Source organism: Psittacula echo (assembly GCF_963264785.1).
Source record: "Psittacula echo genome assembly, chromosome: 4".
Taxonomy (NCBI): Eukaryota; Metazoa; Chordata; class Aves; order Psittaciformes; family Psittacidae; genus Psittacula; species Psittacula echo.
In genome coordinates, this window is record NC_137738.1 from 71357710 (window position 1) to 71429798 (window position 72089).

Consider the following 72089-nt stretch of genomic DNA (forward strand, 5'->3'; position numbering starts at 1 on the left):
ACTGCCAGGGATGGGGCAGCCACTGTTTCTCTGGGCAGCCTGTTCTAGTGCCTCACCACCCTCACAGTAAAAAACTTCCTTTTATCTAAATCTACCCTTTTTCGGTTTAAGCCATTACCCCTTGTCCTATCCCTACGTACCCTTGTAAAAAGTCCTTCTCCAGCTTTCTTGTAGGTCCCTTTTAGGTACTGGAAGGCTGCTATAAGGTCTCCATGGCTGAACAACCCCAACTCCCTCAGGCTGTTTTCATAAGAGAGGTGCTCCAGCCCTTCATCTTCTTTGACATCATGAAATTTTGAACTGTTTTCAAATTTGATTTTTCTTTTTTTCAGATTCCAGTGTTGAAACATATGGAAGAAATTTCAGTACCTTCTTTCTACAGGTGTCAGCATAATGTTGTCTTTGTGTGGAATTAACAGTCATTAGGGGTCGAAGTCAAGAAGGAGAGTTACAGCCAGAAAAGTGAGAGAAGTTATGCTCTGGATAGCCTGCATAGTCCAGCTGAAATCAACTTACTGTCTTATTGATTCATTGAAGAAGTGAGTCTTATGGTGGACTTAGAAAGTGATAAAGCTTTATTAATCTGAATCATGAAGACATCTTTACTTTCGAGCATTTTAGGTTACAATCGTCATAATCTATCAGTGAAGAGAGCACCTCGAAGGGAGATTTGTTGCAAGAACTTGGTATGGGAGCACCTCACTCGAGTTTGGCTGTTCCATTTACTGTAGGAGGAGCTTGCTTAGACTAGACAATTAATTTTTACATCGATAAGCTTATGCTTACTGTTAAGATGGGCAACAGGTTTGCCAAGTAAAGGGCCCTGCTTCATAAAATGATGCCATTTGCTACAAGGTGTTTACGGAGTATGTCACTGAAGGCACTAGGCAATGTTGGGTTAAACAAAAACCTTTAAAACATAATGAAAGGCAAAGAACTGTTTCTGAGTGAGAGATTCAGATCTCCTTGGCATTGGGTCAGTCACCTTTCAATGTAATATTTTAGGTGAAGAATCATGCTATACATTTGTTAAGAGAAGTGCCAAATTTGATACGTTTTGAAGGCTAGATAGTATGGCAAATCTCTTCTTCGTTAACAATTTCAGGTCTTGCCAGAAAAAACTGCTGTGCAAATGGAGAATACTCTTCAGCATCCTAAAATTAGCTAGAATGGGGTGTTCCCTAATCAAATTTTGTTCTGAATTGCCAAATGATGTATAGTTGTTTGTGTTGTAGATAACATTCCAGTGGGGACTATACTAAAATCCCTGAAAACTCATATTATGCAAGACCTCTGGCTGAACTTTAACTCTGTGCTTAGAAGTGAGAGACTGGTGCTATAAGCCACTCAGATCTACATCAAATACTGTAATTTTAATTGTACACTTAGCTAACGAAGATTGGCTTAGATTAAATGAGCAATAAATTCCCACCTCTACAAAATGAACAAAACATTTCAGACGGGTGTAATCTGCATTTGAGGCCACCCTCAGAATGCCTCAGAATGATGGCAGGAAAAGGACAAAGTGGTCATCTAAACATTGGTAAGATCATAGCTTTTTTGCCTTTGCATGCAACAGATGTTTCTGTGAGTTGGTCAGTTGTCATGTAAGCTATAAAATAAAGACAGAAGGCTTAACAAATAATTGGCACAGACCCAACACTTAAATCAGCTTCAAGTAGTATGAAAAATGATGCTGCTTTGAGGGCAACTGTAACAAATATCTATTCTGATGGTGTGTACCTATTCAGTTTTGGCTGATTGCTGTTTGAATTCCCCCTGCTTACAAGTACATTAGGGAGTATATATTTCAAAAAAACATTGCACAGCATTGTTAAGCACTCTGCATGTTTTTATCCAGTTGAAATGTTTGAAGTTACAAGCCACATATGAGTTTCTAATTTCTTCCCATTTTTAATATGCCCCATTGGAAAATACCAGTGCATCCACGCATTGCACTTGTAGTGCCAGTCCAAACCTTTGCAACATTTGCACTAAGTAACAGAGAGGCAGAGGCAGGAACAAAGAGCTCTAGAGCTGAATGCTTGTATGGAACACTCTTTTATCTTCTCTGTTCTTTTCTGAGTTCTACAATGCCTCTTTCACCATACTGCTGCTCAGTGCTATGCCTCAGTCCTATGCCTGTGAGCCTCAGTCAGGCTCATTTCTATTTTAGATTGGCCAAAGGGGACTTCCCAGACATGGAGTTTCAGAGAATTCCTGTACGGGAGACCTATATGAAGGGTTTCACAATTGGATCTAAGCTGACTTGTACCGATTTCCTCCACCTGTTTGGTCATCTGGAGAGGGAAAAATACCAAATGTCTCCCCATACATTTAAAAATGTATTTTTTTCTTCTGCTGAGGAGAGTCCCTAGTACCCAGTAGTGCTTCCATTCTTGGGATTGTTTCAGTGGAAGCCTCTACCTTAAAGCCCCTGATCCCACTCAGCCTGAGTTGCCTTCTCTCTTTAACGGAGGGCAGAGCACCTGTAGTGCTGCCTGATGGAGTTAAGAGCTCTGCTGATCTCATCACTTTAAATTATAAAGGTGAGATCTGGGACTTAATGCCATGCACATTTTTGGTGTCCTCTGACACCCTGCACTCCATCTGCTGCCATTTTCACAGCATGTTTGCATACAGCAGGTACCCCCTCAGACCACTCTCCATGCTCCCACTGGAGAAGAATCTTTAGCTAGACAGAAAAAGCATGAATATTAGAATACAACATCAAAACACCCCTATTAGATCTCATGTATGTCCATATCATGATTTTTTTCTTTGAATGAGAGCCACAAACCTGCAAATCTGGATTTCAACACAACAGCAATGGAGAGCTTCCAGGTACTGAAGGCTACAGCAGCTCTTTCCTGTAATAATATAAGCTATCATAAGGACTTCCTACCTTATCCTTTCATTCACTATTGCTTTTGCCGTTAGCTATTTGCTATATTATTTGCTATTAGTTTTTATTTTTGCTGTTTTGCTTTCATTTTAAATTGTCCAAGAACCATTAAGACAGCTGTACTATTCCAGGTCAATGCAGCTACCAAACCCAAAACAGTGGAAGAAACAGCCTTTGTGGTCAAGAGATCCTGTTGTGGAAGTAGTTTACTGCAGGAGGCTAAAATTAAATGGAGACCAGCCGCCTCAAGACCATGTTGCAAGACTTCTTCTCTTTCAAAATTTGGACTTAATGAAAATTGAAGTGCATGGAGCATGAGGACAGAGGTGGGTATATGAAGAAAGCTCTAGAGCAGATAAATGGGGTAGCGTCTTAGTTTTAATTGGCTTGAATGAGTGAGTTGGTTATTTCCTTTCTCAGGAGAAAAAATTAAAAAATCCTTCACTTTTTCTTGATACACAGATGTGTTTCCTTATTAAACCCCAAATGAAGTAATGTAAGCCTTCTCTGGTGGATGCCTATAGCCTCACAAAACACCCCAGATGATAAAAGATCTCTTTCTGAACCAGTTTGATAATCTTTTCTTCACCCACAGAAGACATCAAAGTCATCCTGTTTCAGCAGCAAACCATCTGCATAAGTGGGATTGCCACTTGCTCCTGACTGGGTGATATGCATCTGGCAATTCCTTCCAGCACATCGTCCATGCATGCACCGTGAGGTTCATGTGTGCATGACACATTGCGCAATTGTACAGAACACGTGTAATAATGCTGGTTCTTATAGAAACGTGGGGTTTATTACTTATCTACCATCTAACTGGTCAGCACTTACACTTTAGAAGTGTCTGGTAATTCCTGGTATTCAACAGCTTGATCTGTGCAACTGCTACCACTATGACTTAGCTAGAAGCACTTCCAAACATCCTAAATGTATATGGAAGCTGGTCTCTTTGCACTTGGATGCCACCCTGGAGGGAAAAGAAAATCAACCCAAAAACAAAAACCCAACCAAAACCAAAGTGAAAAAAAATGGATTTCTCTACAGGCTCAGTTTGATCTAAAAGCCTGCTTCTGCAAGAGACAGTGGCAGAGCTCCCAATGCCTTTGCTAAAGTCAGGATTTAACCTCTGGCATTTGCTTGCTAGTTCTCATTCCTTAGCCTTAGAATATGCTTAAAGCACTTAGAGCTGGAGCAAGCAAAATTGAAAGGGACAAGGCTGGTGGAAGCAAGAATGAGAATGGCCTGGCCTGTCATCCACGCACACAAGGACAAAGCAGCCTTGATTGGAAGCTCATGTGCCACTGCTGCATGCTTCATAATCTCATAGAAATGTCACAAATGTAGGGTGATAGCACCTCCAGACAATTCTGTTGCTGTAATTCAAAAGAGCCATGGACGATAAGGCCAGAAAAAGCTGGTTTATCCACAAGTCCCAAGTTATTCTTTATCAGACACAGAGCTTCAAATTCTTTCCTGGCATACATGACTGAGGTAACTGGGTGGGTTAGCGCTGCGGCTTTTATGAATTCATTGATGATTTCTTGTACCACAGCAAAAGATTGTAAGATTAAACCAGGGGTGTGGTAGCAGTGTGGCTAAGAAACCTTACTGTCTGTCCAAAAGGCAATTAGCAAGCTTGGCAACCAAGGCCACCACCAGTCGTCCATGCTCTAAATCAATTCCTGCTCATCTGGATTGGAAAATCAAAGATAGTGGCATGGGATGCTAGCCATGCTAGTGCTCTGCTGGCCACAGAAAACAAGGGTCCTTATCCAGCCTGGCCTGTCAAGACAACTGGTCTCAGATGGGTCCTGAATACTGCATATGTGAAACTGATTTCCAGCATTTCCAAAGTGCCTTAAATAGGAGGTACATGGTACGCAGCATAACTAGAAGAACATCAGTGAAAAACAGTCTTACTGCTGTGTCATCAAAGAGTTTTGGCTGTTCTCAAACACAAAGTATTTGTATTTATGTCCTGAAATAAACAAGAAAATTCTTTTAAAAGAAAGGCTATGTGTGTTTTATTACTTAAATATAAGCTTTATCATCTCCTTATGATTCTTGCACTGATTCATTCTCCCTTTGCTCCACGAGTATATAATATTGAGTATATTACTTCCCTTCAAATGCCTGGAAAAGGACGAGTTAATGCATCATGGAAAATAACTTTGTGTAGAAGACATTCATTTTTATGAATCTGGCTCTAAGACTCTCTCTCTAGTTTTAAAATTGCTATCACGGCCAGATTGTGCATCAAAAAGATCCCATTTAGCAGAATATATGATCTCAAAAATGAATATCTGTTAGATTGTTCATACAGAGTGCTTTGAGAAATAACTTCTCGCAGATGGAAAGCTATAAAAATGGTGTTCTGCTATCTTGTAGTTTGAACCACAATCTCAGAACATATGAAATATTGATATTGAATCAAGCTGTACCTGGTTCCCCTTGAATGAATTCTTCCAAGTTCTTGACCTTTGTTCTAGTGCTGTTTCATTTTAGGCTGAAGTCCAATGGAAAAAAAAAAAAAACCACAACAACAAAAAAAATCAACCTTTTGTCCATGAGCAGAGGCAAATCAGGAATGACATACTGTTTTCTAACCAGCCTATTTAATGTTATATGCTACCTTTGAAGAGAATAGTTATAATAAAGTATAATGACATGAACAGTCACATACATGAACATTTACTTGGTGTTAAGTGTTTTCACTGCCCCCCTATAGAACAGATATGTCTTGACAAAGAGGGATGGCATAGAAACCGCTGCTGACATTTTTAGGTGATGGAATAATGAAAATAAATGTTCGTTACTGCTGGCTTTTTATGGAGAAGATTCTCTACTGACTGTACCATTTTCAGTGAAAAATGCTGACATGATCAGTAGAGAAGTCTATCCATGAATAGGGAATTTTGCTCTTGGAGTCTCTCTCTTTATGCACCAGTTCAGTCCTGGCACAGTTTTTGGAGTGGTCTACATGATTCTTTCAAGAGTATAGCCTTCAAATCACTACTGAGGCCACACTGAAAGTACCAGTATAACCATTTCCTGGAAGATTTTCAGTGCTTCCTCCAGGGTTCCTAACTTAATAACGGTAATTCACAGCATCAAGGTCCCATTAGTTATGAGATCGATATTTAACGACTCACAGAAAACATCCAGCATCGACCTCAGTGATCTGTGTTTCCTGATCAGAGTCTGCTGCCTCTGCCTCGTGCCGTTTGATCTTGGACTGCAGTATGATTGTGACTTGTTGTGAACAAGAGCACAAACACCGACACCTAACACCTCAAAGTCCACTCTTAAGCTAACAAAGATCCTGGAGAAACAGCTGGAGAAGCAAAGCATCAGTGGTCAGAAACTGCTGCTCTCTACCACAGAACTTACATAGGATCATAATACACTGCTCCTTTTGGTTTTCTTTCCTTTCTTTTTTAACAAATAACTTGTATGGAGCAACTTGTCCCAGGCAAGCTCTTATTTAGTCAGTATAGCAGACCTTTTACAGGTATACTACTTTTATTTTCTATACCTTTCTTTTCTATATATTTATTATACTTCACCTAATAAATCTTTTATCAAGTTATACATAAAGCCTGGATTGATTTAGAAAAGGGTCTGTGGCAGGTTTTACAGCTGGACATCTCAAAAGTGCTATTTTATCACTATCGGATTTTCCACATAACTGCTAATACCTGTTGGTCTCTTTCTGCAGCCCCGCAGCTATATGAAGCATACTCTTTGAGGGCACCCCAAGTGCTTATCCCAGTACAGACACTTCTTGCCCAGTTCGGGAAGCATTTGACAGGTGATGCTCCTGCAGCTCCCCACAACAGCAGCAGCAGAGATGGGAGCTGCACATCCATGTGGCTCAGGCTGGGCTTAGGGCCATTAGGAACAAAAGCTGACCAACTTTACTTGCAGGAGGTGGTCATGAGAACTGGTAGGATGTGCCAGACCCCCTCCCTATGAAGCAGCTTACCCCTCTGCTGTGAGCAATCTCGAGGTACTCCTCTTAGGTGAAGTCTGGTGTTAAAAAATCAGACACCTTAGTATATTCAAGGCAAAGAGCTGAGGTGGCATTCGAATGTGTGATGGGTCTCAGCCCTGCTGGAATTTGTACACTGCTCTGAAAGGGCCTGGATATTGTAACAAAGACAGGCAACCTCCTGCTGCCAGAAGACTTATCTTTGTGGTGAAGGGTACATTCCCTGGAAAATTAGAAACAGGGCTAAAAAGGATTGACTACTGCTAGATGAGAGGTACACCTGAGCCATCAGGCAAGGTGTTAAGTCAGGCTTCCCCAATGCTCAGAGGGGCTCAGCCCTCAAACACTGTTGTATAAGCTGCATTTGGACAGCCTTCCACTGTAAATGAAAGGTAACAATCTTTAAAAGCTCATTGAAAAATAATTAGGATCTCACAGGAGGTCAGCAGGATTGGGCTGCTTTAGAAATACATTGACATCTTTCCAATGTGTCCAGCCAGACATCACTGGTGCAACACAACTTTCCGGTTTAGGGGAAGCTGAATGCCCTCTGCTTCGGCTTGGGACTGCAAGAAACCCCCAGATCCAGTCTCTGCGCTCTGATACACAGAGGTGGTGTCAGGCTGGAGAACCATGCACAGTGTGAGGGTGTTCAGGCTGGCCAGGAGTCCCCTTGCTGCCTTTTATGACCATGCAAAAAGGGGAAAGCAGAGGCAAAACAAAAAAAGAGGTCAAGTGCGATGATTACCTGTTTATTTTTTCTTCCTCCTGTGGAAGTATGAGGGGAAAAGTAGGAACAACAGGCAGGGAACCTTCAGTCTTGGATTCTTATTCACTTTATGCATTTTTGTTTTCAATTGTTGTTTGTTTTAACAAAATACCTCTGACTGTGCTAGTGCATCTTCACATCACAGGTTGCTTTTATCTGAGCAAGCCAGCAAGCAGCCTTCAGGACTGATGGTCAGGTTTGCACCTGAGCCAGGCACGTACTTTCCCCTAGGCAGTGGAGAGTGAAAGATCTCCCCAGAAGTGATTCAGATCTCAGCTGGCCTGACTTACCCGCTGGAGACACCCCATTCACTTCCCAGAGGCTGCTCAGAGAACAGCCAGAATAATGTGCTTCAACCAGGTGCCCAAATTTGGGATTTGTTCGCCAGTGGTTTCAATTGGATCCTACCCTAAAATGAACCTGTCTTTCAAAATGCTAAATAAAACGTGTGATGCATCTTTTCTCAACAGGGGAGGCATTGAACTGGAAACAGGGAGAAAACTCCCACCTGGAAGGTGGTGCCGGCTACCTACCAAAATCACGTTGGTGCCACTGAGCAGGCAGAAAGAAGGAGGAGGAGGAAGGGAAGGAGAGGGAGGCTCTTCGGTGGCTGATCAACGGTCAGAGGTCTGGAGTGCCTGGAAAATTAGGAAATGCATCTCCTCACTCTCCCCAGATACCTGCAGCTGCCAAGGATGTTACCTGCTCTGACGCTGCCAAGGGAGCAGCGTACATGTCTCAGGAGCCCAGAACGGCGTTCAGCTCCCCAGGGCTGTGAGCTCACATCCACTCTGCCAGAAAACGATGTGAAATACAGCCTTACCAAGCTGTCTGGAAACAGAGCTCTCTGGAAAAGCATTAAGGAAAGACCTTAAAACCTGTCCACTGCAGGAGGTTTAGATTAAAACAGGTATGTTTCAGGCAAACCCAAACCCATTCAAATGCCTGGCTCCTGCTCAGCTTGCTCAGGTTATGTGCCTCGCGCTGACCAACTTCATGCTAAAAACCAACCCTGGTGCTTCTGGACTCCTGTCTCCACTCTAGATCCCACCAGGGCTCCTTTTAGCAGGTGGTAGCCATCTGCTCTGCAGAGCAGGATCTGTGTGGAGCCTGCTAATTTATGATCGATGCAGAGCCTTAGATTGTCCTTTTTTTTCCTGATTGCACACAGCAGCAGGGCAGCAGGAGCATCGGTGTGCCCAGCTGACCTCATGGTAGCTCTGGCAGAGACCCTTTTGCCACCCGTATCAGATACTGCCCCATGTAGACACTTCCCACACGCTCTTGTGAACACTTTGCTTTTGTTCTTTCTTGTTTTGCTTCCCTTAATCTAAAAGAAGTTACTCAAACTGAGAACATATTGTTGCTCTCTGTGTGGAAAAACACAACATAGCAACTTGTCTTAGCTTTCTAATAGTTTCACGATGTGCTTTTAAACAATGTCAAACTTGTTCAAGACTCGCGACATTTGAAGTTGGCAAGTAGATCCATGTTTGGGGTATTTTTTCAAAAGCAAAACTTTTAAGAAATAAAATGGTTACATTTATTTCAAAAGAAAATATTCAGCCCTGTTTTTTTCTGGTTTAGGGGGTTTTTTTAGACATAAAGTGCTGTGTATGCAGGATTATTTTTATTTTGTATGTATGTTGCAGTGCTCAACATTTTAATTGCCACTTCCTCAATAAAACTATTGGAAATCTTCCATCTTGCCATTAGCACTTACAAAATAACTGTTAACAATATGTTATCCAGACACAGAAACTTTATAATTAACATTGGACTAGTCTTCAAAGTCTAGTGACTAAAATATATCCTATAAAGTTACTGGACTTCATTCAATGCTATTCTGCTGGTTTAATGTTCAATAAATGTGTTGAGGGGAGATATTTGGCAACACGCGTTAGTCTCTCTGGCGGAGAGAGTGACTACAATGGGGTTTGCTCTCTGCTGTATGGCAAGAGCACCAAGGCTCTACTGGACTGCCGCGCAAACACTGAAAGGTTGCTGCTGGTGTGAAATAACATCGCTCCCAGACATACTGCTGTGCAATCCTTCAATGCGACACTCCTCCCTTGTCAACTGACAAAGAGTTGGACAGTTTTCACATAAGCAATAAAACACAACAGGCAGTGTATTTCTGGGCCACAACCGGGGTAGTGTCAGAAGTGAGAAGGCTGAAGGCCAAGCGCCTCAGCTACGGGAGAAATACAAGATTGGCTCTGAAGCATCTTAATGCTATCCCAAAATGGAATTTCTACAGTACATTAAATAAGGAGGAACACTTAGACCTATGCCTTTAACACAGACATGAACATGACATCATTGGCAGCTAATTAAGACTTATTCGAGCCAGAACTGTGCTGCAGCCATAGCAGGCCATTACACTGGTAAAGAGTTTGGAGGTCAGCATGAAAAGGATTGGAATGCAGTTTCTTTTGGATTAAACTGTGAGAAAGGTATCATAATGGACTAAATAAATAAATAAATAAATAAATAAAAAGATTCGCAGGATCAAGGTCATTTAAAGCAGTATCTCCAAATAATCTGCCCCATGGGAAACATCTGATAAAAACTTCTGCCTAGTTTTTGAGACAAACAAGACTAACAGACCAACAGACGCGGATACAGTTCTGGAAGTTATTTTTACTGGGGTATAGCTCTGAATTGAGGCAGCAGTATCGTCATGTTTAACACTCTAGATGTTCATAGCGAGAAGTGATCACTGTCCCGGTATACTTTCAGTCCCTCGTGAGTCTGAAATACTCCACAGGCAAGCTGATGTCTATGCCACGAGCTGCCATAGGCAAGAGTCAGTCTGCCCAGAGTTCCCACCTAGTAAGAAAAGTTAAGGAGACAGAAGTGAAATCCTTGGCCCTAGAGCCATGGGACAACGTGGAGAACTGAGGAAAGGGGCACTAAAAGGGTTTGAGGGAGCTGTATACAACTGTCCCAGACCTGCAGCTTTTGGCCTGCGTGGATCTGAATGTATGAAGAGAAAAATGCATAAATATGAATTATAAATATTGATGCAGTGTTCTGCTGTATCCAAAAAGCAAATTTCCCTGATTTTCCAGACCACTTTACCAACTTTTTACAGACTTTTAGGAGGCAATGTGAAAGATATAACTGCAGCATCTGCGGCAGACTTTCCTTCAGAAAAGAAGCCATAGTAGAATCTATTTTCTACTGCTCTCCTTGTTCTCTGCTCATAGGTCATCTGTTGAGGCCAGAGGTCAGAGTTAGGGTTTCAGTGGAAGAAGAGTGCCAGGGAAGTGCTTTCATCTTTCTGCTCACTGCACACATGAACATTTCCTTTCTGTCAACAATTCGAACACCCGGTCAGACCAGTTATTTTCAAATTGTTTGTCATTGTCTGAGCAGGTTTGGTCTCTGCAAAATGTGATTTTTCACATCTGTCACAAGCAGGAACAGACATTAGAGCAAGGGGTTGGGTTGCGGAGGGGAATAGTTAGGGCTCAGAAACGTCTACTAGGATACAGTGGAAGCTCCTGAAATCTGGATCTCTGCATCGAGTCAGTGGGCTCGTTCTGTTCAGCCATCTGCTACTGTTATAGTCTAATAATGCACTTGTGAAATTAAATTACAGGTCATTCTGAGGGTGGCTGAGCTCTGCTAGTATATCATCGCTATATCGTAACAGTCACGTCCCAGATGAAAAATGATGACAATTTTTTAGGAAAAAATCCTTTGTTGATTCACTGTCATCCACTCAGACTGAAAGCCGAGAAATTTTGGAAGACATCTTTTCTATGCATTTTTTTGCAATCCTCATTGAGTTATCAATCATGAGGTCATACAAAAGATCTCTATAAGGGACACTAAACAGTTACCAAGCTGATTTATCCCTGCCCATGGTAGTGCATATAACTATATGTACACCACTGCTACCATTTCTTTTTCTAACCAGTTCTTGAGTACCTTTGACGATTTGGCTTCACAGTTTCCATAGACAATCTATTTCAATGCTTGTTTATTTATTACAATAGAGACAATGTTCTTACTGTTCTAGTATCTATGAGAATTACTCCTTGTTTAAATTGCCTCCTTTTGTACACACAAAGGGCAGAAAAATTCATTTTTTTCCATTTTTCTTGCCACTGCCCCCATGTATCTGAAGGCTATTATCGCAATTCTTTTTTATTCTTCTGCAGACTAAACAACCTAAATTCCTTCAGCCATTACTTGTAAACTGTAATTTTAGACCTTTGACCTAAAGGTGGCCTCCTCTGCTCTACATCCACTATGTCTTTTTGGTGTGCAACACCCAGAGTTTACCCACACAGAACAGAAGGATAACGTCTTAAGTCTTACAAGTGATATCCCTGTACAATTGCTTCCTTCTGAGCTACGAGATTGGGAGGCAGAGAGATGAAATGGGAATCTTTCACACTGTGACCAGGGTAGGTATTTTAAGATGAAACATTTCTGTGATCATTATCCAATAAACCATTTTCATCTCAAGGTTAATTTATTTTTGTGAACATCTGTTTGAATTCTCACAGAAGGGTGAATGCAACTGAGGACACAAAGGCAGCTGTAACAAATTCAGACAAATATTCCTAAAATCATTGTAAATGTAGTCTCATTCTGAGTTAATTGAGACACCCTTCCTTAGGACAACTTAAGAGGATAAAATATTCTCCAATTTTGATAAGAATACTGGTAGATACTCATTAAACTGGTAATAGATGTACAATATGATGCAGTTTCAATGCTTTAAGGAAAATAAGGCAACACTTCTGAAGAAAAGACAGTGCATTTTATGCTCTAACTTCAGGGGGAAAACATGCAAAAAAACCCAACAACAAACAAACTGTCATCCACACAAGCTGTCCTCAGTACACACTTCTACCTTGGGCCTGAAAAAGGATTTTTGACCCAAATGCTTGTCTCTTTTTTCCAACTACGTTAGTCAGCCTAATAAAACAGACCGCCTCTCTCCACAGATCCTGTTTTTCTGGTGGTTGTCACTATTACATTTGCTGCCATAAGCCCCTGGAAATTCACAGATCACTCCTTCTGTCTCTCTTTCAAAAAGACAAAAACAAAAAGATCAGATGAAACCCTGCTCCGCTGCAGGACCATATCCCTGTGCAAAACAGCACTGTCAGGGATTGCCACATTAGCCTCAGGCAAGGTGGCCGGTTGGTACAGCAGAATGCAGCACCATGAGCAAATGCAACCCTGCATCCCAAAGCCATGTGTGCACCAGTCAGTGCTGCAGTGGTGTGATTACATCAGCACCGGTTTTGGAGGGCTCTCGCAGCACTAACCCCTTCTCTGTTGCAAGCTACAGGCATGTCCCAGGCTGTTGCTGTCACTTCACTTCCTTGGGTGCACGGTGGCTTTGGGAAAACACAATCTCTATTCACAAGCAGGAGAAAATCACCAAGTGATTTTTTACAAATTATTCGCCATGCTTTAAGAATAACCAACTTATTTCATCTAAAAAGAGGGCAGAGAGGTTCTCTGCAAGCACGTGAGCACTTTTTCCCCAAGGAAAATTTCATAATGGTTAATATAAGCGGTACTACAGTAGTGCATATGGTTAACAGCTGCTTTAAGATGATATGGCATAACGACTGTCTGGAAACCATTAGCCTAAGTTTTCTTTAGCATTTGGATAATTAACCAACAGACAGAGCTATTTCAGCTTATCAGATAATACATAGATATATTTTTTTCTGTGTTATTTACAGTACACATAGTCCTGTTTCTCAAAATAATACATAAAATGATTGCTGAGTGGATGAAAAAAAAAAATTAAATCTCAAAAGATGTTGGACAGATATTTAGATCTTCCCAAAACACTGAAACATTCATGGGTTCCAAGGAAGATTTTCCTTTAAGGAAATTAAAACATAAAACTCTTATTACTGTTAAGGTTGCATAGAGACTAACAAAAGCCTGGAATATAAATATTTATATATATATAAATTTTGTTAAATATATTAAGCCATAAAGCAGAGTTCTCAGGGACTTTGATAATGTAGATCACCTTTTGGTACAAAGATTTTTTAGCAGGCCTTTATTGTTCTTCATAACGGCCACTTCCCCCTCTTTTATCTGTCCATAAGAACTTTCTTGGAAGTACAGCTATTCTTTAGCTTAAACAGTGATATCAGGAAAAGTTTTAGCTCTTGTGATATTAATATGGTGGGCAAAATAATCTTCCTGGCTTTACATTGATCTGAAGAAACCATTGCAATCTTGCACGAAAATGTATAAAAACATCTATGGGGTAAGTCAATTATAGGAAGGCAACTTGAAAACCAGAATAATTTAACCAGCCTACAAATCTATAATTTGCTAACATTCCTGGTCTGGGAGTTTTGTTCCATATTCAAACTTTATTCATTATGCAAAAGAAAAAAATTTAAGAACGTGTCACTTCCAAAAGCTTCTTTAGGGTTTAAATACAATCAAAGAGGCAACCCAAACTTTAAACTGTGCATGTGTATCAGAAATAAATACTTAAAATTGTAAAAGCTGAATTCTTGTCAACTTCGCATGAGCCCACATAGTGTGGAGGTAAGGAATAATGATGTAAAGTTTTCCTTTCTGCTTCCCTGGGTATTTGTGCACCTGTCCTTCCTTAAAGGATAGCTCAGAATTCATGTGTAATACCCATAGAAAGCCAAACCTGTCCCCTCATGCAAGTGCATCCATGTTGTTTTGAGTGGGGGAAGTGAAACACTCATAATAGTTTGGGTAGAATGAAGCTTTGGGAGCAGGAAGGGAGAAGGGACATGACAAAAATGCAAGTGGTTACTCAGCTGTCTGAAAACAAGTAAGAGAGTAGATAGACCCGATTGACTTTTCTTCTGAACACCACTAAATGCAGTCTTCACTCTAGGTGTTCCATAGAACATAGCTTATTTCCCCCTGTTGGACCTCATATGTACCAAAGCATATATTCCTTTATAGCACACATCTGAAAACACAGTGGTAAACGCTAATCCTGCAATGGACTTTAAAGCACAGGTGTGTTCTTGTTTGATAAAGATAGATTCCATTTCAACAGTAGCCATGTAGTAAGAAATATGTGTCGATACACTGCTTCCTGAACCTGATGCATCACGCTTCTGCTGATACACGACATCATAGGAGCAAGAGACAAAAGGCTTATTAAACATCAGTAGCTTTTCCACAAACACACCACCACTATTCATTAACTGCCTGTTAATGAGTGCAGCATGCCTTCTAAAGTCTAAATCTGGTGATTTGGGTGGAGTTCAACTATATTCCCACCATACTGAAAGGTTTTGACAAATTATCAAATGCCTATTTGTGGTCTTCATGGGCCAGTATAGTCAGTAAAGATATCTGGTGACATTCCCATTTCTGTATGATTCATGATCCTACATGAACAATACCTGTAAGGTCATGTAGTAGAGGTATTTGGTCACACTTTCTCAGTGGAAGTTGTTGCAACACTGATCAAGAGCTCATTTAACTCAGACAGCTAAATTTTGGGAATAGATACAACATTGAATCTGCTCCTAGTTTTGGTTCCATGGGAGACAAAGAACTGAAAAATTCACATTACCCCAGAAATGTCATGTTTCTCCTAAATCTCCATATAGCAGAGAATGATTGTGGGCTGACAGTCTTGCACAATATTTAATGTCTGGCACTTAAATATCAGGAAAACAACTAATTGCATCTTGTCTTCTTCAAGTTTGACCCGGAATTCTGTTAAACACTGAAGAAAGTCACCCCACGGCTGAGAGGGACCTTTTGAAGTGCAGGAGTGGAAGTCCCACCATCTTCCAGCTGAGCATTTCCCTGCTTGCAGAGAGCACTGGGATACTTTTGGCATACCTACCACAGATGATTGTCATATGCAAGCACATTTTGATGACAGCATCTGAACCAGATTCCCAGCCTCCCCAAGGAGTTTACGGGAGCTCAATGTGCACTTTCAGATGTGCTGCTATTACTACCATCTTTGCGTAAATATAGGCATACAGCCATTCACATCCAACAGGTCACGGGTAAACAAGGATGTAGGTGCCTTGTGAGCATGGTTGAAAAGTAATTCTTATTAAGAGAAAATGTTTTTTACCTCACTTGCCCCTGTTTGCTCTTATAGAACAATAGCTACAGTAAATCTGCACAACAATAGAGTCAGATTTCTAATCACAAACTAATGGCTCCGTTCTCAGCACATCAGATAGGGGAAAAAATGTTGGCCTCTAACCAAGTTCCATGTGGGTCTAATACTGCAATATTCATTCAAATAAGAAAAACTTTATCAAAGTGAGGATCAGGACTTTTGTCTATAAAATCAGCTGGTTTCTGTTAGAAGATTCATTCAGTCATGATGACATTTGTGGTATCTCCACCAAAATCAGCAAAAGTCATTCCTTTTGCTTCGCAAGATTCATTTCATTGTATCTTATCAAAGCCTTTGTTACTCGGAACAGTGACTGTAAAGAATTATCAGAAAAAAAATTCTGGAACTGCTTAAGACTACTGATTTCATGAGGGGGAGGGGATGACTGCATAAAAATCCCATTCCAAATTAATAGCATTTGAATCCTGAAACAAATGCAACACAATAAAATTGTCTTCAATATTACAATAAATTTAATGAGCCTTAGAGCAATTCAGTCATAATAATAAAACACAGACTCATGCAAATAACACTAATAGTAACAGAGAAATTCTAAGAACAAGTATCCAGACGCCAATAATAACGGTAAGAAAATGAGAAATTATGTCAAATCAGAAAACAGACTTTCAAAGGAAAGCTCACTATCCAGGCATTTTATAATTTAGAACATATCTAAGATAAAAGTAGCAAAGAAAATATTAAGTATCCTACTGTACTATTCATGTTTTGATTTTTTCTTTTTTGATTTACATATCTTCCATCTTTTTTTTTGATATTTAGGCAAAGCTTACAGGGAATGCTTTTCATGGCCAGTTTCCTATTTATCATTTCTCTTCTGTTATTTGGTCATGAGGTAAGAAATTACAGTAAAAAAAAAAAAAAGAAAAAAAAAGATTCAGTTAAAGAGAAAGAGAGAAAGCTTTAGTCCTGTTTCTATGATAACATAGGTATTCTTCATTTGTGAAAAATGGGAAATAACATGTTACAGTTCCTAGACGCTGTTAAATCGTGAATCTATCAGTTCATATGCAGAGTGCCAGCAGCATTTTTTAAAGGACTTCTGCCAAAGAACAAATGATATCTACACTTCAAGAAACAGAATTTGTGTCCTAGAACTTTCTCCAAAAAAAGGAAGAACATTATTCTCTATCTGCATGGGTGTCTGAAGACACATTTAATCAATAAGCTAATTGATTTATTTTGGCAGGAGAGCTTTCCTTTTCTCTTTCCCTTTTTCTTTTTTTCTCCTATGAAACAAGTGGGTTATCAGGACAGCTTTTTAAAATGTGAAGATCTACTTAGCAAACTCCTATGAGGATAGTTAGGATGCAGATGTTTCTTATAATTATTAGTTATAGCTTAAGATAAAACAGTGATGGCAAATTAGAAGTCTAAGTTTTAGACTCTTTATACTCTGTACCTACTAAATCTCTATTAGTGACCTTATCCAGCAGTATGCAACAAGCGTATTACTGTGAAGCATGCATTAAATATACCACACATATATATTCAGATAGTTGGATGACGTACGAATAATGCAAACATTTGCACTCTTCTTCCATGGGGGAAGCATTTACTTCTGTAACATAAAGCATTCAACCATTTAAAATCCCAAAGTTCATTTGATACGAGAGATGATGTTTCTTTTTTTTTTCATGGCAAATGCGTAAAACTTTCCCTGCAGATGTTTTCCTATAATGCGTATTTCACTCAGCCCCTCACTACAGAAACAGAACAACGCTTGCTGTTGACCAGCACAACTGGCCATGTTTGACCTTGACCTTTGGAGACGGGTCTTCAGTATTAGCCATCTTGCTGGTGCTTGGGGATCTCTATTAGCAACCAGGACCTTCACAAACACATAAGAACAAAACATTTGCTTCCCTGAAGAGTTCACATGCTCAAGAAAGTTCTCTTCTCAGTCAGCCAGTGGTGGCTGGTGCAAGCTCCTCACTGAAAGCAGGAGGACATCTTCCATTTGTGAGCAAGCACATTCAGCCTTTGGTTCCCCTCCAGGCTGTGCTCTGAACTGCTGCCCACAAACAAGCCTTGTTTTCTCCATTTTGGCCATGTCAAAGCTCTGTATCTGTTTATCCCTGTTTTTTCTTTTTCCCTTTTTTTTGTGTGTTTTTGTTTTTCCTCATTCTCTTTCAAACCCATCACTTTGTCCTCACAGAACTCTTTTAAGCCTTCAGGGGTTTAAATTTAGCTCTGGCAGAAGTCAGAGGGTGGGTTTCCAGCCTGCCTCCTGTGGTATAAGGCTAACCTCGGGGTCCACGCTTCCAGCTGAGCCCAGTGTTTGGTGCAGGAAAGCTGATCTTCCCATGCCCTCAGACTTTGCCTGCAGAGTCCCCTGAAAAACCTCTCTGGGCTGCCTGGTGGCAACCGCTGCAGTAAACAAAAGCAAATTCATCATAGACAGTGCTTGTTTAATCCTTATGTACCAGGAGCCCAGCCTCCAGCCGATGTAAGCCAGGGCAACCTGGTCAACTACAGCATGGCTGTGCCAGGTTATGTCACCTGAGGACCTGGCTCCTGGTCTCAGAAACCTCCTTTGAAGTTCATTAGGAGATTTTCAGCCAAAAAACTGTGTTCCCTTTCCAATAGTGGCTGCTTTTTCCAGCGCTGAGAGCCGAGTTCTCATAAAATGTGTAGTTTTGTTATTATTATGGGACAGTAACGCTAATGTTATAGAAGTACCCAGAGGCATGGAATAAGATCCCATCATGCTGTACACTGAGTAAATATAGCCATGGGTCTTGGCCGAGGCATCAGCCCTGCCATGGCAGTAATCATTGCCATGTTTCTGCAGAGGAGCTGGATGTACCAAGAAGGAGGAGACTCTACAGCTGCCAGGTAGGTGCACACCAACCACATCTGTCTCCAAATACCCACTCTTTTGTGCCCTGAGGGAAGGTTTTCATCCTCCTCTTCACAGCCTCAAGAAATCTGAAGACAGAAAGAAAACTTTCAGGATGCAACATACGACAGAGGGTAAGATAAGGAGGTCATCATGACCCTCACAGAAGTAAAAAGAGAATATGTGATCTGTGCACTGCCACAAGCTTAATCAATTTGGTTTTCAAGGAAATATTCTAGTCATAAGACGGGTCTTTCAGAAAGACATTTGATGGATTAGTTTTAAGATATTTAGTTAAGTACTTAACCGTGTTAGCATGAGAAAACTCTAGTTATTGTGCCAGTTGGTCTAATGGAGAAGCAATTATCGATTGATATATGCTATTTATTGGTAAACACTAAGTGTTAACTGATGTAACACCCTTCAAGCACAATTTCAGTCATAGTGATGCCATTTGCTGGCTGTTCAGTGGTACCTGGAGGCTGTCCCCATCTTTGACATTCTGCAAGGTACTCTACAGGAAAATAATGTTTCTCAGACCTTATTTCAAAGACTTTTAAAATGACGTTCATGGTTTCTGGACTGGATTCTCTGTTAGTTTATATTGGCAACGCTGTATTGACTTCAGTGGAAGTCTGGTAATTTACACCAACTGCAAATTTGGATCTTTATTTCTTCTTCATTTTATTTCTGAGGACAGATTGGTTTATTTTAAAACCTGGCTGCTGACTAGAGATGTGTGAAATAACTTTTTTTGCTGCATAAATATTTTTAAACAGCATTTTCAAGGATTTTGCAATGAGTTACATGAAGCTGGCAAAGCTGTGGTACCCCCTTCATCTTATGCAAACACAATTATGTAAAGAACAGGCCTTTGGGACATTAGCATGTTCAAGCAAAAAGAGCATTAAAAAAAAAACTCTTTTCTTTTTTGTTTTTTTTCCCCAGAGGACCTTAACTTTTCTTCATCCTGGCCCCTGGCATGACTTTCCATAATCCAGAGATTTTACCTGATTTATCCTGACCACCGCGACTGGATTTTCTTTATACCCCAGGTAAGACCAACTGGCCAGTTCACTGCTCGTGTTTGCCATCACTGCAATGAAACATTAATCTCATGCTGTGAGTCCCTCAGTCTATAAAGCCTACTCCAAATTCAATTAAATTTCTAAGTGTAGGCACAAGACCATCTAAAAGTTGTTTTTTCCTTTGAATTTAATGGGGTTTGGCCTAGAAATATGGTCCTCTGGACTGGTAGGTTTTCCCACATAAGGGAGGCCTTTTTCTTTCTTCATTATTCAGAATTACTTCAAGATCTTAGCAGTAAGCACCCACTTAGCTATACACCTCCCTAGAATGTTTTAGTATGATGAAGCCACTGAGCGCTTCTAAATGTGGACACAAATCATAGAATCATAGAATAGTTAGGGTTGGAAAGGACCTTAAGATCATCTAGTTCCAACCCCCCTGCCACGGGCAGGGACACCTCACACTAAACCATGTCACCCAAGGCCTCATCCAACCTGGCCTTGAACACCGCCAAGGATGGAGCATTCACAACCTCCATGGGCAACCCATTCCAGTGCCTCACCACCCTCTCAGTAAAGAATTTCTTCCTTATATCCAATCTCAACTTCCCCTGTTTAAGTTTTAACCCGTTACCCCTTGTCCTGTCACTACAGTCCCTGATGAAGAGTCCCTCCCCAGCACCCTTGTAGGGCCCCTTCAGATACTGGAAGGCTGCTATCAGGTCTCCACAATAATTTATGACCATACTGCAAATGGTTTCTGCATCCCTTTGAGCATTGTCTAAGACCAGAACTCATAGCCAAGGAATCAAGTTTAAAACATTGACATGAAAATCGGGGCTTGGTACCTGGTTCTCAAAGGAGGGCTGCACCCTTGCTGAGGCTGCAGGGATGCCTTTCCTTCTCCAGAGCTGCCTCTCGCCCAGCTCTCTGCACGTGCCTCAGCATTCTCTCTCCCATCCAATGTTTTCTTTCTCTTCTTAGCAGTGTTTTGGAGAAGCCAGACCTCCTCTGTGCAATATCCAGTCTCTCTCCTGCTGACAAAACAATTTGCCTCCTCAGCTCTAGCCACACTTATTCTAGGCTCCCAGTTAGTTGCACACCGATATTGCCAAAGTAAAAAGGTAAATTGGGGCAACAGCAAGACACAGATGCCACCAGACACCTTACATGTAAGCAAGATGTCTTTGATCATTCCTTCAAGCTTGAATGCCTTTTGCTTCCTCATCTCCAAAGGCTGTGGTAGGCATTGTGGTGCAAGGCTGCATGCGGGTGGGTGAGAGATGCAAAGCCTGCTCCAGTCACAGCCCTTACATTGAAAGCTATCACACATCTTCAGACATCAGGGTGTGGATGGCTTCTCCCACCCTTTGCTTAATTTGAAGACCTGCATGCCTTTCACCGGTGCACCCCTCCATGTCACAGCAATGGATGCTGCTGCCTGACTCTTTCCACCCACCCCAGGCCTGCCCCTGCCTGCCCCTGCTGCTCAGCCCTGTCTCGCTTTGCACTCCGAGTCCCAAGGGGCTGCATCCTCAGATGCACACTGGTTTCTCACTCCCATCACACACACACACACAAATACAGCTGTTTCTGAAGGGATTTCCACAGCTCTCTGTCCACCTTCCGGCTCCTAGTTCTTCCATTCCCAGCCTGGCAGCAGGCTCTAGCTGGGAAGAGCTGTGCAGAGAGCCTAGGGATGTGCATCCACCTAAGCTGCTCCCTTCTCCTGGAGGTGAAGGGCAAAGCACAAGGGGCCAGGCAAGAAGGGCTTTCACCCAAAGGCAGAGCTGAAATATATGAGGGCTGGAGTTCTGCGTTTAGATCTTTCCTGGCTCTGCTCCCGAGGAAATCATGTTAGTGAGAAGAGCTGGCAGCACCGCTGGCTCCCCCTTGACTCCTCAGCCCTGGAAGACAGGCTCAGTGCTCGGCCTTCCAGCTTCTGAATCGCGGCTGAGCTGCACGTGGAGCTCTCAGCCTTTGCTCTACCCCTCCGTGAGCCACTTGTATGGATCACAGGTGTTGTGCACTTCCCTCAACGGACTGAAAGGAGTTTTCAAGAGCTCCAGAATCACTCAAAGTTAATGGGAGCTGGGAGCTCCCAGCGGCCCTGAGGAGCTGCTCTGCCCCAGCGCCGCTCAAGTCCTGGTGTGTGCTGGAACTGGGATTCCTAAGTCACAGGATGCTTTTAAAACTACATTCCCTCTCTCACACAAGTAGGAGCCAAGAGCTTGCGAGTTCTGGTCTGGCTTCTGCAATTAAACCATTCTGAGGCAAGTCACAATCCTACTGAGCCTCTTTCACCATCTGTAAAATGGAGATAACAATACTTAATATCCTTCCAAAGTAAATGTTAATAAGACTTCAGCAGCTTATGTCTGCATAAGGTCTTGAAGATACAAGGCACTGGGAGAGTATTATGTGCTGTTGTTACTAATTGTGAATATCCTTCACTTTAGTTTGTTGTCAATTATTATTAAAAGTGAGAATTTGTGATCCAATGTAATATTACTCTGAAAAGATTTAGTATCTTTCACAGCCTGTAAATAACTTGGTTGTATTTGTCTGATGCAGAGATGGTAATAGGAAACAGATTTCAAAAGTGGTGCAAAAAGGAATGTGTGGTTATTTTGACAATATAGTTTTCTTAAATTTAAACCTGATAAATCAGCTTTGGGCTCATATTTCCTCTAAGGAGAATATTTTTAAGCGATGTAACATAAATGTATTCCTTAATTGGAACATAAACATTAGCACTATGTTTCTACACTTCCGTTCATTCTAATGAATAAACAGACATGTCGGGGCTGTAAAAAGCATTTGTCAAGGCAGTATTGGGAATTTGTTCACAAATTGCAGAAGGAATCTGATGGAGGTCTTCTCACAACCAAATTTTTAACCGCAACAAGTGAAAAGTGACCCATGCATTGCAAGGCTAAACGCATTAGAGTCACAGAGGGCATCTTGACATAGCAGTTGTTTATCAAAAACATTTGTTTTCATTACTATGAATACCTATCTGAAGCCACCTAAAAATTGGCAAATTAACGTTAATTGAGCTACACGGAAGATATTAGATCTACTGACACCTCATATGGCAAGTTAGGCACAGGAAATGTCTGCTCAGTTTCCTTCATCTTGTTCCTTTCTTTTCTTCTCAGGAACCACAGGACACTACATACAACCATACAGGCTCTGCATCTCCAGCACGAATGCTGGTTTTCCTCCCCCATCCTGCTCCTTCCTGTGGATTCACACCACCATGGGTTTCCCTGTAGTAGTGGCTAGCCCTAAAAATCAACCTTAATGTAAAAGAATGGAATAGATGCTTGTGCTATGAAGAAGTCAGTTTAGGAAATGTAGACATTTTCTCAGGGATGTGGAATTGCTTGTTTGGGTTTTCCTCTTAGAGATACTCACCCCCAGCTGACTGAGTCTCCATCCCAAAACTCCAAAGAGTTCCCAAGGTTCCCAACCCTCCTGGATCATGGTGCACCATCTGAAGGATTGATGATGTTGCTACTCTCCTTTTCATAGGAGCGAGTAAGCACAGGAATAAGGGTCAGTGATGTGAAGCAGGCAATTTGTCTGTGGAAAACGAAGTCTGGACTCTGTCTTCCATGGCTGAGCTTTCTTTTATGCTCTCAAGCCTTGTAAAGCCACTGTGTAAGTATGTGTAAGGTGTAAGTATGGCTTTGTGTGTTTTTAATGTAGATTCTTAGAACCTTCAGATTAAAATCCATACTATTTTTTGTAATATAAAAGTAGTTTTGGAAGGGTCAGCTCTCACGAGTTTTGGTAGCAGCTGGTAGAGTTGGTAGCAGCTCTCAGTGTATATGGATCTTTAATGGAATCTCGACTTCCATGGAGATGAAGCAGATAGATAGGAATTTCTTGAAAGAACAGAAAGGAGTGAGAATGCTAGTCTTTTCCATATTTCGAAGCAGCCAGTTGTTTTGGAATCTATTGCAGATGTATCCCATTAACTGTCAAGTTACTTAGTAAAGCCACCAAATTACTGCGCACTCACTCAATAAAAGTGCTAGATATATAAAATAGCAAGAAAGTTCTCAAGGTTTTGCTTAAACCTCACCAGGAAAAAAGAATTGTTTGTTCTTACTTTTTTTTTTTTTTTTTTTTTTTTTTAAGCAAGGAGTACAGCCAGGGAAAATGAATGTTAAAAAACAAGCAGCACAAAATGAGGGCTTACATTTCCAAACCTCGACATACCACATGTGCCTATAAAATACAGGAAATGGGTACAAATGTGAAGCTGCACACAGGATTAGAGGCACATGAACACATTTAAAGCAGGTGGAAATAATGTCAGCTGGAGCTGTAATGTTAGGTTTGTACCAGGGGGCAAAGAATAGATGGAGCTACACTGCTATTAAAGTACTTTAAGTACAATTTTCTGTAAAGAAATCATAAACACAAACAATTTCTGGCATCCTTAAACAAACGTACAGATGTTATTTGCATCTCTTCCCATTGCTTTTGAAACAGGAAAGCCTCCAGGCCTTCAGATCAACTGCAAAGCCTTCCAAATCTGGAGAGCTACTTTGTCAACAAAAGGAGCCTTGGGGAACATCACTACAGTGACTTCTTTTGTCAGCTGGCATTACAGTATCATACAAGACCAACGCATGACATTAAGCTATTGGGAAATCTGTGGCGTGATGCAAAGTTATCCTCGAATAAGTGTGTCATGCATTAAAACAATGACGGGATTCAACAGGGCAAGTAATAAGGTGGCCTCTACTGCCCCCACAGACTCATCCCTGCAAGATCAGGATGGGCTGGCATAACTCTCAGCAAAAGCATGTCATTTCCCCTAGAGTTCCCAGTTCGGATGTTTTTGGGTATGTTGTATCAGAAAGAACCTGGCAGGATCAATGTAAGGTCTTGAGGGGAAACAAACCTTTTATCTCTTTTTAGATAATCCTACCAGCAGTGAGGGTAAAAGTAACTTGTCATTAGCTATGCCTCTCTGAGGATTGTGGGGACAGCTGGAGCTGACAGAGCCCAGCAGCCAGGGGAAAGGGCTCCAAGCTGGCACAGAGGCATAGCACAGGATGGTCCCGACTCCATCTGCATCCTTTGGGATATGAGTCGCTCTGTGAGAACAGTTGGTAAAGTTTACTGCATCCTGTGCCTCTCCTGCCAAACTCCTGCTCACAGTGAGGATCCAAATCAAAGGCTCTCCTGCCTCTACAGCCCTGCCTCTCGTAGCAGCTTAGATTACACATTTTCCACAGACTAAAGGAGCACCCATACCCTATGGCTTGAAAGCAAAAACTGCAGAATTGCCTGGGTCCAAAGAAATATGTGTTTCCAAAAAAGACAAAATGTGAATGATTTCAGAGTCTGGAATCCCTTCAGTCAAAGCCTTTCAAAAGCAGCTTTAGCCCTGCATTCAAAATCTACTGAGGGAGAGAAAACAAGCAAAGTTTTCCCACTTCTGAAGATATGGCATACTTGCTTCAGTGCCCATTAAATGAGATAGTAAGTTTTCCTCTTCTTTGCCAGGTTAAACTACAGATATTCCTTCCCATTCTCTTGTACTGTCTTCCAGAAAACAAATAAAGCACCATCTGGCCCTTCATTAACTCTATTTGATTTGCTTTGATCTCATGTAAACGATGAGGAAAAAGATCTAAGACTCCCTTCTCCTTTTTAGACATGTGCATAACTCACATCACCGTCAATGGGAGTTAAATATGCCTATGGAGAGGAAGAAATAGAAACCACTGTGTGTTTCACTGTTGCATCTTTGCATTTGCAAAATGGAAACAAAACGGTCCAAAACCTAATTCCCAGATCACATTCCTCCAAGTCTGAAAGTGGACCTTAGAGAGGATGTAGAAATACCAGGATACTGTGACAGTACACAATAGAGTAGTTGATGTTCTTATTCATAAAGCAAACCATCCCGGCTGTCACGAATTCAAGTGGCTGCAGCTCAAAGAAATAGAAAAAGAATAAAATTGTGAACGTATTTTGAAGTTTTCCACAGTTTACTTTATCTTCTCTTTATATAAAAGGCAAAAATTGCAATAAATTAAAGCCTGAGGTCACAGAGCTTTCCAAAACCCCTCTGTTATTCCCCCCCCCGTCCCCCCCAACACCATCAACATTCTCCAGCTGAAGGGAACAGATTCCGCATTATCTTCCCTCACTGCTGGTCAAGTTTGTACAGGCAAAAGGTGCTCTCTGGTTTGCGTTGCCCAAAGAAGCGGTGGATCTTGAGAGCTGGCAGTTGCCAGTTAACACCCCCCCACACACACTTCCTCAAGCATGTGAGGAAGTTTGTGCCTATATGACATCGCTGGTGGTGAAGACCAAGGGTATGTGCACCCCCAGAAGAACCACAGCCACCCAGGCAGGCATGGTCAGACAGGGGCATAGGGATGCTCTGTACCCCCTCACATCCCCTTGAGAGGAGTGCTGGGGCTGATGCTAACTGAGGCCTTCATGCCGTCCTGCACTGCACCTTGGTATGAAGGTTCCTGCTTTTCCCTGCTGCCAGGGGCCTTTTCAGCCTGCAGCCCAACCCTCAGCATCCCCTGCTGCCCCTTTAGGGAGGTTTCTTACAGATCAAGTGATGGATTTAGGAGTGCATTAGTGTGGTGAGAGCTCAGAAGCCTCCCGAAGAGCTCACTACGTGTCTTCTTCCACCCAGATGAAGTCCTACATATGTGCGTGCGCATAGTTGCATATATACACTGATACATCCATGCAAGGTCTGTTTCTGCAGCCCGTCCCGTCCAGGAACCTGAGCACTGACACACAGCCCAGGCACTGCTGCAGGACGCACCGAGCGCTTTGCTGCCGGACCAGGACTAGGGCGAAGGAACCTGTACAAGAGGGGCTGGGCAGAGCGGAGCCCGCCGCCTTGCGCACGGGCCTGCAGCGGCTGCGCGGGGGACCACGGACTTTAAGCCGCTTCGCGGCGCTGCTCGTCCGGCCATCCGCTGGTGCGCAACGCTGCGCCGGGGAGCGGCGTGGCTCCGCGGAGCAGCGGGAGGGAGTCGGGCCTTCGTGGACGGTCCGTTTCGTTTGCCTGGCTTTTAGTGCGAGCCTCTGATCTAGTGCAATAATCAATAATCATCCTTCACTCTTTGAACACCAGGGGGCTGAGAGGACTTTTCAAGACAAATTCCTCGGGCGATGATGTATACTTCACACTTACTGTGCACTTTCCACTGAGAAAAGAGAGAGAAAGAAAAAGAAAGAAGAAGAAGAAGGGAAAAAAAAAAAAAAAAAAAAAAAGGGAGAAAAAAAAGGGGGAGAAGGAAAAAAAACCCAAACAAACAACAACAACAAAAAAAACTTCAACCAACCAGCCCAAAAACACCAAAGGGTATAATTACATTTATCTACAGAAATCAACGAGCAAAAGAGTCCAGACCGCAAGGCGTGCCTATATTTAATGGGAAGACTTCAATCCGTACACATGCTTGTGCGTCTATATATGTTTATACATACATCTCGATTTATATTATGTAGATGTGTATGCATACACACACACACACGAGTGTTTGCCTATTCTTTAAAAGGGCACCAAGGCGCTTCACACACGCAGACCTTAAAGGAGGGTGACTTTAAAGCCCCGCTTTGCTGCACGGAGCTGCAGTTCCCACCAGCGTCTCTCCCTCGCCCCTCTCCCCGGGTAATTACAAGCAGAGTGCTCGCACAGTTTTTAATAACTGTCTTCCTTTCAGCACATCGAAGCAGCAATATATTTAAAAGATCTATTTTGTACGCAAAACCTGGTAGGGAGCTCGGGGAAAATGCTCTCCTGGATGTTCCTCTGAAAGTATCTTGGTCTGGCTGATTGCAGAAGAATTTAATTTTGACGAGCCAAATCCCTTCTTTCAGGTGATCGGGAGAAGCAGACCGTGCTCGGGGGCTCGGCCGACATCCTCGCTGCTGCGGCCGGCAAAGACGCCTGTCTGATGCGTTCATCAAAAACGGAGCTCAGTTTTCCCTTCCAGAAATGCCTTTCCACCCCTAACGCCTACCCTCCTGCCTCGTTCTCCGACAGCTCCCCGCTTCGGGGAGAGTCCCCCCGAAAGAGCGGGCAGTCGGAGCGGAGGGAGAGAGGCTGCGGCGGTGTTGATGCCCCGGCACGATGAGGGGCTGCCGCGGAAAGCCCTGGCGACATCCCTGGGTGTGCTGTGCCCCAGCACCGGCCCCGGCCCGCGTCTTGCCTGGGCTCCAGGGTGTCTGCGGGGGGATGCGGGGGAAATCAGAAAGAGGGTTCTTGCAGCCCCGGTGAGAGGGTTTGTGCTCTCCCGCGAAAAAGGGACCGGGACGAAGCCCTCGGGCTCCCTGCCCCGCGTTGCGTTGCTGAGGCAAAACCCAGCCAGGGAAGGTGCTTTTCAGTCAACGAGACGTTTCAATTCCCCTCGCATATAAACACAGGAACGGCCTTTCAAGAAATTCAGACAACTTTGTAAAACACCATCTACTCACACGTTCACACCGAGAAGAGCAGTAAAAAGATATGAGTGTAGGGTCTGGATTTTATATTTTCCTGTCCTCTGGGGTCTGGTTTTAGACGGAGGGAATTGGTTTTTATTTTAGGGATTTTTTTTTTTTTTCCTTTTTCTGTGTGGGGAAATATTAACCTTTCGAGCCGAGAAATACAGGTGCTCCCAGGAATTACCCCCCGCCCCCCCACGTCCCCCATCGCACAGAGCTAGACGAGAACCGCAGAGCCGCGTACTGCGGGACAGGGAAAGGGAGATTATAATGTTGAAAGCTAAAACAAAGGGCTCTCGTATTTCCCACTGAGCAGTACCGGGCTAATTATGGCAGGGGAAAAGCCAAGTCCTTAGCAAGTGAGAGATGCAGGAAGAAGGCCAGTTCAAGGCGGAGAGGCAGGGACTTTCGTTCAGAAATTGATCTGCGCTTGGAACAGGAAAAATTGACTCTTCCCTTCACATCTGTCCCATTATTGCGGTTTATTTATAGCTGGTGGGGAAATATCATCTTCTCCTTACTCTTCATGGAAACAGGACAAGCACTAGTAGCTCTCTTCTACGGGATAAGGTTTTCCGCCGCTGAGAACAAGCGGCGACCAGTTGGGGCTGGAGGGGGGGGGAGCACCCACTGCTCCGGGCAGAACAGCCGCCCTTCCCCTCGCTGCCAGCTTCCCAACAAAGCCTTGCAGGTCGCGGTGGTGTTTCGGGAAAGAGGAGGCCCGATCCTGCAGTCGAGCTCGCCTACCATTCAGGGGAAGTCTTAGCTAAGCGGAGACTATAAGGTTAGCTTCTAAAGCAGCTTACTGGGCCGTTTTGTGGCCATGAAGTCCTTAAATAACCCTGCATATAGAAAAAGAAAAAAAAGGGGGGAAAAAAAAAGGAAAAAAAAAAAAAAAAAAGAAGAAGCTTTCTCTGACATGGTTCAGTAATAAAACAATCGAAAAAGCTAAACCTCTCCCACTCGGGCGCTCCACGAAGGGAGTTTGCAATTAGCTGCAAAATCTCCCTGTGAGTTAATGACCTAATTTGTGAGGTATAAATTCACTGTCTTTGCTCTCTTCTTTTCTCTCATTTTTCCTCCCTTTTTTTTTTTTTTTCTTTTTTTTTCTGGAACCTACATTTAAAAGCCTTCATTCATTTGTTTATAATATACCAAAACTACGACGCTTCGCTGCGCAGCGTTCAAAGAACAGAAAAGACTCGCTTGGGTACCCTTGGCTTTGTAAATAACTGCTTTGCCAATAGATGGCATAGTGTCCTTTCCATTCCAAGGAAGCTCTGCTTCCCCGTTTATTTTGCTTGCTTGTTTGTTTTGCTCGCAGCGATTTTTTTTTTTTTTTTTTTTTTTTTTTTTTTTTTTTTTAACGCATAAACGTCTCTTTGCATTTCCTTCCCTGGAGTACAGAAAACATAGGTATCTTTAAAAAGGTATATTGCAAAAATTAAAATTACAGATGTAATACATACTGTGAAACCTATAAAAATGCGTTTACAATGGTTACTTAAAAAAGAAATTTATAACTTTCATATGTACCTTACTCGTGCAATATGCAACTGCCATATGTTTCCTAGTTCCATAATTCAGTTTTTCCTGGACAGCTGGAGCAGGTAGTACTTCTTAAAGTACATTTCATGTAATATGAGAACTAGCTCGGACTAAAGACCGAGGGTTACCATAAAAAGACACAAGCCTTGCTTAAAAAATGCTGTTCAGCTACATATCATTTCTTACAATGGTATGATATAAATGTTCCCGTAGATGCCCGTTATGATAAAACTGGGATACACCGTATCTTTTTTACTGCTGAAATCCCAGACTCACAAACATAAATATTTCCAATTAGTGGCTCTACCCTAAACTATAGTGATTTAAGACTACCTAACTTAATTTAATTCCATACTTGTTGTCATATTTTTTCCTGAGACAATAGTGAAAATGCGAGTTAAATTCATAGGAAAGCAATAAAAGAAAGTAAAGCCAGAGTTTTCTTCAACTCTCATGTAGTGTTTGCAAACGTTTATTTTGTGACCGGAGTAATGAAAAGGCTATTTTAAAAAATCGTTTGCCTGAAATTAACAATAAATGTAAGTGGGAGCATCTCATTAAAGTCTGGAGATTTCCTTAAAAATTATTCATACTCGTGGCCGCGTATTTCCAAATTAAGGCAGTAATTTAAGCGCTATAAAACGCAATCTCCAGAATACTTATAATTTTCACACGGGTGCCTTTAATCTGTGTTTTCAATTCTTTAATGCGATTCGTCAGCATTTTCACCCGTCTGGAAAGCCGGTCGCTTGGCTGCGCATTTATTTCTGTACGTTGATCTTATTTATACTCCGCAGCAGTATGCGGGCAGCGAATATGGTTTTTTCCGCAGTTTTAAAACGAGACCTGAGGCTGCGGAGGCACCGGCAGGCACAGACTGCCAGGCCGAGGGTCTCGGTGCAGCGCGCGGGAAAAGCCGATAGCCGCCGCGCAGGGGATGATGCGCGGTTGCCGGCGGACTGTGTGCCCCGTCGGAGGACGGGTCGGGCAGGCCCCGACCCGTTCGCCTCCTCGGTGCGTGGTCACCCTGTGGAGAGCTGCAGTGGAATCAAAACGTGGCACACCGCACCGACTAATTCGACTCACGGCGGCTGTTTGAGGGCCGCCTTTTCGCCTCCGTGGCCGTGCTCCTGGCAGGTTAGGTTTAGCTTCTGGAAGACCCGCGACAGCTACAGCGATCCGGGTTAACTGAGTCACCGACAAACGGCGCTGTGATGGATGGGGAGCTACCCTCACTTCCCCGTCCCGGTTCCGTTTTCTAGGGTCTTGATCTAGCAGCACCGAGCAGCATACTCTACGCACCCCTATCCTGGAAGCTGGGGCCGGGTCGGCTCTGCCGGCCCCTTACTTTTGGGAGCCGCCAGTCGAGTTCGAGCCTGGGGAAACAGTCTCAGGTGTCGGGGTAACCGGCCCCGCTCCCTCCAGTCCCAGCCCGGCAGCCCAGCTGAGCCCGTCGGGCGGTTTCACGGAACGAGTGCCAGGGGTCGAGACCAGGGTAGCCAGGGCTCCGCGGGCCTGGGCCCGGAGCGAGGTGAGCAGGGGCCGCCTGCGCCCCTCGCTGTGATCTGCGTTCGTTACGCGCCCGCAGAGGGCGAAATACAGGGGCAAGAAAAGGCCCTTTCGTGGGAAAACGCAGGAGATCCCCGCCGCGGCTCTGGAGGGCTGTTCCTGTCTGATGCCACTTCCTCCGCCAGGCTGCAGCCCGCGAGAGAAGCCTGGCTGGAGGGGCCCCGGCAGAGCGGGACAGGCGGGCTGTAATACCCCGCCGTGGCCATGGGGGCTGAGAGGGGCTTCCCTGCCTCTTTTAAATTTAAGCCACACTTAACCTTCTCTCGAGCTTGTTTTGAATGTGATCTGTGTCTCGGGGAGAGTCGCTCCAGGCTTGCTGTGCACCCTGCTATAGGAAAGTTGGAAGTACCAATTCACCGCCAGCACCCTCGGTCCTCCCGCTCAGCCGCAACCGCAGACAGCAAGGAAGAGAGGCAGTGGCAAAGGTGCACTCGGAATGCACAGAAACAGGGTTTACATGCGATTTTCTCACTGGCATCTGTAATTTTGTTCCCGTTGATAATGTTTGGTTGACTAGTCTCCCTCAGCTACCTGCTGCCTTCAGTTGTGCACGCCACGCATCCTTAGGGTGAAGCAATCAGGCTCACTGTGAGGGTTGAGGGGAGTGAAGCGTATAATGATATAAATATGTTTTCCCTAGTGACCACTTCTGTGGTTCCCTGCTGGGAAGTTACAGAAAACCGTGTCTTTGAAGAGAAAAGGACGCTGTGGATTTTACTCTCTGATGGCACCCGGCTTTAATGTTGAAAAAGATTTGCAGAAATCATACTGTGAATGGGTAAAACACGGCCATAACCATGCCCTAAATGTCACTCCAGATTTGCGACGGGAGCGCAGGAAAATGTCTTTCTGATGGAAAACGGTTTAAACATTAATATTTTTTTTACCCCCAGGAAGTCTAAATATGCGCCTCACCCAACTGCCTAAAAACCCGGACTGCATTTTAAAGTTCGGAAATAAAAGTAACTCCAGAAAGGTGTTTTGGATATATATATTATTCCATTAGCAGATCACTATATATAGAGATTCTTCTCTCTTTCATCATCCCATAAAAAATTAATCGGACAGACATATGGATCACAGGTTGTTCGATAAATTTAAATCCACGCAGTTGTTTCAAAAAGTCAAGAAATGAAAACAACATGCCACATACCAACCTACAGAAATCTGGCAAGGGGGGGGAATAATTCAACAACAACAACAACAACAACAACAACAAGCACCCACCCTCCCGCAGGAAAAATAATCCGGGCCATTTGTCCATCCGCCGTAGGGCGGACTTGCTGCGCACCCCGCGGAGCGGTGCGGAGCAAGGGGTCAGCGTCTCCTCCGCGGTTGGCTGCAGGAGGAGGGAAAGGGATAAAAACTGGGCAGAATGGGCAGCCCTGTGCCCAGAGGCTTCCCTGGGACCCCCGCCGCTCCGGCCCCGTCACCACTGGCGCGGCAAGCTGCGCTGCCCCGCGGAGGGCCCGGCGGCGGCGGGGGACAGGTCGCCCTCCCCGGCGGGTCCAGGCAGTCGCCCGGGACCGACGCCGCTCCGCCGGCAGCGCACCCACGGCCTAGAGCCCCCGCGCCCCCAGCGGCGTCAGTGGAGCGCCCCCTCCTCCGCCTCCCCCCGCGTTCCTCCGCGCTCCCCCCGGCCGACGTGGCGGGGGTCGGTACCTGCTCCCGCGGGCACCGCCGGAGCCGTCGCACCGGTGGCGGTGGCGCGGGTGGCCCGGCGGCTGAGGGCCGGCGGGAGCGCGGCCGCGGAAGCTGCCGTCGGAGATGGGCGGGCGGCGAGGCTGCCGGAGCGCCCTCGGACAGATACCATCCATTTCCTTCCTTCCTTCCTCTCTCTATCGATCTCATCCCCACCGCGGCGGCGTTTAAACTCCTGCACGATCCTCTAGCTTAGCACGTTTCGATCACTCTCGCACATCTGATTTCCTTCAGGTTCAATCACGGCTGGAACAGGCAGAGCAGACAGACTTTAGACCACGGAACAGTTAATGTGTCCCAGATTTAATGTAAAGATAAACTAACTCCACAGCACTGTTCGCCGGTGACAGGCATCAGGCATTTTCTGCTCTCCTATAGATTCAGAACGACAGCCACTGCAGGGGAAGTTTTTTCATAGTGACGAATTTTTCTCAGACAAATTGCCATCTCTTCCAATGCGGACAGAGTTAGTGCTCCTCCGGCGGGTTCGCTTTTTCTTTTTCTTTTTTTTTTTTTCCTTTCTATTTTCTTTTTATTTTTTGTTATTTGGGGATTTTTTTGTTGTTTCGTTGTTTTGTGTTTTTTTCTTTTTTCTTTTTTTTTTTTTTTTCCTCTCCCTCTTCCATCAGTTATCTCTTTGTCACATACCTATATTTTACGTCTGGAAACCACATCTAAGTTTTAACCCCGATAACCTTATCTGCAGGGATAATTTATCTCTAGGGTGTATTTATTAATCAGCCACTTTCTCAGATTCTCTGACAAAACAGCTATTGAAAGTAGGGATATATTTGCATTTTAAGGATAGGTAAATTGCGCTAGTGGAAACGGTTACGTCTCTTAAATGGCAGTTATTTCCTCTTTAGATTACGATCAGAAATCTCAGCTGTGCCACTCGACAGGGACCTCCGAGGCTGTAACACAGACGGAGCACACCACCAATTTCTCTCATGTCTGTTACCCTAAACAGAGAACAGATCCCATTTCCCGAAACCGTGAAAATTGCCTCATGATTTTTTTTTGCAGAAGGAGGATTTCTATTGTTTCCTTCAACAGAGCATGTCACCCCATTTAGGTCTACGAAAAAAAAAAAGGGGGGGGGTTGAGGGGGAAGTATATAACCCAACAAAAGAAAAAAAAAAAAAAAGAAGAAAACACAACAAAAATCTCAATAGCTTTTTAATTTCTCTGGGCATGCAAAGAAAAGAATATCTGGCTCCAAATCTTTAATAGTTCTACTCACTGGAAAGATACGAAGGGATTTTCCCAGTAACTATTCTGTGCACCTGAATATGATTATTATTAAAGTTGCTGCGGGTGGATGCATCGATGTTCATACAAGGTTCGGTTTAATTCTGTTTTTATTGCCGCTTCAGCGCCTAATTGGCTGGGTTTGGAGGGAGCTATGGAAGCCACGCTGAACCCGCTCCGCAGCCGGTGCTTTCATAACGACAACACGACGAATCTTCGAGAGCAACAGCTAAACACAACTGATAATTACCGGTCCGTAACAGCAAGGAAGGCCATAACGTCATTTTGTTTTAAAGTCAGAACGGTTTCCCCGACCGAAACGCAGCGCGCCGGGAGGGCTACCCGTTCTCTCTGCGTTCTGGAGGGATCTGGGACTCCCGGCCAGCCCGGTCCCCGAGGGATGTGGGGTGTTCCCATTAACATCTGTTGCGGGGCGCATCTGCCGGGGGGCGAGGGACAGCGGAGCGCCCCCCTCTTCCCGATCGCCCGTGAGCCGCGGCGGGGGCCCCCGGGTAGGGCGGCGGGGCCGCGGCCGGAGCGGCGGGGCCGGGGCGCCGCTGATTGGGCTGCGGGCGGCGGGGCCGCGTCAGCCCCCGCCCCGCGGCTCCGCCCGGCCCCCGCGGCCGCAGTGACACTAATGAGCGAGTTCTTCCCACCGGTCTCCTGCTTGGAAGTGCTGACAGATCAAGGCAACAAATTTCAATTACAAGCCCTAATTTGTGTCCGCAGAGCGTTTGTTACCCATGTCAGTCCTGCCTGGCCCATCAGAAGGGGCAGAACGCGGAGGAGGAGGAGGAGGGGGAGAGAAGGAGCGCATCTGCAGAAAGGAGTAGATTTTTTTTTGCTCTAAAAAAACCCAACCCAAATCAACTCCCCCCCCACCAAAAAAAAAAAAAAAAAAAAAAGGCAAAACAAAACAACAACTTGGCTGATAACTCGGATTTAAAAAGAAAGGCGAGGAAAAGCCCCAGCTCCTTGCCGGCGCGGTCGGGAGGACGGGCGGGCGGCCGGGTGCGGGTGCCGGCGACCGCGGCGCGCCTGGATGCGCGGGCTATAGGGGGGCGGGCATGGCCGACAAGCGGCGGTCCTCGCCCGGCACCACCATGAGCCTCAAGGCTCACGCCTTCTCCGTGGAGGCGCTCATCGGGGCCGAGAAGCAGCAGCAGCCGCCTCCACCACCGCCGCGGCAGCCGAAGCGGAGGAAGCTGGGCGGCGAGGACGAGGCGGCGGAGGACGAAGGGGGCAGCGGTTGCTGCGCCAAGATCTCCCCGGCTGCTGCCGGCAGCAGGACCTGCGGCGACATGGAGTTGGGCTGCTCCGCCCGCGCCCCCGCCGGTGAGTGCCACCCCGCGCCCCGCCGCCCCGGCCGCCTCCTGTCCGGCTGCCGGGCGGGAGGCCCTATCCCCAGGCTCAGCGCCGGCTTTCCCGCTATTTTCTCTATCCTGCCACACGGCGTGAGCACCCGCCTCCCCACCACCGGCGCCGCCGGTTGAGCTGCCGGTGCATCCCGGGGCCCCGGGGGGGGGAGCGGGCGAGTGCCGGCGGGTGGTCTGTGCCGCAGCACGGTGAAGCAACAGCTGGGGTTTGTTGCCGAGGAAGGGGGGAAGCGCGTCTACAATGCATATATGTATACGTTGTGCAACTGTGTGTGTGTATATATGTGTATAGCGCATGTATGTATATTTAAGGCCGTAATTTACTGCACACGGGCGCGGGTGCATTTCCAGCGGCGGGGCACAAGGCCGCGGCCGCCGGCGGTCACACTAATCGCGCCCCAACGAAATGTGCTGCCGGCCTCGCACCACCGACCCGCCGTCGCCGCTTCGGGACGGCGGTGTGCCCGGCACGGCCCGGCGGAGCGCTGGGGGCTGCTTGCCGCTATACTCCTGCGTCGGGGAGCCCCTCTCGCTGCCCGGCTGGCCCGACGCGGCCGCCCTGCGCTTGGGTCGCCTCTAGTCCCGGCGCGCAAGGCCGCAGCCCAGGCCCGGGGCCGGCGCATCCCGTTGCCCGGGAGCGGTGGTGGGTCGGCGGGGTACGGCTGGTTTGAGGAAGCCCCCCGGTCGGGAGGTCCGCCTTGCCCCTGCCTCTCTCGCTTCCTCCGCTGTCTCCGCAGGCGGCTGCGAGGAGGGCTTCCCTGCGGCCTCCCCGCCCGCCTCCCCCGGCGGCTCCCCGAAGGGCTCGAGGCCCGGTTCGCCGCTGGCCGCACCGCAGGCGCCGCGGGTGGACCTGCAGGGCGCCGAGCTCTGGAAGCGCTTCCACGAGATCGGCACCGAGATGATCATCACCAAGGCGGGAAGGTAACGGGCACCCGCGGGGGCTCTCCCGGGGCGGGTGGGCACATGGAAACGGGCAGAAACCGGGGGCACCCTCGAGATTTAGGAGGTGGTAATGTTATACGGGCACCGGGAGCATTCGGCGTTCCTGGTTTCCTGTTCGTTAGGACGAGCTCTGGGAGCGCGGCGTCCTCCTGAGGGGAAACTTCCCTTTCCCAATGGATACACATGGTAAAAACCTGGGCAGCATAAAAGTATCTGAACTTATTAGAAATTACAAAAACATATTTTATTGAATCCATATGCTGCCCTTTGCGTTCTCAGAGAGGTTTTATTAATGATTGAAACGCAGTCTTAAACAGCACAAAGCAACATTTGTCTTATGAGAGTCCAGTCGGGGAATTTCTGTTTTATCTTACAGGTGCACTGATATAACAGGGAGAACTAGTTACCCGCAGTCGGGTTTGCCCGCCCCCCCCCCCCCCCCCTTGTTTAAAAATGACGGAGATGGGGTTTCTCTTTCCAGTAACGACTTTTAATTTATATGTACATTTTTATATTTTTTTTTTAGAGTAGCAGCAAATAATAAACTGGAATGGTTTTCAAGATTTATAAAATACAGAGAAATACCTCTCATTAGCTTGCAGTCAGCTCATAACTAGGTAATTTCTTGGATTTTCTTTTTTGGCTTCAGGAATTTACTTTCCTGAAAAAAGCCATGCCGAGCGTCAGCTAAGAAGCCCATTTTGATGTGAAACCCACCGCATCAGTTAATTCCTCCGTTTTCCCCGCAGAAAATCTAAACCTTGAACGTTTGTTGTTGATTTTTTTTTCCTTTCCTTTTCTTTTAAGAAATTACCTCGTAGATTCGTTTCTGCTTTCAATAAAGAAGTTTTACTATACCTTTCAAAGACTGAGTAGCTCTTGCACTTCACCTTTAGTAAGTTGCAGACAGGAAGTCCTGTCTCAATAAAGACCATATTGTTGGGTTGCAGCATGGCACGCTGCTTTTTATAACTGCATCCTTGCGAGGCTAGAATCATATCACCGTGGGTTTGGCTTTCTCGTTTGCTGCTCTAGAAATGATAACATCTCTTGCTGCTGCCACTTGAAACTTCAGTGGCAGTTTGCATTTCTGTAACTATTGGTTTGTCTGGGTGGAGATGGTGTTTGCACATCTCCAGAAATAGATTTTTAAGTAATATCTCAAACGGGCTTTAAATGAGCATACTGCTAAAGTCAAGTCTCAAACCCAAGTGATTTACTGCCTAACAATAAAGTTGAAATGATGTGGTAATAGCTGTACTCCCAAAGCGTATCCCAAAACATATGAAGCATTGTTCGAGTAAATGCACTTTAGAAATCTGTTTTGACATATCGAATGGGCCATTTCATGGCCATGTAACTATAATCGTCCAAAAGGACTCTGTAGGCTAAAAGGAAGAACGAGAAAAATCCCACCAAGCGGTTACTTTTCCTAAACAACCAGTCCCACGTCTGTTTCATATTAAAAATGACCTCTTTCTTTCCATGTTCAGGCGGATGTTTCCCGCAATGAGAGTGAAGATCTCAGGTTTAGACCCACATCAGCAATATTACATTGCTATGGATATTGTGCCAGTGGATAACAAAAGATACAGGTACGGTGAGTTTAAGGCAAAAACCATATGATGCCAGCCATAGGGAGCTTGGCTGTTGGAAGACAGCATTAACACTATATAAGTTAGCAAAAGTCATGTTTAACTCTCCTTCAGATTCCTCTTTTCATCCCAGGGCATTAAAATAAAAAATAAAATCGTACAAAGTATGCAGAACCAACTAAAATTTCTCTTACAGCTCTTTATGTGCTTGACTGATGTTGTGTATATACTATGGGCAGATGCTCAGGTGTTGGCTTTCAGAGAGTACAGTTATGGTGCGGTCAGGAAATGTTTTCATATTTTATTCGTTATCATGCCAGTGGGAGTTATTTCTAGTTAACAAATAAATGTGAAAACGCACATTTATCTAGTGCTAAACAGCATTAATAACGTTAATAGGAATTATGTCTGATCTAATGACATACAAGTTTTCTTGGTCATGTTTCAAATTGGTTATATAATTAAAAAGCTGGTTATCACTCATGTATTTTGGTTGCTTAGATTCACAAAGGGTGATGCTTCTAATTACTGTATTTTAAAGAATTAATGGCATTATTGTCTGGAGGATAATGTGAGGCGCAAAAGCATTTGCTCTTCAGATATTTAAGAGCAGGAATTATGTGCTGAAACTCTCACTGTTTCGAAGGCAGTCATGTTTCAACTCTGCTGCAGCCACTGGACCTGTAAAAATGTTTGCAGGATTGGGCCCGAAGCAGTTATTACTACGAATTGTGGATTTTTGATAGGTCTTGCATTGAGGATGCGGTCCCATGCCTCATAGGAGCCAGGAGAAGCCTGGCCAAGTACTACTTCAGTGGAGGCAGAATCAGGTCCTCACGAATTGCTGGTTTGATTGTTTCAACCCTGTACTTAGTATAATGTAGGGAAAACCGCTGTGGATTTAACTGCAGAACGAGGAATACAGCAGACTAAGACTTAAAGGTTGGTTCTGCAGGAATGCTGCCTTCTTTCCTAGGCAAACACTGCTTGATGTTTTTTGTGTGTCCTTACCTCATTGACCGCAATTTTGTCCTTTTCTTGTGTGGTGCATGAGACATTTCTTAGGACCATTTTAGGTATTGTGGCTTTCGTCAAGGTGCAGATGCCAGTGCTGAGAATGCCTGGTACATACAGTTAAAGGAGGCTTTCTGACTGCACCATGGAGAAAAAATGCTTTTTCCTTTATAACAGTGCAGCTCTAATGAGAGACCTTTTCTAGCTTTGTGTTGTACATGTATGTTTCCTTAGTAATCTAAACATGTAATTCCTAGAAGGTCTGAGCAATTCCTTGATTGTCAGAAAAAGAGAGGTAGTTATTCCAAATTGAATAAAAATGTTAACATTAAAAATTAAAACCAGGTATACTGAATATGAGTTCTTTAAACCTCACTAGATTTAAAATACAGTCATGCTGAGCTGCGCTATCTGCTTAGTATGATACGTGGTGCCCAGATAACTGAAGTAATTGAACACTAGCTGTATGAAGGGCAGTAATTTTTCAGTGGCAAACTTAAACTTCTCTAATCATGATTAGTTCCGCACCTTTAATCTTCCCACTAAATACTGATGGTTTATGTGTTTTACTTGATGCCAATTTCTGCTTTTTGCTGTGCAACCGGTTGTTTTTTAAAATATTTTTTATTTTTTACTGCTGAATGTAACTTCAGCTTTGTAACTTCAGCTATTGATGTGGCTTCACAGACTGTCTTGCAGATCTTTAAAGTTGAAAGGTACAACAGCAGTCACATGGAGCCTGGTCTTCAGCTGTCATAATGGATAGGAAGGCTGTGTGGAAATGAAGAAAATTACATGTAGATTTCTAGCAAAATCGGAACTTGTAAATATTTGGAAGATTAAACTGTGGAGCTTAAGCTGGGGGGCTAAAGCTCAAAATATTTTATGTGTATCTATGACATTATTTACTTCTGTAGGGAATGCATGTATTTTGTATAGACCCACAAATATAAAATAAATGAAAAATGTTAAATCAGTTGACTGTGTGATCTTGGGTTGTGAATTTGTCTCCAGTAGAGAATTTCACCACCATTCCACATTTTAGTTTTACAGGTCGATATAAATTGTACAGAGTGATGCATGTATTGGATCATTTTGTTTTCATTTCCAATGATGTTGTTAGTCTTCTTCTAATAAGGAACTGAATTATATGAACATATGATCTGATAAAGTCAGTCTTGTTTTTATTAAAAAATATAGCTGAAGTACTGAAATTTTACTGTACTTGAAAAAAATACCTTGAAGTTTTCAATTAGTGCTTTTTAAATTGCCCTGTTAAGTATCTGCCTTCAAAATAAGTTTTCTACCGAAGCAGGCACTATTTTTATTAGAAAATGAGTTTGTCAGCATTGGCCTAGCAAATGAAATATGGGCTGTGTTTTTTCATTTTTAAGCCTTTCTGCAGTACTATTTGAGACAATTAATATGGTCTTGCAGAAACAGCAAGAGCATAGCTTGACATAGTTTCATTATTTTTTCAATCATAATATTGTTTTGCTTCAATAGCTTTATTTATAGATTCTTCTATTAGACTCAACATGTTAAATCTCCCAAATATGGAATTACTACTCTTAGTTGATAAATGAAGGACTAGATTCTTCCCTGTTTGCTGATGGCTATTCAGAGCACAGCTGTAGCAGTGAGTGAACTGACACCAGCTTAGAGCTCAGTGTGGATCATAGTGTTAAGACTGTTACTGATATTAAGAAAACTTAAGGTCAGATCAGAGCATGGGTTTTAGCCTTACTTTTGTAGATACCAGAACTATGTCTTGAAACTAAAAAAAACCCCTAAACGACTGTCCTTTCGTGTTTTGTTAGTTGCTGTGTTCTTCCTGTATGAATAGGCCCTAAGTTATTAACACAGAATGGGTCTGCTAAATTATTTTGAGATTTGAGGTTACAGGTATTTGTTTTCTTTTTATAGGTATGTTTATCATAGCTCCAAGTGGATGGTGGCTGGTAATGCTGACTCCCCGGTACCACCTCGTGTTTATATTCACCCTGATTCACCTGCCTCCGGGGAGACGTGGATGAGACAAGTGATCAGCTTTGACAAACTGAAGCTTACCAATAATGAGCTGGATGATCAAGGGCATGTAAGTACTTTCTGTTCTGCAGTATTATATGTAGGCGCATTGCTCAGCCGTAACTCTGACATACAGCTACAGGGTGCCAGAAATAAGCTTGACTTTTCAAAGCTGTTTTGGAACTTTACCATCCAGATCTAAAATCTGCTTACTTTCTGCTCTGATAATTAACTGCTTATTAGAGCCTGCTGTTTTACTCCCCCCTCAGAAACAGAACTCCTTCTGCAAAGTAAGAGTTTACAAGGGTAAATTGCCTAATAGGAAGGGGCAGAATTGCTCTCATGTTTTCCCACCAAGTGTGTTACTTGCAACTTCTGCTTCGATCAAAAAGGACGCTTAAATTCACAAGTGGCTAGAAGAAACATTAATAGTGTGTAATAACTTCACGTGAATAAAAATACGCTTAACTATTTTCTTAGCCTAAACATTTGTGTGAAATCCCATGAGGTGTTAATAATTGCAGTCAAAAACGAACAACATGGGAGCTGGGTTCGCTCTGATAATGATTTATTACATACCTTATGAAGCAAGACCCTTTCACAGCTGAGGCTCATTACTTTGGAAAAAACTGGCGAAGATGTATGCAGTATGAGTGTTCTGTTTGCAAGTTCTAAATTGTTTAGTTATGACATTATCTAATGTGACAAAATGTGTTATGTTAATATTTCCTTTTCTGTTCAAAACTGTTGAAACATGACAGATGTAAGCCAGTATCTTTCCAGCAATCCCCAGAATAGTTTTACTCAACACCTTAGGAAATAATTAAAAAATGAGAATTGTTTTTAGTCAGACTGAAGTCTTTAATTTTGCAAAATCCTGTAATAAAGGGCAAATGTTTGCCTCCTTGCAGAAGGAGAAACAAATTCCAAGTGGTAGAGTTTTAAGACGTTGGAGGCAAGTTTTGAGACAGGATGTGGATTCCATTGTCCTTAGCGTAGCCCGATTTATTAACCAGGATGCTTTCCCCGTTGTGGAAGGGAGTGAAAGAAAATGTACCTGGCACGGAGTACAAAGATACTACATCCATTTTTCAGTGTAGTTGTAACTCTGCGACATTAAGCCATGTATTTTGTCAATATGTAGTCCAAGTTTAAGTATGAGATTTTTTTTTTTCCTCCATTTGTGTTTGCGAAGGATATTAACATGAGACTCCGGTCAAATTGTGCAGGAGCTACAGCTTCTAAGTTACAGCAGCAGGAGTAGAGGAGACCAGCTGTACTGAGCTAGCGAATTAGATAACGGGGATAAGAAGTCTCCCTTTTGTGTAATACTGTTCACAATTTTATTGTGTTCTTCCTCAAAAAACAATATGGGGGTATTCACATACCTTAAGTTCACTTTTCTTTAGGCTTGTAAGAAAGATATTTTACGCTATTTCTTTCCAGAATTATAGTTATGGAGTCTTACTTGGCAGCATCTGTTCAGCTAAAGGTTAGCAGACATAGTTCCCTTAGTTTCTCCAACATTCATTTATTTGCGACTCTTCTTGGGTGCGAGGTGTTTTCTCCGAGTCCCGAGTCTATTGTAAGGGCTTTAAAAAATGAAGCAGATGCAAATGGGTAAAATGTCACTTTTCCAAAATAGGCCAGGCCAGCTGGTTTTTGTGTTCATTGCAGAGGAAAGATATGTGGCTACTGTGGTCCACCCATACACTTGCAGTCCCAAACTGCTCTGTGATAAAATCTCAGCTATGTAGAGAATGGTATTACTGTGTTTTTTCCATCCCAGATCTTAGCTTTGTTTTCATTCTGAACTGAAACCTGTGTAGTGCACACAGCACACCATTATTTATGATGTGGGGGGATATAAATTTTCTGGTCTTTAGTTCAGTGTTTTGATTTGGAAACTAGTGATGCTAAGCCCTAGTACAGTGATTTGAGACACATTGAACTGATTCAGAGCTACAGCAGTGCCCCTCTTCCCCAGAATGGAAATTTAAGTATTAAAATAAAAGGACAAAAGAGGGAGGACTGTAAAATAATTTCATATTTCTCAAATCTTGGAAATTGCAAACATGTCATTCAAAATTACCAGAAAAGGCAAAAGCAGAAAGCAGAAAAGTGTGTCTTCCAATGGGTACATTTTTTTCTTTTAAAGCTATGGTAGTATGGAATGCTGTATTGAAAGAGCTATGTAGCCTCTGAATGCCTCTAGCAATAATGGAAAATGAATAATCATATTTTGCGATGAATATAAAAAAACCCAATTGTTTCTCAGAAGCAGGAAGGAACCATTTTTCTCAAGAGGGTACCAGGGAAGGGATGAGGGGTTAAAAGAGCAAGGGATCAAGGCTGTACCTCGAATATTAGCTTTTATATCAAGTATTCTGACTCTCCCACCCTGTATGGGTGATGGAGTGTATTTTAGATTATTAGGAAGTTGGTTTTGTCATATTCTTCTGCTTAGGCAGTGCCTCTCAGAGAAACCTCGTTGGAGTCTCTGCACTTTGCCATCACTCCTCCAGTAGGGCTTTAGCTGTTGTTCTTTGGGTGTGTTTTCTGTGCTCTCTGGATCTGGGGCCTTAACCCATGTTGAAATTGCTCCTTTATTCTTCCTGTGCTCCTCAGATGTGATAGGTTTTGCAGAATTTTTGTGTTAAAATCCCAGGGCTAGGTTTTGATCTTGCAGGCACTGAGCTAGGGAGCTCACAAGAGACCCACCGAGAGCCCTTTTACCTCTTCTATGATTCTGTTCCTGAGTACTAACTTTCAGAATCGGTGAGAGAAGTGACCCATGCTCATGGGAATGGGGACAGTATTTGCAAATAGGCATTAAGGCAGTATTTCTGTGCAGTGTTTATACTGTGATAGTAGTTCATGGCAGCCAGCTCCCCTTGCCTTGCATTGCTCCGGGATTAGCTTCTTGTGAAAGGAGATCAGCCATCTCCAAGATGACTTTTTTCTCTGCTTGAATGCTTTCTGGGCTCCTTGCTGCCTGCTGCTATTTTCATCAGTATTTTGAGTGGGAGTTTGTGACGACGTAATTTTAGAGAACTGTTCTGTGGAGAGATTTTGAAGTACATCTGCACGTAGGACACTCTCTGATACATGGGTTCCACTTGCAGGCTGAGGAGATCAAGCAAATTTTGTAAGGATATGTTTTCCTTGTGTGCGTTTGATCTCAAAAGGGAGTCCTAGGGTGAATTCCCTGCTTTGGAAAGATTGTGTGCTTATGAAGGCATTAAGACACATACTGTAGCATTTGTGTCTTTCATCTGAGTTGTGATGGTGAGGAAAAGTAAACCTGCATTTTGCAGCTGACACTGAGGAGTGAATGGTGTGGTCGCTTTTTGTGAATGCCTCTCATTCCCCTCTCATTTGCGGAGTAAGTGCTGCATTGTAAAAGCCGTCTTTCCCTCTGGCTGGTTAGAGCTGGCTGATTCTTCTGTTTCGATGCAGTTTTTAATCTGAATTTCAGCAGAGGGGAAAAGTCAATATTTTTGATGCTCTTTTCCATGCTTTTCAACTGAGTATTTTTTGATGCAATAGAACATCTTTTAACTTTTAGTGAAAATGAGTCTGTTAGCCTGTTAATTGTTCCTTGGTGGTTGGGTAGGGTTTTTTTTTTTCCTCATTTGAAAGTGGGGTGAGACTGGAAGAAGAGGCGAACTGTTACTCTGCCCAGACTTGGCTCCAAGTAGTGAGCTTTGCTTACAGTCAATGGGTAGTTATATGGTTTTGTCACAATGAAAATCTGGGAAACATCAGCATTTGCACTTGCAGTTTTTGTCTTTTATGAAGAGGGAATCTGTACTTAGCCCTACACGCTCCCCTAACTGCAGAAAGCAGGAATGTGTGGGCTTTGCAGGATTTTGGGCAAAACCAGCACTGAGGTGAAGATCACAGTGGTGGTGGGGAGATGACTGGGTAGTCCATGAGCTGCTGAGCTGCTGTAGGATTGACATCTCCCCCATGAAAGAGTACTGGACTCTTGCTTGTTCTGGCTGTGATGGTAGTGCTACGCCAGTGCCCAAGCTCATGGTGAGTTCTGAGGTCTCATCACAGCAGCATCACTGAAAAGCCATGTTTTGAAGGTGATCCCACCTTTGTGTGTCTGCAGGTACTTCGGCCACCTTTGCTCTGCCAGGCTGTTGCCTTGCTGTGCTGCCTAGCTGTGCCTTCCATTGAGTAATGATGCTGTGGTCAAAGTGCTGTAGTCAGAGTGTAATTTTACCTTTGGCAGGAGAGGTTTATTCCCCCAACAAATGTTTTGGTCTTTTCCTGTTAGGGATTTGTAGAGAGAGGCAGGCTCTTCAACTGTGAGTTGAAACTAATTCCAGTTTATGTTTGGTGTTTGGTGGGACTTGTTGGGGGTTTTCTATTGTTGGCTTTTAAGGGTAAAAGGGGAAAATTGCTGCTTCTGCAGATAAACTGTTCAATCCCATTTGTGCTGTGAAATGGGCAAGCACTATGGAATGAAAAGCTATAATCTCCTTTTCGTTAGCTTTTTCTTCACATAGCTTTTGGTGATGCTTAGAGAAATAGAGCTAAACAGTTTTGGGAGAGGGTATTGCATCTCCCTCTCCTTTTATGTCCTATCTTCATAGTGTTGCTCTTCAATTCACCAGGGCTCTACGGTTATGTATTACTTATTTAGAATTCAGAGTCCTGATAGTTAACAAAGGTCCTATTGTACAAGACATGGTACAACATCAAGAAGCAAAAAACTCTTGCTATGAATCTGCTAATCATCTAGTGGTGTGTCAGTGCAGGAAATTTCAGTGTAGCACAAAGCCAAGCCTGGTTTCTTTTAGGAGATGACAAGGATCAGTTTAGCTGTAATAGCCACCCAGATAAGGACTGGGAGGTGTTCATGTCCATGCTGTTGTGACTTCACTTGTTCTGATACATGAGCAGAGTTGTTTATAGCTGTTTGGGTTATCATTGTGTACAGTTAAGTCCGCTGTGTAGGCAAGTGGTAGTTTGCACCGCAAAGCTGATGGGGTGACATAATCCATCTGGGGCCAGAGCATGACACTCTCAGTGGCAGCCAGGCAAATGGCAAGGCACAGAATAGAGGTGAGTTTGAACAGGGGAACAGAGTTTTCCTTGATCATTTTTCCTTCTGTTGCACCAGTATATCCCCTGGTATCACTGGGTGTTCACAGGAAAACAGTGTCAGGAATGTGCTGTCCTCTCTGCATTTTCATTTTGTAGATCTTTGCCAGCAGAGAACAGAAAGGAGTGTTGTAAAAGGGAATACACATTTGCATGATAAAAATCTTGCTCTGTGCAAGATTTCAGAAACTGGGAAAAGGCTTCATATGAGAACATCCGTAGGGCACTCCCTGAGCAAATTAATTGGAGCCTGTGATGTCATTGTCAAAACCTTACTTACAGGCTAATAAACCCTGTGATTATCCAGAAACTTGGCTTACCCATACTGGGGTCATGTCACCTGGCCAGGACCAACTGTACTAAACTAGCCAAACTCTTATTTATCCAAATGAATGTAATGTCCTCTATGTCATTTGGATGAATGAACTTCCACAGTGTCTGGCATAGGGGCTCTGTCGAGTGCCTGAGTATATGCACATTCTGAGGCTACTCAAGGAGCAGGAAATTAAAAAGCTTCTCCTGAATGTTGATTAGTGGTTCCACAGGCCAGTAGCCATAGACTATTTATTTATCAAGTTACTAATTTCTCAGGCTTTCCAACAATAATAGTTGAGCTTCCAATTATTATTTTTCCTTGAAGTCTTCTATTTTAGTAGTGGTTAGCTGAAGTGGAGTAAAAGAGAGGAAACATTCCATATTTAAATCTCATTTAAAATTTCAGAGCAACACCAAGAGGTATTTTTGTGTATCATTTTATGCACTGAGAATTCGTATGCTTCTCATTTATAGTTTATTCTTAATTGAGTTTATGTATGCCTGGAAGAGTTTGTGTATTGATACTCATGGTCTGTATTATAAATCTAGGGTTATTAACACTTTAGAGTTTTGGATTTCAGTATTATTTTACTCCAAGTTTCTGCTTCTTCAGAGTGTGAGAGTCTCAGCTTGTGTTCAAAACAGGAGACATTTCCAGGATATCTCTTTGGTATATCGAGAAAAAAACTGCTTCAAGCACATCCTGAAGGTTCCAAAAACATAAAGCAAATGCTGCTGCTGTTAATACTGTTAAATCAAATCCAGGCTCCAGTGGAAAACAGTGACAAAACTTTACTAATTCCAGTGGGATCAGGACTTCACTCCTGATTTTCTTTCCTTTTGAGCCAGTCTCAATTGAGCCAGTCTCTGAATTTGGACTTCTTGAGTCGTAATTTTTAAATGCTTAGGGTTGGCAATAACATGAATGCGCAGGGATTAGACTACTGTAATAAGAACCTTCAGAGGTTAAAGAAAACATCTGACTTCCAGTAAGTGGCATGGTAAACACATACCATAACCTGTTCCAAAAAGCTATTAGTCCTGAAACAGTAGGGTGTCCTTTCTAATAAATGTTATCTTTTTCCTTTAATGACTGCATAGATTATCCTACACTCTATGCATAAATATCAGCCTCGTGTCCACGTCATCCGGAAAGACTGTGGAGATGATCTGTCACCCATCAAGCCTGTCCCTTCAGGAGAAGGCGTGAAAGCCTTCTCCTTTCCAGAGACAGTTTTCACTACTGTCACAGCATACCAAAATCAACAGGTAACTTTGACTTTCTGCTTAACACTTTACAGGCTTTTCAGAGTAGGCCAAGGAAGTAAGAGGTAAAAAGTGAGAGATGCTCACTTTTAATGTGAGATGTTCACTGAGTAAGAGAAAAGTGGATACTTTTATTATACCACCTATTAAAAAGCATTGTCTAAACACTTCTTGTGTTACAAGTAGCTTTCGCTAGTAGTATTGCAGCAGTGCCTGGAGGCTGTAGCTGAAACTTTAGGCCATGTGGGCTAGATGCTGCATTGGAAAAGTCATTCTTGTTATGGGGATTGCACAGTCTAATACATAAACATAGTTCATAGTGTCTCAATTGTAATTACAACATTGAAACACAAGGTGAAGAGCAGTCTAATTTTCAGAGGTGTTTTTTGTACCTTTAAGTGTGGATACAGGTCTGGATACAATTTTTAAAGCACTTCTGCTCGTGACTTCAGTGATTTCAAAATTCCCAGGACCTGAACAGAAAAGTTGAGGTCTAAAGAAAGCTGCAGTCATTTTCATTAGCTGCATTCAGCATTTTTTGTTAGTTGCAATTTATCTGGGTTCACACAGATTCAAAGTCAAAAGTAAACTACAGGTTGTATCACTCCAGTCTTTGCCCCTTATTACCTCTTGTTTAAGTATTAACATACATAGTGACACCTTAGTTAGTTAACTTTGTGACATCTTATTAATTCCATGGAAGTAATTGCAGCTGTATTTTAGGAAATATGCTGTTTTTACAAGGAGAACAGAACCGTGTAAATACTGAAGTATAATTATTTGGCACCTATCCCATTTATTTAAATAAATTACAAGTGTTGGGGGGGGTTGCTGGGTTTTTTTGTGGAGGGTAATAGCCTAGAGATAATATCTCTTTCAGATTTCCATCTTGATCTGTATAGAAATAAAAGTTAATATAATTTCATTGCAATTAGGCAGTGTACTCTCTTACGTGAAGAAAGACATTTGCCAGAAGATTTTTCTTAAGATTTCCAACCTCCCATTTGGTAGCATTAAATACGTATTTAGTTTCTCTGGGGATTTGCAGAAATAATGATGGAAAGGATGGCCCTTATTCTGCTGTGTTTCAGGACAACCATCTTAAACCATGCAAATGTCAAGGTGCTTCTACTCCACTGCCAGCTTAATTCTGTCAGGAAAGAAATTTTGTGTGTTACGTAGATGAATTTTCAGGTAATGATATCTCTACTCATATTCACAGATAACTCGTCTGAAGATTGATAGGAATCCATTTGCCAAAGGCTTTAGAGATTCGGGACGAAACAGGTAGGTGTTGGGGAAAGAGGTGGCCTTGTTACTGCTGCCAGAGTTGGTTTGTGAAGGCTGGTCAAGGGGAATACCTGTGTTTACAGACAAATCAGTCTGAGGACTTAGATTCCTTGAGGAAGTGCTTAAGCTTCCCGGTAGTGTTCTTTGTGGTGGGCTTCTGCTCCTACTCCTCTGACTATCTAGGTCAAGAAGGGGTTGGCACTCGGCTTGACTCATGTACTCAAGTTTCCTTTTGGTGGTAGCGACGGCATCCTGTGAAGGCTGCAAATGGAATTAATGCATACTCAGGTCTGTGATTTCAGGCTGCTTCTGAAATCTCATCTTTCTCCTGGCTGGAGAGAGAAACTGCAGATACCAGTGTCAAACTGTAAGCCCAGGTTCTCTTGCATGTAAGTGGCATTTAGTACGGATGGATGGCTTGTTGTTTTCTCTTCAAGGGGGAGAAACCAAGTCCTGTCATGCAGTAACCTTATGTTCAGTACACTTGCCTAGAAGCTGGGACACCTGTGTTCAAGTATCTCCTTAGCCTAAGAAGTTTTAAATCCATTTCCTAGGTGAATGCCTTTCCTACTAGGCTATAGCTGACCTTGAAATAAGCCTGGTTTCCACCTCTTCTGTTGCAGTTGGACTGATTAATTGCTTGCTCTGTCTTGATTCATGAATCTTTCAAAATAGCAATGGGGAATCTGAGTAGTGCAAAGTGGAGACTTGGGTCTAGTCCCTGCTGGCACCACTGATGAGCTATTTTATCCAAAGGCTGTTTAATGCAAAATACTTAAGCTTGTTATGTATTGTATGTTAAATCATTTCAGCTAAAAAAAGCATCATTTAATTGTGGTGCATATTATACCACATCATGTTTAGTGTCTACAGCTGCTATATTCATGACCTAGCTTTTCAGCGAAAGGACCAGACTGTACTGGTAGGAATGTTCAGAGAGTATCTTTTGGTAGCTGCTTTAATGATCTTCTCTTTTAGCAGAGACTGCCACATTACAGCTTGTTTTGTGCTTCCACCTGAGTTACATAAATGCTGAGACTGGACAGCAAATCAGAGTAGTTCTTTAGAAGATGAACAGTTACAGGAGGGGTAGGGTAGTTATAAAGATTTACAGGAATTCATTGTAAGTATCTTTTCAGATTGCACTCTGCATTTGCTGCTCTGTAAGGTTTTTGTTTTCTAGCAAGGATATCCAGAGAGTGTTTTTTGTTTATCTGCTAGGAATGAGTTTGGTTTGGGCATTAGAAAAAAAGCAGGATATTCCAATTGAAAGACAATGGATTAGGCGTCCAGTCCTGTAGGAAGGGACAGCCTCTGTTACACTAAAAGCATTAAGACCTTATCTAAAGCCAGTTCTGAAATATTTTACAAACACACTGGTTATGGAAGTGACTGTGCAAACTCTTGTCCATTGCAAATTGACGTTGGTTTACTGCAGCCAGTATTGCTGTTTGTTGTCTTGTATTGTCTTGTTGTTGTCTGTATTGCTGTCTCTGTGGTACTGAATAAGTGTGTTTGGGAATGCAACTCAGAGTTTTAATTGTTGAGAAGAATTAATTTTTAAATTTAAATTACAAGTTTTACTCAGTTGATTTTTATTTTATTCTATTACAAAATACTGAAATTGAATGTTAAGATTCCATTTTCTTCATTGTTCTAGCTGGTATATTTATTACCGAGGCATTTTAGTCAGCAACAAAATTGGAAAAACAGTGCTGTGGTACCATTATATCCAACTTTTTAATGTTGCTTTAATTATGGCAGATACCTTACTCAGCACTGCTGCATGCAGTAGTTCTGTTTAATTAAAAATATTCCCTTTCAGATCATTCCCGTTCAGTCCCACAGGCTATTTTACAGAAATCAGTAGCTTCACCTTTTAAAAGCATTCCCTGTGCATTTGCAAAGTGCAACAGAATTTATGTGCTGAGAATACTTTCATTCTTCAGTTAGGCCTTAAGTTTGACCCTATAAAAACTTTTACTCGGGAAAGGACCAGAAATTTTCCCTTTAAATACTTCAGGAAAAACATAACTGTTTTCTTAAATAAACTTGGCCATTTGATAGCATAAATTAGGGTGGTGATAAAATGTGGAAATTGTTCGAAGGCATCTTGTATAAATTATCGCCTTGGCTACACTCCTCCAGGAGGTAGCTTTTATCTCCACTTTAACTAGAAATGAAAATTCACCATTACTGCCGAAAATGAAGGCTATCCTTTTAGTCCAGGTTCAGCTAATAAATACTTTATAAATGTTTCCTGACATACATTTGTGATCCTGCTGGAAATGCAGTGGGGAAGAAGCAGCATCAGAACATGTTGGTAGTTTCAGATTGGGCTATTTGCGTAATTTGAGTTTACAGAGTGCTGCTGCTCAAAGGGAAGCACTTGTATTTGGTGTGTGCTTGATGCTGACGCATAACAAGCCTTTGGGCCCCAGGAGCCAAAAATAACAGCAAAATTATACCTCTGAGGTGCATTATTCATAAAATTATGTCAGAAAACAAATGAGCCTTTACCTTCAGGAAATAGAAATTCTTCTAAATACTGTCTGCCATGATTGTCTGCCCAGTTGCTTCTGTTTCTTCTCAATGCTTTTGAAAGAAAATGACAGAAAATTTTTAGATTCTAAAGGCACATAGTAATCAAGTCACAACACAGCTTTATACATGTTAGTAGCAAAAAGCTGAACACCCATGCTTGTAAGCGTGATTTTCCCACTCATTGGTAATAACTGAGAATCCTGTTTTAATAGAAGTTGTCAGTGGATCACATTTGTTCCAGGCAGAAATAGGAGATCGTCCGTCTGGCAGTTAGAGCAGTTGCTCTTAAAAAAATGTCATACTAGGAAAACATCTAACATCGTTTTAGCCAAGTCTTCCTGCTCAAACAACCCTCCCCAAAAGGCAAAAACTGTTGAAATAGAGAGCCAGACTTGAGGAATTGTAAAACTCTTTGCTGCTGCCAGCCCAGCGGCTGCAGATCACAGTGATCTCATGGATAAGGATGTAAGGCTCTTTTCTAAAAATCAAAATAATCTTCAAAATAATCTGAAATGTTACCAGTGTTTCTGAGGTAAAGTATTCAGAGACACATGACATAATACAGTTTGCTTTCATGATGCCATCATGTTTTTGTTCTAAATAGAATGGGACTGGAAGCTTTGGTAGAGTCTTATGCGTTCTGGAGACCTTCACTGAGAACACTGACCTTTGAAGATATACCTGGGATAACCAAACAAGGTAACTTTCTTCTTCATATTCTTTCAGAACAAAAATGCATTAAGATAAAGCTTTGCCCATTATGCTATACAGAACTCTAGTTAAGTGTGTCTTTTGCAGAGAAAAAGCGGCCAACCAACCCCAGTGCAGGCCATCACCTCTCATGAGTTATTTTAAGGTAGAAAACTAATGATAACTTAACAGCTGAGGCAATAAAAATACTAGGTTTTAAAGATAAATCAATCACGTGTGGAGGAGAGCTCCAGTTATTTAACAATGGAATAACTTATTCCTTAGTGTTATGCTGTGGCTAGATACACAAAGTAAAGATTATTTATAGATCACTTCTATTATACACATTCAAACTCCAATGTAGGAATTACTTGTGTGTTTAAAAGAAAAGAAAGAATGAGAGGAGAATTATCCTCTTAAGTAATAGTAGCAAATAGGAGCAAGCTTAATTGGGTTTCTTTTTTGGAAAGCTTTCTTGATTCTTAAAGACCTAAAAATTGTTCAGTAAAGTCCAACCAAACTTTAGCTGCATCCTAGAGCTTGAAAAATTGGACTTCCTCTCCATTTTGCTCTTTCCTACTCCCCAGTTTGTAACCTCTTGGTTTCCACTTTCCCCATTATACAGGTAGTGCTGTGAAAGAGGCCTGTTTGGACAGACAGAGAAGTCTCTGAACTCTTTTCTGAATTTCTTTATTTCCAAAGTACCCCAGTGCATGTAGAAAACCTCTCGGCCTTTTCCCAACTAAATCAGACGCATTATTCCTGATTCTTCACATTTTCTGCTATCGGATTTACAAACATCCTACCTTATTTCTTGATAATGTATTGCAAAGTCACTAAACATCTTCAGAGCAAAAATCTAGAAAATACAGTAATACACAGAAATCACTGTTGTCAACTTCTCCTTAGCCCACTCCTTTGAGAAATCTTTAGCACCAGTGCTTGATGTGGGCAATTACAAAGTTTTTGTGCCAAGACATAGATACACTGAATAAAGGTTGACAGGATTTTGGGCAGAGCATGGAGGTGAGACAGTCCTCATAAAAAAGGCCTGTACTGAGAAGTCAGCATCAGACCTGAAATACCTTGTCAGACTAAAAAGCAACTCCCTATGAAGTTAATCCATCTAGACCAGCTGTACTGCCCTCTTTGTATGTAGCAACGCTATTTGAGAGTAGGGGAACTGCTGCCATGAACTTCCTGCTTCCGTTTCTGCTGTTGCCTGACATTAAGGAGCTTGTTGAAGTTGCTGTTGATGTTCAGAGGATGGGAAATGGGATCCTTGCAAAATCTTTAGTCACCTATACCTTGGACAGTAGGGTGGTTTAGATAATTGCTGAAAGATCCCATTAGAAATTTGTCCTGGTTGTTAGTGCTGGAAGTGACCGTTTTCAGGTAGTAGAGGCATTGACATAGAACAGAAGAATAATAAGTATGCCTTACACCAGGATTTCTGTAATGTGGCAGTGTCTTATGGTGCTTTGAGTTTGTGGTGTCCTGTCAACAGAGCAGAGGCAGAGTTCACTAATGATGTATTTCTCTTTTCATTAGCTCAGCTATCATGAAAACCTGCTAACAGTGTGTGTCTCTTTGCAGCATCAAGCTGTTTGATTGTTAATGTGGTTCACAAAGTGGAGGGTCTTCCTTAGGTGCCTTCTGCCTCAGAGACTGTGAAAGGCCCAAATTAGTTTTCTGTGCTCGTTTTTTGGGGAGATAAAATCTCTAAGAAAAGGAAGTATTTCTTGCAGTTGGTAAAATTTCAGTCCTGAGAAAAGGCTTCACCTGTAGCAAGCAGTGTGTTTTCAGGAGCATACAGCACTGGTATTTGTCATATTCTGATTCAAGTTCTGATATTAGGAAATGAACAGTTTGCAAACGGCTTGCTGCAAACCTAAACCTCCACCTACCTGTTCAAGAAATGAAGCTGCTGTGCACAGTACTCAGCCTACACTTTTCCTGAAGTTGTTCTGAAGTTTTGTTCTCAAGTATTTTTCATCTGAAGTTGGAAGGTTTTTGTTCTGAAGTTCTACTCTGAAGTTGTGAACTTTCCTGAAGCTGTTGAACTCTGGGAGCTTGAGCTAAGGATCCTTTTCCCTACACTCCAGAGTGTAGCATGAACACAAACAACACAATATTCTTCGTCTTGAAGAAGGCTACCTGTGGTGTGACACTCAACTTGGCTACATCTTAACTGCCATACCATTCTCTTCCAGTGTCAACAAGTAATTAATATTTTGGGCAGGAGCCCTCAGTATTGAGCCATGGTTGCAAAAGTTTAACTTCTGTCCTCTTTCTTGGCCAAGTTGTTTCTTTAAAAATATGCATGTGCCATGCACCCTATCCCCTCTCACCCCTCATGTGTGTACAATATTTTTCGAATGAATGTGAGTCGTGTTTCGTGTCAAGGGTTGTTATAGAAAGCAGAGGTCTTGTTCTGTCACCTAGGAAGTGAACCTTTCCCAACATGCTTCTTACTTTGTAATGTTCTCTTCCAGGAAATGCAGGTTCCTCTACTTTGCTCCAGGGATCTGGCAGTGGAGTGCCATCTACCCACCCTCACCTTTTACCGGGTTCCCCTTGCTCATCTCCAGCCTTCCACCTCAGTCCCAACACTAGCCAGCTCTGTAGCCTTGCTCCAGCTGACTACACAGCTTGTGCCCGCTCAGGCTTGACCCTGAACAGATACAGCACTTCTTTGGCTGAAACTTACAACAGGCTCACAAACCAAACCAGTGAGACGTTTGCACCCCCGAGGACTCCCTCCTATGTTGGTGTGTCAAGTAGCACAACTGTGAATATGTCTATGAGTGGCAATGACGGGGATGCATTCAGCTGCCCACAGACTGGCTTATCTATGCAGATTTCAGGGATGTCTCCACAGCTCCAGTACATCATGCCATCCCCATCCAGCAATGCCTTTACCACTAATCAAACCCACCAAGGCTCCTACAACACGTTTAGACTGCACAGTCCCTGTGCACTCTATGGATATAACTTTTCCACATCCCCTAAACTGGCTGCCAGTCCTGAGAAAATTGTTTCTTCCCAAGGAAGTTTCTTGGGGTCCTCGCCAAGTGGAACCATGACGGATCGGCAGATGTTGCCCCCCGTGGAAGGAGTGCACTTACTTAGCAGTGGGGGGCAGCAGAATTTCTTTGACTCTAGGACCCTAGGAAGCTTAACACTCTCGTCTTCTCAAGTGTCTGCACATATGGTTTGATGAAACCTTTAAGTAAAAGTACAGTATGTTTGGTGTCTACAATGTATTTCTTTCGCAATATGAAAGGACACTCGGTGTAGCTTATAAAGTGTGTGTGTATGTATAATATGAGAGGAAGTTTCACTGAATTTTTTACTTGCTTGTGGCCAGATTATTCTCCTATTTTGAGTTACACAGAGTTTGCTGTGGTGTAGACTGCTTTAGTTTTCTGGTATAATACACTTAGTTGTATAACACGTTGGGACATATGCAACAAATTAAGTAAGACTTCCTCCCCTTTCCCCCTCCTCTGTTCTAACCCCTTTAAAGAATGAAATAACACTTGGAGTATTAAACAACACAGACAAGCCCACTTACACTTCCTAGAGTACTAGTGAGTTTCTTTTAAAACATTGACACAATGATAAGCTGATGCACCAAAGGGCATTTTACAAGCTTCTTCTCTGTTGTAAGGGATATGAAGGGTATTTGGACTTTTAAGTGTTAAGAATTAAGCATCCAGCCTAAAATAGAAGTTTAGCTAATGGATTATTTACAAAGTAAACAGAAAGATTAGCTTGCCTTCTCATGGTAGACTGTTTTCAGCTTTTCAACGGCACGGCATTCTCGCTAGGGTTTTCTTTCAGCATTAGTCTACAGTTATGATTAGGTATTTGAAGATAAATAATGCATATTCAGATAGTGGTGAATGGAGTAATTTAAACCAACAGCAGAAGAAGAGGCATTCCTTAGTACAGAATGAACTTCGGGGTGCTTAATTTTTGTCAAAGGATGGGCTTGATGCATTTTTTTCCTGCATAAATATTGCCTATAAAACGTTTACTGGACAGTAAGATAATCTAATGTATCTTTGGTTTTGTATTTTTACCTTTTTTAAAGGAAAATGCAGGTTTGCTTTGGGGGGGGGGAAGGCAAGGAGGATGAGAAATTCTATTACTGGTTTTACCCACCTCTGTGTGTGTTGTGTTTGGTTTTGTTGGTTTTGTTTTTTTTTTTTAATAAGGGCAAAAAGCCCTTCGTCCTCAGTATCTCAAATACATCACCTGTATCAATTAGGCAGATGATCTTGTTTGCCCACAAGTGTTTCTGGAAGCAGAACTTCGTTGCAGCTGCCTCCCTGCTGTGCTGTATCATAGTCGGCTTTTGCCCTGGAGTTGGAAAGGTTCACTTCCCAGTGGCACTTGTGAGAACAGAGATCATGACCTGCTCCTGACCAGGCTTCTCCAGAGTGACAAAGACATGGGTAGACACTTGTCATGGTGAAATTTCTGCCCTCGTCTGCACCTGCACAGCCCTGGTGTGCGTCATCCTGCTGCAAAAGCTGCCTCTCAGCCACCCTCCTGTCGGAGCTGAAACATGGAGGTTGTGGGGCAGATTTTAATGCTTGAGGGAACAGGTCATCTTCAACAGTGTGCTAAGTCTCCTTTATATTGTGCAGGTGATGTAAAGGCATTATAAAGTGGGTACAAATGTAGTTGAAAATGCTTCCCAGGTCAGTATTGAAGGAGAATAAGGCCTTCCATATTTTATGTTTTTCTCTGTTAGATATTTTTTTTCTTTTTGGTGAAGATGGATTATGTTTCTCAAGAGTTCCTGTGTCTTTTCTGGCAAACAGTGGTCTCAACCACTCCCGCTTCAAGAAAGACTCATTGCAGCTAATATTTCTTCAGTGGGATGGAGATAATGAATGCAGAAACAGTCCTCTTGCTATCTTCTTTTAGTATTTGAGAACAATAGAGAAACCACAGTGTTCTTTAAGCCTGTGCCAGGAGGAGGCTTTATTTCTATAAATTACATTTTTGTTTATGTTAAAGAAGACATGTAGGAAGTTCTTATTCAAAGCTGGAAAGACAGGAGGATGCAATTGATATGTGGGTTTGCTCCTTTGCTGTCTCAAACTTCCCAAGTGACCTTCGGCAATTCACTCAGCCTCTCTGTATCTAACTTTTTTCTTTTGTAAAATGTGGTAATAGCACTTCTCTGCCTCAGAGGAAAGGGTGAAAGTACACTGAAGATGGAGATAATCTTTACATCTACTGTACTGTGGACAGTACATTGCAGATGAATGCCTAGGTAGTGTACATATATGACGGAAACAAAGAGGTCTGTTGCTAGTTTTGGCATTGCAGTGTCATTTGAGGCAGACCTTCTAGCAAAACCATGCAATGCTAAAAATGCTATTCAAAAACCTCACACTTGTGATCTGTGGAATGGTTCTAAGATGTGTAGAAGATGAGCAACATTTTAGTTATGTGAATTGTCATAGCTCTATTGGTTTAAATTAACAAGAAATGTGTGTGCTCTGGCCAAAACTTTGAAATGTTGCAGTTGGACAAATGTTCAAATAGGAAGAATAGTACAATCAATCTGTACTTGAAAAAGGATATTTTTCCATGTCATCCTAAGGGATGTGACTAGGTAGAAGTGTGGAAGAGCTAAATTGTGCATGTTCCTGCAAAGGAAAAAAAAGAGTTGCGCATGGATGTTCGTGGAGGTACTCCTGGCAACAGTATGTACTTTATCATCTGGGAATTTTTTAGAATGGTCTCTTTTTTTCCCTTGAATTATTCTTATCATATAACCACACAATATTGTTTGAAAAAATTGTTCCTTAAAATTTGAATCATACTGTAAATAGTTAACTGGTGTGTCATTGTGAAAAGACTAGCTTTTTATCAATATAGTAAATGCTATATATGCATTATATCTATAATTATCTGTATTTTACAAAAATGCCACAGAAAATATATTAAAGTGTGTATCCAAACACTTTTTACTGCATTTGGAAAACTGAAGGACTTGAGCCTTTTTTCTTTTCTCTATAACTTCAGCAAGACCAAAGGAAATGACTCCAAGGTAAGCTCTGAAAGTCAAGACACAAGAAGCTGCAGGGATCCCACTAGTCCACAATTTTTACATGGTTCGATTTAACCATATGTCATTGAACCTCTTCATTATTTGTATGCAAAGGTCATGACAGATGTTGAGTACAAGGAAATGCTGAGGCTGATAGCAGAGTCCTGAGGTTTTTATGAGGGAAGAAGAGATGGAGCAGCTTGCTAGGCTCATTAGCCAGTAATGGAACTTTGCTGATTGCTCATAGCCCAGCTTATCCCAGCTGCAAGACAGTTGCTGCCCTGTATCAACCAGATCTGGGAAGTTAGCACTTCCGTGTGACCAGGTGCCTTGAACTACCCTCTATATCTTCTCTCTGTGCTCTTACTTTGGTCATTCCTTCTCTCTGCCTGCTTCTAAATGCAAAAATCCACTGATTCCTAAAGGCACAATTCACAGCCTTTAATCAACTTGGGTATACTGTAACTCATCAGTGAGCAACACTTCTTTCCCCACGCCCCCCCCCGAAATAATGTTATGCATAGTGGTCTTATTTCTTATTGTACTGCAGTAAATGATTCCATGTGATGTAGGGCACAGAGCCTGAAAATCTGATCGCTTTAGAGACTAGGCTTTCATAGTCATTTAACACCAACATTGTTGCAAATGAGCAGAATTAGGGCAAGAGAAGTAGGCATGAAATGCTTGATCATAAATATTAGACCTCAAGAGAGAATGAAAGCTGTTTTTAGTAAGAGAAGGGCCTTTTTTGGAGTAGCATAATCAGACTCGAGAGAGAGCTCATTTCTGCTTCAACAAAGGGCAACAGGAAAAGCTTGAAAATCATGGACAGTGTTGGCATCAATGCTAGTAAGACTGTACTATGAACAGTTCAGCAGAAGGAACTTAAATCATTGTTAGAAGTAGCTCAGAGATTCTGTGGGTATGTTTTTCCTGTAAAGGTAATGTATCTGATTAGTTTTTATTGAGATGTGTTTAAAAAAGCTGAAGACTAGCTACTTGTTCTACAAGTTCATGCACTAACTTCACATGTGAAATTACTATTTTGTTGCACTCTTGTGAATACACTGTCAACCTTTCATGACATTAATGTTTAAATTTACTTCAAAGTCCCAAGTTTTTATCTCAATAACTGCTATTTATCATGATGAGCTAATGGTCTTTGAGGGCTGACTCTGCACTTCAGCTGACAAAATATATTGACTTGTCAGTTGAACTCTTCATTAATGTAATCAGCAGATTCAATATGTTGCCTTTTATTTAACACAGATTTGATATGTTAATTTAATATATGCAAAACTAGAGGAAAATTCATGCTCCGCCTTATGTCCCACCAAATCCCTCAGCTACCCAGTTAATTCAAAATACTCATCTGCCAAGATGACACACTTTACAAGAGTGAAATAAAGCATTTAAACCAAGGTGAATTCTCTAGAAATGTTTTGTCAATGCTGTTATATTCATGCTTTGAAAAGGTGTTTGTTAGCCAAAAATGCGTAAGTCCTATGTAGTCACCACTTACTCTTGCAAAGCAGTGTTGAATTTGCCATAGAACTATCTCAGAGAATTTGGTGCCCAGAGCCCTGACAGCGGTTCCAGCAAATGAGAATCTGCATCTCATGGATGTGGAGAAAGATACAGCCCTCAAATAGGGATAGTTTTATCTATTTTTTATATTAGATCTGAATCCTCTTAATCTGAAAAAGCTAATATTTAAGCTTTGGACAGGAATTTTCTAGGTCTTTCCTTGCCAAACTTACCCTGCTGCAGGCTGGTTGGAAGCCTGTTCCTTGAAATATCATCACTTCCTCAGTTACTCCACTCCTTTAGGCTCTGTGCATGCAAAAGTACTGGACAGGTTTGCATGGGAAGAGGTCACTACTTACTCCACTGTTAGTTATTACCCTGAAGTAGACTTCTACAGCAAAGACTCATTACCCACAGAGAAGTAAATAACCCTACTAAATGTCAGCCATGGTATTTATATCAATTTTAGAATTTGGAATCCGTAAACATTTTTAAGAATCATCTGTAAGTCAAAAGATCAGTACTGTTACCAAGAAAATACAAAAGGAAATACTCTCCTGAAATTGATTTGCCTGTCATCTAATGTTCAGAGGTTTGTAACCCTTAAATAATTAATATCTCACATCTTTCAGGCCATCAGAATTAACATTAAACCTCCAGAAGCTAGATCCATTTTCAAATTTTTCCTTTGTGGCCTTTCTAAACATTGGAGGTAATGCCCAAGTTTCAAGATGTATGCTTGGGCTCCAGTTCTGTGGCAAGGAATGGCAGGAGAAATGGCGGTGGCAGAAATGGACCATGTAATCCCACCATACACCTATGAAATGTCACAAGTACTGTGGTGACACCCACAATGTGTAGTTCTTTCCAAATATATCTCGGTGCACCTCTGACAGGAGTTGGCAGACTAAAACGAGGACTGACATGAAAAGCTAGTCAAGAAATGTAAAACATTATGTGAAAAGACTTGTGCCACCCAAAAGCTGGGCTATTGCAGTGTACGCGGCTATAGCCACTTTGGCTATGCTGCGCCTTCGTGTTCATTTGCACACCACCAGGTTTTGTTTGGTTGCTATAATACAGAGCCAAGAGTAAATTCAAAGCATATTGGAGGAAACCTGGACCCCACAGTGGCCAGTGGTAATGTTGCCCCTGACGTAAGCTTTATGGATACCACGTTTTCAGACCCAAAGCCATCCCTTTCTGTTGCCAAGTGCTTTACCCAGGCAGCAGCTGTAGGCACCCAGCGATGTTCCTCTGGCTCTTTTAGGTGTTTTTCAGGTGGATAACTGGCTTTTTGCATTTCACACTTCATATTTTGTTTTTAAGTCTGTGCTCCTGCAGTCTCTGAGCCACAGTCTGTCTCACACTGAAAGATAAGACAAGGCTGGAACTTGGTGCTCCCTCCCCTGGAAGCCTTGCCGATGGATGGTGTATTCCCTTCCACTGCAGATAATTGACTTTATATTTACCACAATGTTTTTATTGTATTTTACAGAGAAAAGTAATAAAAATAGAGTCTGTATCCCAATCAAAGCAGTGTTTCCATTCCTCAGGCAATATTTTTCACTAACCCAAAGGAAAACACCTCCCCACCCTTTCCTGGTTACTATACTCGGTATATGGTTCTCAGTAAGAAGAAAACCAGATGCCATATTTAAATATAAGATGGCAGAAACCAGAAAGCCAGAAAAATGGTCCCTATTCAGGGAAATGTTCCCGGATAGTCTTTGTATTCTTTGATGTGCAATATGGACACTAATGTTTCCAGAGACTTCTGCAAAGCCATTTGATATATCAACATGTAGATTGCTGTTTGGGTATGACAAATGCCTTGTTGACAGTGTGCAGTACAGATTACCTACCTCTCAGTCAGGGTGTTGTCAGTGCCAAGCAAACATGTGCGAGCAAGTGCCATTTATGTGGGTCTAGTAATCCTACACAGAAATGTAGCTTCACTAGTGTTAAGCAGACCCCAAAGCCCTGTTAAGAGACCAGTTCTCAGGGAGAACTAGTTATGGGCCAAGCCCGTGCAATCCAGTCATCCTCGTGGTGGTAATTAAATAGTTTCTTACAGTGAATATAAAAGCAATTAATTTAAGCAGGCATTGACTTTGTTATAACTGAAAAGGGCATATTAATTTCCTGAACATTTTGGGAGGGGAAGAGGACCAAACGTCTGGGGGCTGTTGTACTGAATGTTTCAGGCCCATAGGGTTTTTATTTGTGTGTGGAAAGAGGGGAGCCTTGGAAATGAAATTTAAATCAAGAGGAGGCAAATGAAGATAGGTCTATGAGCACGGAACCTTTAGACAGCAAAATATACCATTGCAATGCCTGAAAATGGTCTGTCTGGTGTCACATCCTTGCATTCAGCAGAGGACAGAATTGTTACATTAAGGAATGAAGTGATCCGTGATACCTTTAACTTAGGAAGTGCTGGGTAGAATGAAGGCCTTTGTTCGGTAAGTTAAAGGCTGAACTACTTAAAATAATCTAAGGTTGAATGTCTGCTGTCTTAAGTCTTTAACATTCTGTTCCTTTTCTTCTTTTTTTTTTTTTTTTTTTTTTTTAATAAAAATATACTATTAGCAAAGATGAGACGATGCTTAAAAATTTCCAGCCAGATGCGTGTGTCTCCAAACTTTCCCAGAGATGAAGGATATTCAAATGTAGCTTGGATTCAACCCATTACATAGATAAGTTTGTTTTATAGCTGGCCGCAGCTGTGAAGTTTGGATTCAGATCTGTAACTCCCCTAAACTTTGAAGACTGTAGTCAAATCTGTGGTTTTGGATTTGAATTTCCAGTTGCTTGTTGCATCAGACTGTCATTCACATCTGTTACACCGACAGCTCAGTGCAATACTCCGATACCAGCTTCAGACTCTGCAAAGTTGAACCTCAGGAAGGCCATTTCTCAAGCATGCTGTTACGTATGAGCAGTGACAGCAGCATATTGCAGGTCTGTAGGTTAACAACTGTCTACATGCCATCTAATGACCATTGGTGACCCACCACAGAGCACTGGCTGGTGGGTCACAGGTTGTTGGCTCCTGCCCTGAAAAGTATGCTTTACATGCTTCCATCATATTATGTTTCTGTGTAAGTGAATGCTGTAGCTTCCCACAGGGATATTATATGATCCTGTGTGGAAGGAAGAGAAAGTTGGCGTAATTGGAAATGGGACGAAAGCTGGTCCTTGAGGTGCTCTCTGAGGGCTTATCTATGCAGAGTGGTTGCAGAGAAATAAACTAGGAGTTGAATTTACAACACCTCAGCTCCACAGGTGGGCACTCTTAACATGCAGTAAGCAAAAGAAAGGCACTACATGTGGAAAATAAGAGAGAAAATACTTCACAGAAGCAATATTCCCATGAAGATGCAGTGCTGTGAGAGGTACTGCAGTTTCCATCTCTTGTTTGCTCTACAGGCAGACCTTAAGACTTCAGCCACAGTGTAAAAAATAACAGCTCACAAATGTCTATCCGGGAGGGTGTCACTGGTTGTCACTGTGGCATAAATGGCCTCACCAACTGCAGTGACAGAGCCACCCATGGTAAATGCTGGACAAGTCTTCTGACCTGTTAATAGTTGGCAGACTATTTGATGACAGTTGCAAGAATCTGATGCACAGCAGTATCCTTTACAGCAGTTTAATCTTTGTCATCAAATCCCCCAGCAGCCATGATTAATAGCAGCACTTGAGCTTGTTTTGAAAGTTGTATATTTGGCAGCTATGAACTTTGATCTATGGTTTTGCTTTAAAGAGTCATTATGACACCAACTTTTTCTGTAATCCTTCCATCTAATTAAACCACACACAAATGCTGTGTGGGGAAATATGATGCTATTGATATAAGCTGTGTGTTTATTACAATATTTTAGGCACTTTATTAAAGTGGATAGTTGTTCCCAGCAAGATAATAGATAAGCTCCCCCAAAACAATAACATTACCCAGAAAGCATATATAAGAGAATTTCCCAAGGCCAAATTCGATTAGAAACTTTCTTTGTTGGCTAATACTGTGCCCTTGAATCCGTTAAGGGCTCATATGTTTTAACCTGAGCTAAAATTACTAGTATATAATGAATCCAGCCTACTGATGTGTACTTTTCCACAAAACGTTTGCCTTTGTTCAGTCAAAGGGCTTCAATGTCTAACATGATAATATCCGTTTCCTGTAGTAGGTTGTTCAGTATTTGGGTACAATTTAATGGGGAACTTTTCAAAGATCCAAGAAAATTTATTTTTCATTAAATCATGAAATATCCATCTTCTTGAAGCTGAATCAACCATATACTAGACATTACTTGCTGGTCTCTATCCTGCTGTCCACTGTGTAGTGAAATTCTCATCAGGCAGATAAAGCTCATGTTTTCATGCTTAGAATGTGAACCACAGATGAGAGTCTGAGCACTGTTTTTATTAGGGCTGAGGTGCAGGGCTGCACTGTCTCCACTGAGTTGACTTGCTTGCTTATTGCATCTTCATAACCCTGGCATTTGTTCAGAAGAAGGTTCCCTCCTCTAGAGCCGGGTTGTGAGTAGCAGTTTTATGGAGCTACCTGGAATTTCTGGAGTTTCTCCTACTTGGCCCAAAGTGTGATGTGGATCCCACAAAACTGAGAAATAACAGAGATGTAAATCACCATCTTGAGGTTCCTGCTGCTGCCAGGTCCACTAGTGTTTATATCTGCTGATCACCATCTTTTCCATATTTTCTGGGTAGACTTTCAGCCAGCTGGCTTTTGCCTAAAACATGACTCCTGTCAGTACTGGTTAAGCCCAGTGACTACGGTTTCTGAGTCAGCTGGAAAACAGACAAAGTACCAAGATAATAATTTTCCCAAATTGTCTCACAAATTTCGAGAGACTTCACGTAAATGTAGAACAGCTGAAGCAACATGCATGATCCCTTAGGGAATTTACAGCTGAGGGTCCTCAAGCAGAGGGAATAGCTGCCCATCACCACTCTCTGGACTTGATCAGAAGGGAGTGAAACAGAGCTGCTCTAATGCAATTCCATCTCCTCATGCCAGGTTCTCCAGTCTTGGTATTAATCCCTTGTGACGAGCTGTGTCCAAGGCTACCACAAGACTGAGCAGAATTAGCAGGGACATTTGTCATGTGTCAGTTGTCATGAGAGACGGGATCAGTGGCCAGAAATGGCTTTGACCTAACCTGCTCCTAAATAGCTGGGTGCAGGTTACTTGAGCTGTCACCCTCTCTTTAGTGGCTCTTCTCTGAAAACCAAAACTTGCTCAGGTGACCTGGAATCCCTCCTGCATTTGCACAACCAGGGCTTTGAGTGACAGTCACCGGCTGAGCCGAGTGGAAGTGTCACATTATTCTCAACCAGACACAAAGCCTTGTGGGTGGATATAGGGTCAAAATGTATTTCATATAGAACTGGAATAATGTTTTGTATAAAGAGCTCATAAAACCTCATAAGGACTTTTTACTAGATCAAGGTCTGCCTCTCATTCTTACTGAACTCAATGGGAATTTTGCTACTGACTTCAAAGGAAGTTGAAAGGAGCCGTGAGGGGTTGATTTCCACTACTACATGTGTGCTTCTGCACACAAAATTTGCATCTGGAAGGACTGTGTTTTAGCTGTTTTTTGTTGCTGTAGTTGCTGGGATTTTTGCTACTTGAGAGTTTGTATAAGCACAAGATCTGCTACACACAGATTGTCTACATGCACGAGCAAAGAGCTTATTCTGTTGTGCAAACTATCTCTACCCTGCACATTGCATACACGCAATTTTTGCATTGAGAAAAAGTATGCACTCACCTACCTCATCTGAGTGGCATCATTCTCCTGAGAGATCAAAATCTCTCCCAGGCACATAATGGCTGGTGAACCAGGTTCTCCACTTATCACTATCAGCTGCGAAAACCCAAATCAAATATAAATGAATCTTTTGCATTACTTTTTCCAGGCTGCAAAATGCAAAGCTTTAGCTTCTATTGTATAAGCAGCCATAGAGCAGCTTTAAGACCAGATTCAAGAATCCAAACAGTTGTCAAAATGGTCTGGAACTTACTTAAACTACTTCTGAGTGCATACTTTTCCATTCCTTCTCTGTAGCAATTAGAAGAGGATGAGATTTATGAACTACACCCAAATATACTATGTTAAGCAAGAGGGCTTCTGATGCAAGAGTATGAGTTAAATCTTCGATGATTCAGAAAAAGGCATGAAGTTGTTAGAATGGGGGCACAATTTAAAAAGCAGCGATTCAGTATGAATAGGGAGTGACCTTGCAAATACCTGGTAGTTCTGTACAAAGTCTGTGTGCACTAGAGTCTCCTGGGGGCCTAAGGAAAATCACGTTGGACTGATTTCTGTGTCAGTAATAACATTCTCTGCTTTATAGTTGATCGAAACCTTGCTGCTGATGACTTTCTTTTAGGATGAGTGCATAAGCTGTAGGTCCTCATGTTAGGAAACACTCTTGCATTGCGTGCTTCAATAATTATCATCCCATTCTTGATAGTTACACATTCTCTATGAGTCTAAGTAATGCCACTATTTCATAGATTTTTATATACTTCAGATATTAGAAAGCATTGTCACAGCCTTCCTCAGTGATCCTGTAGCCGAGCCATATGTATTTAATTCCCTCAACCTTCCCTCGTAAGAAGATGCCAGGGAGACTAGAAGAAAAGCTGAGAAAGCATCTGCATGTCTGAATAAGGACATACATAAAGCTGAACAGTTGGGCCCTCTCAGCCTCTCAGAAGAAAACTGCTCTGCTTGCCCCTCCCCACCTGCATGACTCTTTTTCTGCATTACTCAGACTATGGGCATGGAGTAGAAGATTGCTGAAGCTCCATAGAGGATGACTTCTGGAGTCATCTATTCACTCCTGCAGTGTGTAGGAGAAAGTTCAAGGAGGAATATGCTGTGTGTAGGGGAAGACTTGCTGGAGTTGGAGAGTAGCAAGTAAGGAGGCTTGGTGAAAGCCTACGCAACCTTGGGGCAAAGACTTTGGGTAGTCCTATAAAGTATCAGCACCTGGTTGCTGGTGAGAACAAATCCGGTTTTCTGAGCTGACTGATGTTTCTTCATGAAAAATATATACTTATGATCTCACACTCTGAAGCTAACCCAGTCAACTTTTCAGAATAGGTTTAATATATTTCATTGTATTTGAGGTCAAAGGGCTTTGCTGCAGCTGCAGCTCAGCCAAATAATCTGGACCTGTTGCAGGAGTTACTAGTCAGAGCTCTGATCTGTGTCAGGTGTAGGTTCAAACCAGATGTGACAGGGATACTTTCTGGTGTTGAAAGCTGGGGAAGGTGTCCCACACTTCCTGGGAGCTTAGCCTTGGGCAATATGTACTGAAGAAAAGAGATTTAAAAGGCAGATAATAAAAAAGTGACATTGGAAACTGAGTTATAATTCATCTAATAAACAGAAACATCCTATACCATGGTTGTGGTTGTGCCTAGTGTTGATTTTTTTATGCTTTCTGTAAGGCTTGCTTTATGTCCAGGATTAGCTTTTCAACATCCAGGAGTGATAAGGGCTTTTGAAAGGATGTAGGTAGCTGGCCATAAGATAATGGCACAGAGAAGCTACTAGATTTCTTCTCATTAAAGCAAATATAGCTACCAAACCTGAGAAAGACAATGTCCTGGGAAAGGCACTGATAACAAAACCTGATTTGGAGATCCACATCTTTTAAAAGGTGGAGTTTGGACTAAAGAAGCCTCATGGTTGAGAGGGAATGAGTAAATTGAAGGGATATGTGCACATATAAATCATTGATACACAGAAATTGGAGCTCATAGTATCACAACTGGGCTAGGCTCGCCTGTCAACTCTGGCAGCCCATGGTGCAGAGTGATCAGGCAAGGACATAGCACGAATCCTTGTCACCCATTTTGACCTGATAGGCAGATGTTTTAACCAGAGTGTTTCACTCCATTTTGTCATAGGGATTTGTGCGAATAGGATCTGATGGGACCCCATAGGTCCTCACTTTGCACTGACAACAGTGTTTCAGTGTAAAATAATCAGTGACAGAGGATACTCTGATGAACAGTTTCATTGCAACAATTACTGAGAATTTTCTCACACTGATATGTTAGACCTGTTTTTGAACCTGTTCAGGTGACATGCTGTTCACTGAGAGTCCCGTACTGCACCCTGTTTCCCTGAACGTCAACAAAAAGTAGGAAGTGTGTGAAATACCTATATGTTACTGCTTACTCCTTGGAAAGGCAGAATACACTCTGCATATGCAAAAGCACAGCACAGCTCTCTTCAGTAAGCAAAACGACAACACATGTATTTAAATATCAGAGGCTGAATGGAGTCTGCTTCTTTTCCCACACCTCTGTAAAATCAAAGTTTGAAACCCTGTAGGAGCTCTTTTAAAATATCCTGGCTTCCTTGCTGCAGACCATATGTTGTTTCAAAAACCAGGACTGCAAACTCGAATAATTGCATGACTTGCATTCTATCACTGTAGACTGTGCTCCACTGGCTTCAACTGGCATGGTTTGGTAGCTGTTACAGATGCCACAATTCATTGCTTTGAAGTCTGCACATTAAAAAAAAAAAAAAAAAAAAGGAGGGGGGAGGAAAAAAAAAAGCTTTCAAAAGATTTGCCTGACTTTCTGTTATGAGTAAGTCGACATTTCGCAACATCTGTCATAGTCCCTGCCACTTCAACTTCCTTCCTCCACTCAGGCTTATGGGTTTTATGTTAATACTGGAGAGGCTGTGGATTCACACTCCAAGTGAGGTGCAGCAGAGTGGTATGGATAGGTGACTGCTTTCTCTGAGGACCCCGCCACGAGGTGTTACCTTGCTCCTGCTGACATGGGGTAAGTTGCAGAGAGAGCAAGGGTATTGCAGTACTGTCTGGGAGCAAATTGTCATTACGGTAGTCTGCAATAAATCATCCCTGAGGAGCCTATGGGTACCCCAAACAACCTCCCAGCACTGCTCAGGCATTCACTCCTTCTTCTCTACTGCTCTAAGCAAGGTGTTATGGACAGCTGTGGCTTCAGTCATCAGATGCAGCTAACCTTCTCCTCCTCCTCTCAGTGTTTGGAGGCTCAGGGCAGTGAACCCATTGTCTGCTCAGCCCTTCATTGTGAGTAGCTCGAGCGTTACCATAGGAGGAAATAAGCCTTCCCTGTTCTGTTCCTTTGGTTATTGACTTTCATATTCCTAGATGCAATTTGTATAACCTTATTCAGCTGTTGAATGATAGGACTGAGAGAGAAAGGCATGTCCCAGGTGGACTTGCTAGCATCTTGTTTTAATTAGTTTTTGAAAAGAAACACTGCCAACAGGAGAAATCGGTGCTATCAATGGTAAGACTGAACTTAGACTGTTACAGTACTCAAACACTAAGAAAAACCACCTTCACTATTTGCAGTGTGATATCATTACATGTGCAGTCCAATTTCCCCTTTAGAAAAGTGATGCCAACCCCTCGTTGGCATGTTACTAGCAGGGTTCCTCGCATAGTGTCCATGCCTGGGGAGGTGCCCTGGCTCTCTGTAGGGCCCTGGCTACACTGAACCTTGGCTCTTTCATTCAGGCTCTGCGTTGAGTAATTCCACCTGGGTTGTTTTCAGTTTTGAATTTAGGGGATGGAATTCATCACCTCCAAGGCTGCTTCCCCCGATTCAGCAGTGTGTTTGGTCACAAACATCTGTAATCCCTGTAATCCATTTCACCCCGTTAGCCTTTTGCATGGAGGATGGGAAGAGAAACGGTCTGACTCCATAAAAGCATGTAACACTACTTGTGACCTTGTGTAAAAGCCAAAGGAAGGTGTCCTTGAAGCTATTAAGAGGAACTATGTGACAGGTCTTTACACTATTATTTTAAGTATCAGCTCCAGCTTCCTTATTCATTTCCAGTATATTTTTGTTTTGGTTTGGTTTTATTTGGTAATAATATCCTGAGCATGGCACTCATCTGTTTTAGCTGAGGTGGTGCTACTGAGGTGGGTTCCCCCCTCCCACCCCCCATGCCGTTGGTCTGTTTTATAGAACATGGGAAAAGGGTCAGGGCAAACATAATTAAAATGCCAGCACATGAGCAGATTTTGTCCACATGTTCTGAAGATCTTGTTGTTCTCGGGTTTGCTGTTTCTATGCACCAGGTGTTAAGACCAAGCTATGTTAAAAGGGTTTCATATTAAAAAAGTATATTTGATGTGGTATGTTATTAGCTGACAGCGGTGCTGTCTTATCCTAGTGAAGTAAAATGGAAAACTTTTGAATAGCACCGCACTTTGCAATCTTTTGCAATGTGAAGCATCTATGTCTTGGGAAAATGAATGCATTTCAGCAGATACTGCTTTGTTTCTCCCCTGTCAGCCGTGATTTGAGAGGGTTTCTAAATCTTTGCCACTTGCAATCCCATTGAGCTGAAAGTTACCCAAAAAACTGTCATTCTTGTTGCTTTCTTTTCTTTAACATGCTGTTCATTACTTCCATATACCTTCTTCCACAAATAGAAAGTGCCAAGAAAAAAAGAAAAAGGAAACAAAACTTACTTAAAAAAAAAAACCCTACTAAAAGAGAGGTTTGTAACTGGTGGTGATTTACGGTCTTTGCAAACGATTAGGCTCCAGTGAATGCAGAGGTTTTTTTTTTTTTATTTTGATGATTAGCATTGTAAAAGAAAAATATTTTGAAGCCTTGAAATACTGATGTTTGAAAAAATTAATTAGAACCATGCTGTGTTTTTCATCCAGTTGTGATTGTCTATCATGATGCTTGCAAAAGTTCAGACTTAAAATTCAAAAACATGTCCAGGATCTCATGTTTAACTAAGAATCAATATTAGAGACAAGTGTGAATGGAAAAGCAGTTAAAAGTAGAAGGGAACATTTTTCTCATGTAAAGTTTTATAGCAGAAACCACCTTTGCTCTTGCTCCTGCACTTTTTAGTTAATAAAATGCCTAAAGCAGAGATCAAAGTGAAATACAAAAGTGATTCTCTGAACAACCAAGGTTAAGGCTCAGCTGCACCACTATCATTGTGCTTCCTACACCTTCTAGATAACTCCAGGGGCAGAATTCAGGGGCAGGGGAAGGCAGGAATGAGGATGGAACACTGTAGAAATAGAGCAAAATGTCAATATATTATGCGTACAGGAATATATCATGCCTGGGTTATGTGGTCATGTCATTTTGTATGACAGAAGCTCCAGGAAGGCAGCCTGGGAGCCATGAGCTGAACAGCCACCATTTATCGAAGACTGAGTCTCCGCACATACGCAGGCTTTGTACATATTCTTCACAGATATCTAGAACACATGAACTGATTGTCTAGTTACTGCTTTATAGCCTACAGCAGCAAATTAGAAATTCTAGGTTTCCTTTCCTCTTTGTCTCCCCAAAGAAGGCATGTAAGTCAGATCAGGTAAGTTACTTTCTATCAGCAGCACTAACTCTCCCAGAATTACAAAGGGCAGCTAGGGGAGCCCAGCTCGGATATAACAAGATATCTGTAATTAGGTAGGATGGGTCTTATCTAAAATTACTGTGCCAATGATTCTGACTTCTCCTGGATCTCTTTTCTTAATACAGGCCTTGACTCTTGCTGGTACTCCGTGCCTTTTTACAGACCTGAGAGCAGAGCAGTTCAAAGTTAAAATCCCTTTCCTTTGTCAAAGACCTCAAAGAGCCTTAGTATGACTATGAATTAGGTGAGGGCCAGTCTCTCCCTCTCTTTCTTGACTTTTTTTAACAAAAGATTGAGCTATGCCCCTTCTGTACTGATACAAAGTTCTGTTATCAATAGAATGGTAGTTACCATAAAGCGGATAGTTGTGTAACTCATTAGCAGTTAAACAGGCCTGTATACTTATCTATGCTGAAATAAGCACATTGCAGCAGTTGTGACTATTATAGTTAAGCCTGAAGTGAAACTCCCATTACAGCTCTCACTTTTATATCTAATTATAATGTTCGTAGTCTCATACCAACTTTGCTTGGCTGAAATACTGTATTTGCACTCATTTGGGCAAAGCATTCATAGTTTCATCAGTCATGAGTAATGTAGTCATTT

General features: G+C 42.5%; 1 protein-coding gene across 1 annotated transcript; it reads left to right on the forward strand.

The window, feature by feature from the left end:
- Positions 1-34744: 34744 nt before the first annotated feature.
- TBX18 (T-box transcription factor 18) lies at positions 34745-55650 on the forward strand (the record flags this gene model as incomplete). The annotated part of the gene is made up of 8 exons (XM_080614836.1): positions 34745-35587; positions 36366-36549; positions 38064-38165; positions 41106-41277; positions 47742-47909; positions 49129-49193; positions 52345-52439; positions 54926-55650. Exons 1-8 carry the CDS (start codon positions 35320-35322, stop codon positions 55648-55650), a joined length of 1779 nt encoding a protein of 592 aa, XP_080470962.1. The 5' UTR covers positions 34745-35319.
- Positions 55651-72089: the final 16439 nt, after the last annotated feature.